A 56282-nucleotide genomic window follows, 5' to 3' on the forward strand; every position below is an offset into this window, starting at 1 on the left:
ACCCCCAGCCAGGTATCCTGCAGGACCTCAGCTCCCTCTAGTGGCCACACTCCCCATGTGCAGCCCCTACCTGCAGGGATCCTAGGCGCTGGGGAGGGCGGGGAGTTCTTCCCCTAGGTGACCCCCAGGCTAGGGTTTCAGTGCTGGGGAGCAGAGAGTAACGTCTCCCCAGCAGCTGAGGAGTTATTGAGGTGGGGGTGGGGGTCTCTAGCCACACACTGGCACTTACAGTCCAGTCCAGTCGGGGCCTGTTGAGCACTTCAGATCCTGAATCTTCAGCTTACTGGTGGTCTCCCCTAAACCCATGGTACCGCCCTTCCCTCCCCAGTTCTCCATCTGGCAGGGAGGGATGGCCACACAGTCCTGCTCCACCCCAGAACCAGCCAAGATTTTGTTTGGGAGGGGCCCAGTATGAGAGATGCTACAGTCCATATCCTTACCCCTTTTTGGTCAAGGACCCTTTGGGAATCTGAGTACACTTTGAGCCCCTTTCCTCCAAAAAAAAAGAACACCCCAAATTTTTATACTTTCTGGGATTCTTGGACCCCCAGGTTAAGAACCCGTAATTCACCTGGGCCTGGGGCTAGGCTTACTGCTGAGAAGGCAGGGGTAACTGGGGGGCCCACCTGGCCAGGGTGGCGTAGGCAGTGCCATCATCTCAGCCATATCTGTTGGGTTTGTCTTCCTCTTTCTGTGCCCCTCCCCAGCTCTGCTGTCCAGTTTCACCAACTTCCAGGTGCTCCATCTTCTCTCTCCTCCTATGCACTAGAGTAAGACTCCGCAGACACAACAATGTACTGTGATTCAGACTTTAATGGTGGTGCTCATTTCAGCGCCACAGAGGTGTGACAACTGTGGAACATGGCACGGGGGAGGAAGACGTTGCTCTCGTTGCTCTCGTGCAGCTGGAGGAAGAAAGGGAACCTAGGGCTGGGGAGAGATTTACAGGCACATGACTCCACCTCTGGACCCACCCAGGCTTCAGTCAAGGTGGGGGTGACATCCATCGAGGCCCTTAGACCTCTCACCCCAGGTCACGTTGGGGTCCACAGCCACAGGATATATAGACACTTAATCCCTTCACGTCAGGCCAGTTTTAGGCCATGGAGTTATGAGGAAATAAATAATTAATGGGATGAATGAAAAATAAATAAATACTTAACATACATACACACACTAACACTTCAGACTAGGCATTACCACACACCCAGCACTCACCTAGGCCTCAGCAGTAAGTGCAGTTCATGGCTTCACATGCAACAGGGAAAACACATGGAGCACACTCAAAGTACAAGTGACACATGGCCCGTCTCTAAACACCCTACCACGTCAAACCTGATGCACCCATCACAGACCCTGATCATCTTCCTTGGATCCCCTTGTAATCCTCATTCCCATTTCCAGTTTGTGAGGAAAGAGAATAGAAAGGAAGGAAAGAAGTAGAGTGTGTGGAAACCCAAAGAGTGGGGCCCAGAAAGGAGGGAGAGCAGAGACAGCCAGGGGCTGGGCAAGCCAAGGAGCAGCCGGGGCAGTTAGGACAGTTTTGGGCCCCTGGGGCTCAGGGTGTCTCAGGGGAAGAAATATCACAGATCAGGCCAGGAAGACGGGGGTTCAAGGAGGTTGGGAGAGAGGGTCCATGTCTCCAGGCAAGTGCGGGGATCACAGCACACTGGGATTGCGGAAATTATGTCCAGCGAAGCGAGCCTCATCCCCCAGCTCTTCTTCAATTCTGAGAGATGAGCCAGAAGAGAAACATCAGGAAAGCAAGAGGTCCCTCCTGGCCTCCAAGCCCCCTCACGCCACCTGCTCCTGTGTCCTGGCCCGAGGGTGAACATTCCCATGTGACCTCTGGGATCAGTCAATCAGGCCATCAGAAAGTCCCGCATTCAAAAATGAGTATTTTCTGGTTATCTACTGTGACTGAAGTCCTGGGCCCTGGAGATGGACAAACAGGGCTTTCAGCCCTCTGGACCCGCTGACTCCCAGTCCCAGGCTCTCTTACCTCATGAGCTGGTTGTACTTGGCCAGACGCTCAGAACGGCATGGGGCACCAGTCTTGATCTGAAACATCCCAAAAGATATGCAGCTCAGTGGCTGCCCTTTTATCTCTCGAAAGGAAACTTAGACCCTCTCAAAACTCCCCTAAAAGAGAAGCAGGAGTCAGCAAGAAAGCCAAGGGACCTCAAGGTTTACAGGCCAGCCAGAACACTACAGACCCCAGGAGGAAGCAAACCTTCTAGCCTCTAATACTGCTGGGTGCATACCAAGCAACACTATGACCTTGGCATTGTCTCCTCAGTGGAGTCCTCTAGGCCTTTAATATAAAATAATCCCATGCTATTTAAAAAAAAAAAAAGAAACTCTCCTGATGCCCTCAAACACCTGGAAGGAGAGACCCACCTGAGGCTAAAACCCACCAATCCATCCCACAAAAATCTCTCTCCCGTTCATCAGGCTGCCCCCACTCACCTGGCCTGTGCACAGCCCCACAACCAGGTCAGCAATGAACGTGTCCTCGGTCTCTCCTGAGCGATGACTCACCATGACCCCCCAGCCATTTTCCTGGGCCAGCTTGCACCTGCATCCATACACCAGCTCATTGACCCCCACCCCTCACCCTGGGCACTCCCATCCCAGCCTTGACATTGGTCTATGTCAAGAAACATCTGGAGGGAAGCTGTTTGAGAAGGGAGCAGAATTGAGAGACTTCAGGCTCTCCACTTTCTTCAGCCTCCCTGGGCAGGATTAGGCTGGGGACCCTTGCAAGAGGTGACCTGGAGAAACAGGGGCTGAATGCGAGAAGGGCAGAAGTCACTCACGCCTGGATGGCTTCGCTGACGGAGCCAATCTGGTTGACCTTGAGCAGTAGACAGTTGCAGGCCTTTTCCTCCACTGCCCGCTCGATGCGCTTTGGGTTGGTCACTGTCAGGTCATCACCCACAATCTGGATCCCTACGTTGGCTGTGAACTTGGACCAGGCAGCCCAATCATCCTGGTCAAACGGGTCCTCAATGGAGACCACTGCAGGGAGGTGGGGAGGGGGCCATTGCTCCTCCCTGGTCTCTGCATCAGACAGAAACCACCACCCACCCACCCCCTTTGATTCCCTGAAATGTCCAGGTCTTCTGGCTAACAGCCTGCTCATCCTTGCCCCACTATGAAGTGAACCCACCTTAACCAATTCTTAGTTCATGAAACCTTACAAGAAGAAGGGTTCAGAATCTTCCTCACGTTTGTATTTCCCTATTCTCAATGCCAGAGAGGGCTTCCTCATTAACTAATCTAAATCCTTCCTTCTGTAATTTATGTCTGTTCTCCCCTGATCTGTCTCCAGGAAGATGGAGACCAATCACCTCCATCCTGGGGTAGGAGCCTTTGGTAGACATGAGGGTAATTCAGTGCATCCTCAGCCTTCTATTCTATTTACACATCAGTCCCAGCTCCATCCACATCCACAAAGCCACCAAAGATCTTGAAATGTGCCAGTCACATGCCCTGCTAGGTCCAGTCACCCTCTCCCCATCCCTGGTTCCTTCCCTCATGGTCCGGGAGCATCAGAGCCCATGATTTTAGTCAGAACCCAGAGCAGATAAAACAGGTTCACCTACACCACCTACAAATCCCAGTCTCTGCAGGCGGCTCCTTCACCCTATCCCTGGTTCTCAGGTCCTTCCTAGGATACCTCCTCCTGGCCCCTGAGTCAGCACTCCCATATGGTCCAGAGTTGCCCCAACATGTCCCTGCCTGCCCACTGACCCTCCCCCTGCCCACACCCCCTGTCCTCACCAGGATAGTCCCTGACAAAGTCCTGGTAGAGGGCCCCCAGCTGGTCCGCAGTGATATATCGGGAAGGATCAGCGGGAGACTTGAAGTCCAAGTCATATTTGCCATCACGATAAAACTCTGAGGCTGCGACATCCATGCCAATGACAATCTTCTCTGTGTAGCCAGCCTTGTCGATGGCTTCCTTCACCAGCTCCAGGGCTGGGGGTGGGACACAGTAGATGAAACGGGAGGGGTGGAAGGAGAGTAGAGGGAGAGGACTGTTACGGGGTAGGGGGTGGGGGGCGTCTGGCTAAGGCTGTTGGGGTTATCTCAGGCCATCTCCTAGGAGGGGAAAGGGATGCTGGTAAGAATTTTTTTTTCTTTAATAGTTGTTATTTATTGAGGGCTAACTATATGGCCTAAGCACTTTACGTATATGATCTCATTTAATCCTCACAATGAGGACATGACGTAGACACTTATTATTCTCATTTCAGAGATTAAAAAACAAAGCACAGTGTAGTTAAAAGTAAGTAAAATCACCAGCCAGCAACTCTCCAAGGCAAGATTCAAATCCTGGCAATTTGGCCCCAGGCTCTTAACCACCTATATGGCTTCTATTCACTATGTAGTTTCTCCCAGAGCACAAAAAAAAATAGGGATCCTAGAGACCTAGGAGGTTGGGGTGAGGAAGCGGAGTGATTTAGGATGGGTTCGCTGGACTTGGGTACATCTCATCAAACTGAGAATCCTGTGGCATTAAAGGATGGGATGGATCCCACAGGTCACCAAGACCACCTCCCAGCCTTCCCAGGGCTCCCACGAGAACTCAGAGATGCCAACAGATCTGGCTGGGCAGTCCTCCCAAGGCTACATGTGGATTTGGCAGGCCCTCTGGAACCCACTCAGGAGCTGGAACTTCTTGGAGTTTGCAGAACTCCCACCCCACATCCCCTATACTCCTCAGGACATGGTGGAGTGTGTGGGCCTTCCTGATGTCCCAGGAGAGAATGAGACAGAGCTGGGTGTATGGTTCCTGGCCTCACCTTCACTGTTCTCCAGGATATTGGGGGCAAAGCCACCTTCATCCCCCACATTGGTAGCATCCTTGCCGTACTTGTCCTTGATGACCCCCTTGAGTGTGTGGTAGACCTCTGCCCCAAGTCGCATGGCGTCCCGAAAGCTCTCGGCACCCACAGGGAGGATCATGAACTCCTGCATGGCCAGCTTGTTCCCAGCGTGAGAGCCCCCATTGATCACGTTGAAGGCCTAGAGAGCCACAGGGACTCAGAGGGAGTCAGAGAGCCCTTCCCTCTTCAGCCCTGGGAGTGTTAACTCAAGGTCCCAAAGCCATTCCACCCCCACATTTGCCAGCTTCCCAGACTCAGAGCCTCCTGTCCCATCTTTTCTCTTTGGCTGCCCCGATTCAGTTTCCTTCCATCATTCATTCCCCACAGGGCCCTCCCTCCCCCACGCCCTGTGGAGGCAGGGCATGAGGCAAGCTCACCGGCACAGGCAGGATGAGGTCTGAGTTCCCAGCCAGCTGAGCAATGTGGCGATACAGGGGCAATTCCCACTCAGCCGCCCCTGCCTTACACACGGCCAGGGACACACCCAGGATGGCATTGGCCCCAAACTTGGCTGGGAGATTAAAGAGGAAAGCACTGAGCAAAAAAGGCCTCTTTCTCTTCCAGCCCTAGCCTCTCCACTTATGGTCCCCCAAAGAAGCCAGTGAGGGAGAACCCTTTCTCCCTCCCACCCCTGCAATAGAACCTTCCAGAGATCACTATTCTTATCCACTCACCCCTACAAAGAGCAAGGGAGAGGGATGAGGTGGGGAGGCGGCAGTGGTTGGAAAGGGCAGGGAGCACTCCTATTTTTTAACACCCCCAAGAAGCAACCACAGGCTGCCTCACACCAGCTCCTCCTCTTTACACTGCAAAATTGTTCCTTCTGACTAACATCGCTCACTCCCACTGCAGTTAAAACTCAACTTCTCTTGCTTTGGCTTTGGGAGGGGGATGGAAGAGGGGCTAGTCCTCTGAAGAAGCCCCCCCCACCCCTCCTCCACAGTGCAGGCTCCCCATGTCTCCGTCTGCCCTGTATGTCCCCTCCCTCATGCCTACCCATCTTTTCCCAGCCCCCGCTTACATTTGTTCTCAGTCCCATCCAACTCTAGCATCAGGTTGTCCAGTTTCTCTTGCTCCACCACAGAGAGGCCCTGTGGGCAGAGTCCCCCATGAGCCGGGGCCAGGATGCAGGCTGGGCCCTAAGGCAGAGTCCCCCCACCCTGCCCCCATTCCCAGACAGGCTAACATCTAGCCCTGGCCACCTAGGGCCCTGTGACACTGGCTGTCTGGATTAGGGGACCTGAACCCCCCAACCCCCTGCCTTGGGAGTAGGGGCAGTGTCTTCTCTACCCCCCTTCTACTTGTAACCATGATTCCCAAGAGGTGGGTCTTTCTCTCTCCTTTTCCTCCAACCCTAATCCAGGATTTCTTCCCAGCCCCTGGTCCTGCCATCCCCAGCAAAGAGCAGGCCTCACTGAGCTGAGGAGGGCCGGTGCGATGGTAGTGTTGATGTGGTCCACGGCCTTCAGCACACCTGGGGAGAGGCAGAGAGGCCAGCCAGGTCGGGAGGAGGGGGAGTGGGGGGAGAGAGCACAGGGGGTGGGGCAGGGGCATGCTAGAAGAAGGCTGGGGACCCGGGTGAGGGAGAGCTGAGGGGTGGAGAGTCTGGAGAAGAGAAGGGGACTCACCTTTGCCTAAGTAACGCTGTTTGTCACCATCCCTCAACTCCAGGGCCTCGTAGATGCCAGTGGAGGCTCCACTGGGCACTGCAGCCCGGAAAAGACCTGGGAGAGGAGCGTGGAATAAGGAGGGAGGGAGGAGAAGGACACGGCTGGACCAGGGATTCCTTCAGTCTTCCAGCCCTGAACTTTTGCCAGCCACATCCAGCCCTCTCCACACACTGCTCCCTAACACACAAGCATGCATGCATACACACACACACACACACACACACACACACACACACACACATACATATATATTCACGGAGCCTGATGCACAAGCAGTGGCCTCCTCGTCTGCCCATCTGAGACCCCACATGCGCAAAAGGGAACCCACAGAAACACAGCTCTGCCTGCCAGGCAGCACCCGTATGCACACACACACAGGTGCACACGCAGACACACAGAGGCTGGGTGTATCTCATGCACTAAACCAGGACACACGCGCCTGCCTATCCTGACCCTCCTGAACAAGGAGGCACCAACGTCCCACAACCCAGCCCCCCAGCCCCACTGGGTAGCAAAGAAGGTCTCCCATCCCAGGCCAGGTGGAACCCACCATGGGGGTGGAGAAGAGGGCTCTGTGGGAAGGTCGGTGCCCCATCCATTACCTTTGGCTGTGTAGAGATCCACTTCCACCGTGGGATTCCCACGGGAGTCCAGGATCTCCCGGGCCCAGATCCTCTCTATCGACATGATGGCTGGGATCTCCTTGGGAAGGATGAAGGAAGATTAGAGGCTTAGAGGGGTGGGGCCTGAGATCGGTGGGTGGGGCCAGAGGCTGGGAGGGAGGGGAAAGAGGTTACTGCAGTGGATGAGGGTTGGGGAGGAGCTGGCTGCAGTCGTGGGCTAGAGGAGGGTTCCCCCCCTCCCCATGGGGTGGGGAGAAGGTCAATGCAGTGAGGAGGGGGAGGTCACTGCAGCAGAGGACAGGGTAAAAGATGTGATGGGAGGACACCGCAGTGAGAAGGGGGGCGGGGCACAGCAGTGGTTCCCTCGCCCGCCCTGCTTCAGCAGCCTGCTGGTGGGGTTCCCCCAAATCTCCTCAGAGAGGAATGGCTGCCAGGCTTGCCCCTCTCCTTGGAGGCAGAAAGAGGATGGGCTGTCTGGGCAGCCTGGGCCTCTCCTTCTGGTGGGGTGAGAACCCTCCAACCCACCCCCACTCAACACCCCAGCCTGCCCCGACTCTGCCCCCAGTCCAGCCTTTCTCCCAAGCTTGTGTTTCTCCTCTTTCCGAGAGACTGTGCAGTACAGGAATCTGGGGAGGGAGGAGGAGAGACCAAGACTGGGGCCCCTCTCTCCCCTCAACCCCCACCCCCGCCCCAGCAAATTTCCATTTCCTCCCATCCCTCCTCCATGCAGCTGAGAGAAGGAAATGGCTAGGAGAGGGGCGACTTGGGGGAGGAGAGGGAGAGAGGGGAGTCTAGAGGAAGCCTGGGGAATAGAGGAAGGATGAGAGAAGACATTCCCCCCAAATGCAAAGTCAAGCGGACGTGCCAAGATAACATGCACAGCCTGGAGGGACCCCGAACTTAGGAGAAGGGGGAACTGGGGAGTAGCGCGCAGTTAGAGAGAAACAGGTGCGGAGAGGGCCGACGCCTAAATGAGGAGGGGGCGCCAGCCAGGACCCGAGAGGAGCTGTGGAGGAGGCCCGGGAGGAGGATGCCGGGGGCAGGAGCGGGGGACCTAGCAGGTGCGCAGCGCCGCGGGGTGAGGATGCGCGAGGGCCAGGGGCGGAGCGGGGGCGCGGTGCCAGGGCAGGGGGCGGGAGGGGCTCAAGGCCCAGCCAGGGCTTCACCTCGCGGCTGCGGACTCTGCGGGCGGCGGCGGCGGCGGCGGCGGCGGCGGCGGAGCGGAGAGAGCGGGAGTGGCGGCAGCAGCGGCTGCGGCTCCCGGGCGGCGGGCGGGGAAGGCGCCAATAGGGCCAGGCGGGCGCATGTGACCCGGAGCCCCCGATGAGTCAGGAGCCGCGGACTGAGGCGCACGTAGGAGCGCGGGTGGGGAACCGGTGCTGGGGGTGGGGGTGGGGGTGGGGGTGGGGGTGGGAGGAGAAGATGGGGGGTGGCTGGGAGCCACCCAGGGCTTGATCCCCATGCTCCGCACAGGCACGCGCGCATACGCACCCGCAACCCACTCGAAAGTGATGGGCACAGCCTTACCCAGCAGCCATCCCGATACCCTGACCCACACTGCCAGTGAAACCCATGACAGTCTCCGTGTCTCACAAACCGGGTCAGACTCAAGAGTATCAAAATATCTCTTTATTTGAAAATCGAACTGGTCGGAACTCCCCGGACCTCGCTGCTCTTCTCCCCAGCCAACCCTACAAGCATTCCCTTGGCCCATCTGAGCCTGGCTCCCGACCAGACTGCCCCAGGGCGGCCCTGGCCGGAGGCTCCAAGCAGAGCTCAGGCCTGGGGCTCCCCACAGGCTGCCCAACTGTCAGGTGCCTGTCACAGAGCCTGGGCCACAGGCTGTGGTGAATTCCCAGCTCGGGGACAAAAGAAGGTGTCCTCTGTCCCTGAAGAAGGTTGTGAGGGTGGTGGCCCCCACTAGGGGTCGTGCCAGGTCTTGGGGCCTGTGTCTTTGATCTCCTGGAGAAAGAAGACAGGAGTAAAGCTCTAAGTCCCTATTGCCTGCCATCTCTGCCTCTGACCCCACCTGACTTGCGCAGCTGCCACACCTCCCTGGGCTTATCCCCTCACCTCTTTCTGCTTCACCCTGCTCTCCTTTCTTCCCCCACCCCTGGGTCCTGCCTCAGTTAATTTTAGCTTTAAATTTCCTCTCCTGCCTTCTCTCCTAGGCCCAGCTGTGTTCCTCATAGACTACTATGAACCCCTCTCCTCTACCACTGCCATGGGCCTGTCCTGTGCTAGCTGATGTTCACTCTGTATCCCCAAGACCTATCATCTCGAGTCTTTTCACTTACACCTCTAGCCTCCTTTGTATCTCCTAAGGCTCTTCTCAGTTTCTCCCAGGACCTTCTGGTCCTTTCTCCTCACCTTAAGACATCCCCTGACTCCTAACCCTGGTCTCTCCAAGCGTTCTCCTTGACTTATCTCTTCCCTCAATTCCTCACCTACCTCCTCCTGAAGCGCCTTCTCTTCCCCTATCAGCTTATCCCTCGGCCTCCACTTCCCGCCTCCCTGCCCGCTTCCTTACTATCCTCAAAGGCTAGAAGAGCTGCCTCTAAGCCAATGTCTGGTCCAGGTCTTGGTAGTGCCTGGGCTCGGGCTCGGGCTCAGGCTCCTGCTCCTGCTCTTCCTTCAGCCTATTACGGATCTCTTCAGCCTCAGCTCGTTCCTCCTCCTCGTAGAAGTCCTTGTCTAGCCGTTCGAGGTGTGCATTCTGCACCAGGGCTTCCTGGCGGTAGTCATTCTCATCTGTGCATGGGTTGTCCAGCAGCACCAGTGCCCGCAGCTTGGGGAGATCCCGCAGCTTGGCCAGCTCCCCCAGGCTGGTCACCATGTTTCCCCTGCCAGTGAGGTCAGGAAGAGTTTGCCAGGAATAATGGGCTTTGGGGACAGCCTAGCAGGAACAGGGCCTCTGGAGGACTCTCCTTCTGGGCTCCAGTGTCCCTAGAAACACTGTCCCCATGGACTGGCCTGCCAAGCACTGCCAGGTTTGCTGCAGAGGTGCTGCCCAACCCCACTGCTGTCTTGCTTCCACCCTTCAAGGAATCCCCAGTGTCATATTATATTTTGGAATGTGTTGCATTTATCCTTTTGGAGAAGCAAAACTAGGCCCCAGCCCTGTTCTGTAGTTGAGAAGGAAGGGGAACATCTCCCTTGCAGGGACAGAATTGTTCTGCATCAGTCACACCTAGTCAGAAGTTAGAAAGTAGGACTTAGGCCAATGGAGAAGGAACTGGAATCTAAACATGGGCTCAAGGTGGTGGATGCGATGTTGGTGTTCCCCACGAGAAGGAACATAGAGCTAGGGCTGGGCTGGGCCTCCCAGCAGGAGGAACAAGCCTCATCTCCTAATGTGCTTCATTGTTTAATATTCTTGTTTATTTTCATGTCCTTGTCTTCAAGCCTTCATGAAATCATGTCTATATCTTTCAACCTGGTCTCAGTGGAGGTGCTAAACCTCACGTATCATTTCTCAGCGGGAGCACGACAGGAATTCTGTGCTGGACTGCTCTGTGCACCTCAGGCTGTTTAGCACCTCTGGCCCCAGAGGCACTTCCCAGTCTTTGGGACAACCCCAAACACTCCCCACTTGCTTCCAACATTCCCAGAGAGCAGCAACTGAGGAAGGGCCCATTATCCTTGTCTAGGCAGTTTTGGGGAGAGCAGCACCTGGCCAACATGGCACAGCTAATTAGCAAGAGATTGCCCCAGGGGTCAAGGACCAGCCTTGGGATTTCAAGGTACATCCACCTCTCCCCACTTGGAGATTCTCTTTCCATTGCCAACCATGAAGATTTGGTCTTGTTGACTAGGAAAGGAGGCCGTTTCCTTATGTGTTTGCTTAGACAAAAACACAAAATCCTCCACCAGAGAAAAGTTGCTGAAAGAAAATCCCCAGTGCCACTCTATCTGGAGATTTTCTTTCTAATACTCTTCTCTCCTCAAATGTCAGCATATCTTGAGTTTTATAAGTAGGAGGGGCCATCCTTCACAGGTGGGGCTTGGGGGAAGAGAGGCAGGAAAGGGAAAGGGTAATTGGGGCCCAGGAAATGGAGAAGGGCACTGGGAGCTTATATGGGGGTGGGGTCAGGAAAATAGAGCTGAAGTCAGACTGTGAGCCCCTTAAGGACAAAGGACCATCTCTGATCTTTTTAGATGTTCTACAAACACAGCACAAATCCCAACACTTACCACATTCTCAGTTATTGTAGAGAGAATGAATTAAGGATTCAGGGGATGCTTCAACCCACCTATAAAGGCCTTAGTTTGACAATTAGGATGGAATGCAGAAGAAAGCAAGGAAAGGAGGGGTGAGGATTAGTATGGAGGATGGGGTGAGAATCTGAGAGTGGGCTAGGACTGGGAGGTTGGGACCAGGGAAGGATGGAGGGATCCAAAGCTGCTACTGGTCAGGAATAGGGGCAGGCTGGGGCATGGAGGGGTGCATACCTCAGGTTAAGGTACTGCAGCGATTTCATTTCCCCTGAGAAGCCACTCAGAGTTTCAATGTGGTTGTCTCGAAGATGCAAGGTGGTAAGATTACTTAGGTTCTCCAAGCCTTCCACTTTCTTCAGCATGTTCTGGGCCTAGACTCCAGGACAAAGTAGATACATTTGAGGAGAGAGCAGAAATAGGGCAGGAAGAAAAGTCAGAAAGAGATGAAGCAAAAGAGGAAATCCAAAAAGGAAAGAGGGAGAGGAGTGGGGGTGGGTAAGATCAGTGGGGAGAGTAAAGAAGTCCAGGAAGAATTGCCATCCCAAAGAAAGGTCAGCAGTCACCCCCTGCCAGCCACACCACCAAAGCCACCTCTGATTAAGGAGGGGATGCGTCAACCCACCCCCATGCCCAGGATCCCCCCTCCTCCACTGAGAAGTGGCTACAGCCCTATCCTAAAGTAAAGAAGCTTAAGTCTAAGACTAAACATTTAAGTGTCTCTTAGCCTGATGTTTGTACCTCAGTTATGACACATTTTGTTGCTACTTGTATCAAAGCAAACTATCTCTGTATCATCCACACAATTTGTATTAGCCCTGCTAGGTGGCAAGCACCTTGTCTGTTTTAATTTTGTATCCCCATAGCATCTGGTACCAAGTAAGGGCTCAGTAAATGATACTAGTTATCTTATGATGATTAAGTCAATGGCTGAGCCTCCTAGAAACCAGGCGTCCAAGTCCCCGGGACAGTGCCCTCTTCCCAGAACCACCCTCTGACCCAGTGGGCTACCAGGAAAAGGTTCTTCAGCTTAGGGAGGTTGATTCCCAGGGTGCTTTCCAGCTGGTTCCCCCGAAGCTCCAGAGTGTGCAGGTTGTTCAGCTTTTGAGGGTCCAGACCTGTCACTATGCGGATGTGGTTCCCTGGGGAAGGAGAGGGCCATGAGCTCTTTGGGTTAGAGCCTGGTTTTCAGGGATCCTCTGTATCATCCTTACCCTCTAATGCTGAACGGATAATGAGGAGGGGCAGCTCCAGATTTAGCAAGTGGCCTGGTAGTCCTAGGGCCTGATAGAAATGTCCACCTAAGCCCTTGTGGAGTGAATGGAGTGTGCCCAGCAATTCACACATCTAACTCTTCTCCTTCAAGGCTTTGTTCAAATGTCACCTTTTCATTGATGCCTGTCTTTACCAACTTGTTTGCAGTTGCCACCTGTGCCCACTCCCCCTCATTCCTCTTACCCTAATCTATATTTTCCATAGCTCTTACCTCCTTTTAACATTCTCTACACATTTCCTTATTTATTGTGTTTATTGTTAATTATCTGCCTTCCCCAATTAAAATATAAGCTACACGGGTTGTCTTTGTTTTGTTCACTACCATATCTCCAGCATGCTGAACTGTCATAGTAAATATCACAATGAGTATCCTCTTGAATGAATGAATGCAAATTACAGGGTGGCACAGCCAAGGACCACACCGCCCACTTCTGTGGCCCCAGGCTAGGAAGGAAAGAATCTTCTGCAGCCTCTCTGCAGGATGCACCTTTGAGATCCAGGCTGCTCAGACGAGGATGAGAGATGCCCTCAGTGTCAATGATCTGGTTATAGGCAAAACTGGCAATCTGCAGGTAGGGCAGTTCATCCAGCCGGGCACTCCGCAGCCGATTGCCCTCAGCCTTGAGCCAGAGCAGGTGGGTGAGGTAATTGAGTGGGGACAAGTCTGTCAGGTGGTTCTCAGAAATATCCACATAGCGCAGGTGGATGTAGGAGCGCAGCAAGTAGATGTCTGTCAGATCCCTAGGAGGTGGCAGAAGGAGGAAGGGCCAGGGTCAGGGTCAAGAACCCAGCAAGAACTGGGCAAAGGTGCTGAAGCAGAGGGCAACTTGGAGATGGATTAAAAAGGGAAACAGAGGGAGAGGCAGGGAGGGGAAGAGTAGGTAGATGGGTTCTTTTTTTAAAAAAAATGCAGTTCTATCGAGATATATTCAAACACCATAAAACCATCCAAAGTATATAATCACTGGCTCACAGGATCATCATATAGATGTGCATACATACCCATGATCAATTTTAGAACATTTTCATTACTCCAGAAAAGAAACAAAAAGAAAAAAGAAAACTCAAATTCTCCCATACCCCTAACGCCACCCCCACCCAAGGTATAGTACTTGCCACTGTTGACAAAAGAACATTAAAACGCCATTAACTGTAGTACATAGTTTGAAATAGGCACTTTCTCCCCATATACCCCTCCACTATTAACTTCTAGCAACAGTGTCATACGTTTGTTCTAGTTCATGAAAGAAATTTCTAATATCTGTGCAGTTAATCACAGACATTGTCCACCGCAAGATCCACCACACTATACATTCCCATGCCTCAACATCCAACCTTCCCTCCAGCAACATACATGACCCCAAACCTCCCCTTTCCACCACACCCACACACCATTCAGCACTGCCAGTCATTCTCACAATAACGTGCCACCGTCACCTCCGTCCAGGCAGATGGGTTCTTAACAGTGGCAGGGACCTGGTGTCTGTGAAGGCAGAGAGCTGACACGCTGAAGGACAAGTGAGGGAGTCCAGCAGGAACCCCCACCCCCACCCCAAACTCTGTCTCCATTCCCTAAGCCAGTTCTGATGCAGAGAGGCTCAGAGCTCCAGAAAAATAAAATCTATCCTTCCCTACCCACTAAGCAAAGATGAGAGAGATCCAAACTCTCAGCCAAAAACCCCAGGAATGAGGGTGGGAACAGAGTCAGGGTCCTACAATTCTCACAATCTTCTGGTCCCTCACAAACGCACCTCTCTCTGACCTCCAACTTGACATAGGCGTGAGCCAGTCCACTGCCTGTCTTACAAAGCAAAGAAAGCCCATCCTTCATCATGTCCTCTGTGAGGGGGTTGGGTAACCACTGCAGGAGAAAGTGGAATCAGGCATCCCTTTCCAGCCCTCTCTCTCCCTTAGTTCTAGGAACCCTCCCTTTCCAAGCTCTCACTTCCTCAGAGAACTCTTCCCTCTCTTTCCTGTCCTCCTCCCCCTCCTCTGTCTCCTTCTCATCATCCTCTTTTTCAAGATCATCCTGGTCTGGCTCAAAGTCTTCCAGATCGTCTTCATCTGACATCTTCCCCGCTGAAGGTTCTGGAGTCAGATCAAGTTCAGTCCTCGTCCTGAGAAAGAAGGAATGCCTCAGCTTTTGCCAACCTTCAGCTTTCTCACCTCCCATCACCCCTGACCCCCTCCTTTCCTCTTCCCTGTGACCATCTCATTTTGCCTCCCTACCTCCACTTCATACTTACTTCCCATCAAGGACACCTCTCCCTTCAGGATGCCTTCCCAGACCCCCAAGACCTTTTCTGCCCTTCACTGTGGCTCCAACTCTCTGGACTCCCCTCCTCTATTCTCCCCACCTCCTCCTTAAGCCACGTTTTCCTCCAGTCTCCCTGTTGATCAATCTCTTTCTCCACTTCTTTATCCTCACTTCCCCTCCCTCTCATTTCTTCTAATTCTCCCTCCCCACTTAGCCCCACTTCACTCCTCTGGGCCGCCAGCCTGATACACAGTCTCCAGCCTTCCCGCCCAATCTCCCTTAGCAAAAGGGTGCAGACCCTGGTGCTGCTCAACAAGAAGCGGTACTGAAGAGGGTCTTGGCCCCAAGGGGGAAAGATTGTTTTGGAAGATGGGCCGGGGAAGGAGGGGTTGTGTACTGTTGTTATGGCAACATGGGGCGGTACAACTGGCTCCTGCAGCAGGCGACGGTTGAACTGACAGCTACGACTAACTAAACAGAATATTCGCCCGGGAGGGGTGGATTAGTAGTTGCTAGGTTACGAGGCCAACTTCCTAAACCCAAGAACCCGGATGAGGGGCGGAGAGGGCGTCGAGCGTTTATTGGCCGAGAGCGTAGACCAGTGGGCAGGGCCTGGGAACAGCGCACCGGGAGGAGGTGGGGTAGCCCTTGCGTCACCCAGGGCTTAAAGGGACCCGACACCCACAACGCGGAAGTATTGTGAATTTAGAAGAAACTCATCTCCTGAGGCAAAGGAGAGAGGAGGGGAGGGAAAAGGAGCAAGAAATACCAAGGTAAGTGGTCTCCTCTCCCCCCTCTTATAGGCCCCGCCCATTAGTTTTTTCAGGCAGCCCTTTGGAAGGTGGCTTTTTGCAGTGAAAGGAGCCCAGGTCCAGGTACCTTAACACCTGGGTAGGAGTCTTGGCAGAGCTGCAGTTTACTAGCAATTTACCTAAGACCCCTAAGACCCCGTTTTCTTCAACGTTAAAATAGGCTCAACTATACCAACTGACAGGGATCTAGTATAGCATACGCTAAAAGTACTTTGTAGACTGCCAAACCCAGCCGATGTGTGTTTCCCTCCTCTTCATATCCTGGACTGGCCTGATGCAAACCTCGGGGAGAGGGGGTGGGTAGGAAGGAAGAAAATACAACATCTGCCCACCGAAATACTCCTCACCCAACATTTTATATAAATAATCAATCAACAAAACTGATACAGCCAAGCCCAGGCATTCAGGCTTCTTCAGTAGTGGGCACTATTGAAGAAGGTGACAAAGAGATAGGTTGAGATGCAACAAACATTTACGGAGAGTTTGAGCCAGTCATTGTGTGAGATGCCTTGACAAGTGATATTTAATCTCCATAACAGGCCTGTCAGATATTTTAAAGAAGAGAAAACTGGGGCCCAGGGAGATAAATATATATGACACAATTTCTGCCTCGGGGAAGGGAGATATTGCCAATCTTGTTGATTCTAACATAGATAAAACAGATAACAAGGTAAAATATCAAGTGATCAATTGTTGAATTGTGTGGTACAGAATTTATATATCAGGCAAAGTGGTCTTGTGGGCTGGAAGTCTGGACATATTATCACCTGCCCTGTCCATCTTGGGGAATGTAGTTAATAGACAAATCTGTTTATATGGTGTCATGGAAAGAGCAGGGGCTTTAAAGAGAAAATGGGTTCAAAATCCAGTTCTACCACTTAACAGCTGTGTATTCTTCTGAAGATTATATAATTTTACTGAAGTGTTTAATTTCCACTTTCGTGAAATGGGGATAAAAATGTCCACCTCAAAGGATTGTTGGAGTGAAAAGAGAGAATGTGTAGAAAATGCTCAGTAAACACTTCTCTGCCCCTTCCACTCCTTGCTTCAGTTTCCTCATTATTAAAGTTGTTGGGAGGAAAAAGAAAGAGTAAATATGAAAGCACCCGGAAGAGTTAGAAGTCTTATTCAGAGGAAAGTTACTGTTTTGTTGGAGTACAGAGAAGGAGAAAACCCACATGGTGTGGTTTGATGTAGTAAAGGGGAAAGGATGTGATTTTCCTTGGCCTGAAGATAAGGGAAGACACCTTAGGTGGGAGGAAAAGTTGTGGTCTAGAGATTAGGAGGGTATCATTTAACATACTCGTGTTAAGGGTTTACTCTGCATCACACTAAATGCTGAGCACTCAAGGGCAGTACAACACCTTCCCTATCTTATGTATTACCATATATTCCTGACAAAGGAATGAAGTCAGAGCTAAAATTCTCATTTTACAGATGAACTTGAATGTGGACCTCTGTTGGGTACAGAGGGTGTACATATGACCCAGGGTGGGGGTCAGGACAGCCAAGCCATTTCAGAGGCTGCACCAAGACCTGCCAGGTGAAGCAGGGCAGAGATTCCAAACAGAAGTACCTGTGTGAAGGCCTGGAGGAGAAAGAGCCCATTGCCTGTGCAAGGAGAACAAGTGGTTCTGCTATCTAGGATAGCAGGTGCAAGGGAGATGGGAGGGGCGGGGGCGGGGGCGGGGGCGGTGAGACAGGAGCAGCAAATGGAGATGGATCACACTCAAGAATCTGGACTTTATCCGGAAAGTTGTGGGGAACCATTGAAGGTTTTCTTTTGTGTTTAGTTGACAAGGATTCAATCTACATTAGTAGTTAAAAAACAAACATGATATCCGTCATACATACTGTTCATCAACTGGATTTTTTTCATCCAATACTGAGAATTGGACATCTTTCATATCACTAAACATAGATCTACTTTTTCTTTTCTTATAGTTGTTTTGTCTTCCATTATGTGGATATATTGTAATTTTCAACGGTTTCCTGTTAATGGATTTTGACTTCTTAAAAAATTGTAAACATTATAATGTTACAATAAAAATCCTTATAGATATATCTTTGCTCTTCCAATGAGTACTCTGTAGCATTACTTCCCAAGTTTTAAATATGCATAGGAATTGCCCGAGGATCTTACTACAATATAGATTGGGAACTCTCAGGAGATATCCATGCTCATCCATGGACCACACTTTAAGTAGCGTAGCTCTGTGGGATACAGAAAATTAGAAAACGTTGAAATAGTATTTTTTATAAACAAAAGGGCATTAGATTTAGCAAGAAAGACTTCTGGTGACTCCGACTAATCCAGGTGGGGTTGTCCGAGTTTAAAGGGGAGTGGTTATTATACTGCCCAGTTTCTAAGGTAACCTGGGGGTCTCCTATTTTCGGCCTCCCTCGTCCAGGGTGAACAAAACGATTCTCTGCCAGTGGAGGATCCCAAGACAAAACCATCGTGATGGTTGGAAGGAAGGAGGGGATGGAGAAGAAAAGAAACATTTTGGGATAGTGGAATCTAGCCCTGGCAAAGTAAAGAAACTCGGGGTGTGAGGCTGAATTATGTATGAGCTTTGCCCAAGCCCTCCGTCCTTTCCACACCCCCTCTGAAGCCCGCAGGTCCTCGCCTCCGCCCTGGAGCCTTTGCTCCCGAGCAGAACGTTCCAGACGCGAATGCAGGCGCCAGGAGTAGGCTGGCCGGGGCGGGGCTTGCCGGCTCCTGCCTGTCTTGCAGCCCAACAGGCTCACGGAACCGGCTGGGCGGAGACCCCCCTACAGATGCAGCCGCTGCGGGGCACGTAGGGAACGCCCGACCATCGCCCCGCCCCTCACGTGACTGCTCACGTGACCAACGGGCCGGCGTCAGTCAGCCTCCGGCCCGCCGCGGGCTTCGTAGCCGTTATGTAACCAGAAGCCCGCGGGGCTGCGCGGGGACGCCTAGGTTTACGTATTGTTTGCCTTCGCAGTCGCCATTTTCTCGCCGTATGCGGGTTTAGGAGTCAGTGCCCTTAGGTTTGAGGCTTGACACTGATGCCGTGTGCTGTCTCTGTGGGCCGTTTAACTTAAGCCGTTTAAGCCTCAGTTTGTGAATCAGTAAAAATTGGTATGATATCTTTGTTGTAGGGTTAAATGAGATATGATGGAGTTTCATGACACATTTAACCTGATTTCAGCAATGCTCAATTAGGGCACGAGGTGCCCGGCCAACATTCCACGCGAGTGTGAGATGGAAGACTGGGATATGTGGTTCCCTTGGCCCTAGTTCTCCTGGGTATCTTCAGCGTGTACATCTTGTAAGGCTGCGATTCTAGTGTTTTAAGATACCTCCTTTCCGTATAACAGGACCCGTTTGAAGGCAGTCCAGCTACTTCGACTGGCATCCAACCAAGTTGGATCTTTTTAAATGCTGGGAGAAAAACTAGCTTACTGAGGGAGGGGTGGCGTGACCATTTCCAATGCAGCACACAAATAGGGCCTCAAGAATTTGCATGCGTAATCAAGATTCAAGAAACTTGTGGAGCCAGATCATAAAAACGCTCGTGCAACTGCTACAGTGACAGCAAAGTTCGTGGGATAAATATTTGATGAAGCCGGAAAGGGCACTAAACTTAGTTAGAAGACATGAACCAGAAGTGTGTCTAACAATGGCAATACATGGCAAAAAAAAAAAAAAAAAAAAAGTTTTTGGTCTGAAGTCACGGTTCAAACCTTCTGCCAGGGAAGACAGTGTTGGGATGTATGGATTTCAAAACCAGCCAGGGATGGCTTAACAATTTTAGAAACCACTTCAGCCCTCCAAGAACGTGTAAGCGGTTGGTGAGGCTGTGTCTATGGAGGAACAGGCAGCAAAACATACCCAGAGGTATTTTAAAAAATTATTGGTAAACCCACAACTTCTCTAATTAAAAAAATAAATAAATTTTTAAAAATACGAATTGCTAGCACTTTGTAAAACAGGAATTCCCAATATACTATTAACAGAGCCCATTTAGAATCTTGAACACAAGCTCTTCTTTATCCATATTGATGTGGGAGGCAGAGGCAGATTGTTTTAATGTGATATATAGATAATCAAGTAAAGTTTCTGAACAAGTCTTAAAAGACTGATAAAAACATAATGCAAGTGTTTTGTCTTTCACTTCTTTCTTTAAAAGTGTGTACACTCAGAGGTAAAATTGGCGAAAAAAACAACAAGAGACACAGAATAGGCCAAAAGGAAGATAAAGTTAGGAAAATGCTTAATCTGAAATTATAACGAAAAGCCTTTAGCCTTCATGTGATTTGAATAAAGTGCGTGAGATACGTCTAAAAATCAGTGAGATAACAATTGAGGCAAAAACTGAAGTGAAAATTATTTTGCATCAGGGAGATTTTCTGAGATTATTCTCCTATTTGATTCAAGTTTTCAAACTAAAGCCAATTGGGTGACAAGTGAGTTTGTCTTGGCATCTGTAGCTATTCAAAAATTCCCAACCAATATCCCAAAGAACCATAGGCAAATAGTTACTAAAGTTCACAGGAGTCTTTTCCCTGAATAAAAATATTCCAAAATAATAAAACACTTATTCTTCGAGTAAAACCTACTTATGATTTAATTTAAAAAATAATTGGTGAAACAGGCTACCTTGTGGAATGTAATGAGACAGGTATATTACGGGGGAAACTGCGTTTGGATTTCCAAACTAGAAATTGCTAGATTTCCAAACAAGGCCCTGGTTTGAAAGCAATTACTGATTTTATCACTGCTGCCCTCTCTCCCTCTCTCCACCCCCCACCCCCATAGTGGCAATGTAGCTCTGTGTTTAATAAAGTCAGACATGTTCTACAGAGCTACAAATCTTGTGTCCCACTCCCCCAAAAATCTGCCCGTGCCTTATTAATCAAATGCGAAGTCTTGGGTGATTGCAGCACTTTTCCTGATTAGTCCAGCAGAATCTCAAAGAGAAAAGACTTGGCTTTAGCATGGAGGACCACGGACAGCATCACCCTGAGGTGCTCCAGTGGGCTCCTAATAACATCAAAGTCTTTCTCTCCCCAATATCACTCCACCCTTCAGTCTGCTGATCTAAGCATGATTTGCTATTTCGAAGCCACACTAATGAGGCTGAGATTCCTCCTTGACTCCCGCTCTAATTTTAATGTGATGTTGAGTTGGAAGTCCTTCAATAGTGCCAGTTGCATCATTTATATTAAACAGACAATGGAAGCAATGAAGCCTGAATCAGTCGACACAGGTTGGAAATAATGGGTTTAGGATTTTAAGGTTTTCTATCGACAAAGAAGTGAAACTCATTGCTCAAATGGCCTAGCAAGTGGATCATGGTGGCTTTATGGACATCTTTGAGGAAGAAATTGAAGAACTTCTTAAGAGCCACAGAGACACACTAATAAAAAACAGTAGAAATTGATAAGATAAAGATATGATGAACAGGAAGAGACAACTGGTTGAAATTTTCATATATTTACTGCAGTATTCCATGCTGAAAAATACCTGAATGATTTAATTTCCGAGTCAAATCCCGCATGGAGAAAAACCTGAAAATCACATGTGGTTAATTCTATACATTTGTAATTTCCTATGGGGCAGCACTTCTGCACATAAGAGTATGCACCTGACAAAAATGAATGCCTAGGTCCACCAAAAGACTTGCACTATAATGTGCATAGTAGCTTTCTTCATAATAACTAAAAACTGTAAACAACCCAAATGTCCGTCAATAATAGAATAAATTGGGGTATTAATATAAAATGGAATACTGTCCAACAATGAAAGTAACAAGCTACTGTTCCATGCAACAACATGAATTTCACAGACAATGTTGAAAAAATTTAGACACAAAAGAGTATGTACTATATGGTCTCATTGATAGGAAATGGAAGAACAGGCAAAACTAATCAACACTGAGGTCAAATAGTTACCTCTAGGAGTGTATCATCAGGAGAAAGGGCAACAAGAAGCCTTCCCAGATGCTGGAAATGTTCTTTATCTTGATCTTTTGGGTGGTAGTCCACAATTGTATACATATGTAAAACATCATTGAGCAATTTAAGATGAGTATACTTTTTATGTGTTACACGTTGATAAAAAAGTTTAAATGTTAGAATTACTTGTAGCATTATGGAGTATTTGAGCACTTAATCAACATATGTTTGAGCAGCTCAAGATTCAGTGGCAACAATTGGTGAATACCATGTTTTAAACAACCAGCAGTAGCTGAGCCTGTGCCATTTCTCAAGCTGAACCAGAGCCAGCTGTGGTTAGGCTCCTCTCTGTCCCTCAAGCCTTCTGCCACTTGGTTGTTATATGGATCCTGTGCTAATATTCATCATAGGCCTCTATCCACAATCATGGTAGCGTTTTTGTTTTCGTAGACTGGAAGAAATATCCAGGTTGGATGACTGAGAGGTGTTCATCGTTCAGGGTTTACAGCTTCCTTTTAGTGTGCATTCTTTTTAATTAAATCATTGCAAAATTTTATTCTCTAGGTAATTGTATCCATACTACCTGTGATAGTTAGGTTCATGTGTCACCTTGGCCAGGTAAGGGTGCCCAGTTGTCAAGCAAGCACTGGCCTGGCTGCTACTGCAAGGACATTTCATGGACTTAAATTATCAATAAGTTGATTGCATCTATGGCTGATTACATCTACAATCAGCTAAAGGGAGCATCTTCTGCAGTGAGAGAAGTTTAATCCAATCAGTTGGAGGCTTTAAAGGGAGAAGTGGTGACTTCAGCAGTCAGAAGAGAATATTCATCTCTACCTCAGCCAGCCAGCCTTTCCTGGGGAATTCATTAAAAACCTTCATCAGAGTTGCCAGCTTGCAGCCTTCCCTATGGAATTTGCACTCATGCATCCCCACAGTTGTGTGAGACACTTCTGTAAAATCTCATATTTACAGATATCTCCTGTTCTGTATCTCTACAGAAACCTAATACACTACCACATATATTTTTTCTTACACAAAATTAACATATACTGTTATGTAGTAGATGGGATTTTTTCCCATCTACTAGGTTTTTTCAAGGGTCATTTTTTGACTATGTGAAATAATTGTCACCTTTCCCTACCCCATCTTCTATCCCCAGAGCATGTGAAACTTGTAGCATAATCCTGGCCCTCAGAAAGTGGTAGTCTAGTCCCTACAGCCTGGACTCCCACCTACCACTCCCCACACCTGCTTCCTCTCCAAGACTTGCACATGACTTCTGGCCAGGAAAATCTTGTAAGTGTCCAAACCTGAATTTTTCTTCTGAACTATATCCTCTTGACCCACCTCTCACTCTACACTCTTTCTGTGGGTTCCCTCATTGATTTTCACAGTTCAACTACTGACTAAAGGCTGACACTTCCAAAATTTTTACCTCCAGCCCAGGCCTCTTGCACCACCTCAAGACCGGCCATTTTCCAAGTGTGTTCTGATGGTTCCATCTGGTTATTCCTCAGGTACCTCAAAAACATGTTCTAAATTGAACTCACCATCTCCCTGCCCTCCTCACCCCAACTGTACCTCTTTCCAGCATCTCCATCTTCATTGGAGGTGGCACCTTCCAACCCAGTCTTCTAGGCTAGAAACCCCCTTTTCTCTCTTTCCTTTCCTTCACCTCAGCATCTAATGACAACCAAATCTCGCAATTTAATCAATGTTTCTTGAATTCTTTTCATCATTATTTCTATTGCCCTAGTTCAGGCTCTTAACACTTGTCACCTGGGCTGCTGGACATGCTCTTCCCGCCCCTGCTCCCAGTCCTGGTTCAAGGGAAATAGCTTTTCCTGGCAATGTCCTTTTCCTGCTCCTCTCCGACGGTGGCTCCCCATCACCAGTTACGTGCATACTGGCCTTCAGGTATTCACCCCCTGTGCCAGTTTGAATGTATTGTGTCCCCCAAATGCCATTATCTTTGATGTAGTCTTGTGGGGCAGACATTTTGGTGCTGATTAGATTTGCTTGGAATGTGCCCCACCCAGATGTGGGTGATGACTCTGATGAGATATTCCCATGGAGGCATGGCCCCACCCATTCAGGGTGGGCCTTGATCAGTGGAGCAATATAAATGAGCTGACTCAAAGAGAAGGAACTCAGTGCAGCTGTGAGTGACGTTTTGCAGAGGAGCAAGCTTGCTAGAGAGGAACATCCTGGGAGAAAGCCATTTTGAAACCAGAACTTTGGAGCAGACACCAGCCACGTGCCTTCCCAGCTAACAGAGGTTTTCTGGACGCCATTGGCCATCCTCCAGTGAAGATACCCGATTACTGATGTGTTACCTTGGACACTTTATGGCCTTAAGACTGTAACTGTGTAGCCAAATAAACCCTCTTTTTATAAAAGCCAATCCATCTCTGGTGTTTTGCATTCCGCAGCATTAGCAAACTAGAACACCCCCAGTCAGTCTGGTTCCACAACTGGTGCCCTTCACCACTCTACTATATTGCCTCCCATCTAGTGAGCACTCAGTAAATGTTAATAAACAATAATAGCTCTGTTGAGTGAGTAGGTACCATGTACTAGGTTCAGGGTTAAATGCTCTACATGGATTATTTCAACTCCACAACAACCCTGTGAGGTAAGTACCATCATTATTCCCATTTTACACAAGAGGAAACCGGTTTAGAGAAGTTTGGCAACCTCACACAACTAATTAATGGCACAGCTTCTCGCACTATACCAAATGAAACCAACAGCTCAATAATGGAGACCGGTGACACAGCTTAGAGCGTGAAACACAGACATGGCACAAGCTGACCCACAATCCGGGGCAGAAACGGACCAACCCAGAAATGTAACCCAGAGTCTCGGGGAAATGGAAACTGATATGTATCAGCACAAATGGAAGCCCCTCCTGGGCCCCTTGCCCCTCATCCCGAGGGACTCCGAAGTTGGCTGCCCACAGGCCGCTCAGAGGCTTGAAGACGGTGAATAGATCCCCGGGATCCCAAGACAGTGACAACGTTTTCAAAGGGTTAATTCTGAACCTGGACCTCCCGGTGAGAACAGCTGGGCGGGGAGGAGAAAGTTAACCGCTCCAGTGGGCCTCCCGCGGAGACGGGGTCTGGGGCGGTGACCAGAGGGTTAACCGCCCGGGAAGTCTTCCCGCGGGGGCGGGGCCTAAGGGCGGGACGGGCCTTCGGGGCGGCGATCTCAGTGTTAACAGCTTGGATGGATCCCCGCAGGGGCGGGGCGCGGTCTGAAGCGGCGACGAGAGGGTTAATCGCCCGGGTGCACTTCCTCCGCGCGGGGGCGGGGCCGCGGGGCGGGGCGCGGGCTGGGGGCGGGGCTGGGGGCGGAAGCGGCCGGCGGTCTGCGCCCGGCGCGCGTTTCGGCTGCGTGCGGCTGGGCTCCTTCCGACGGCCGGGCGACCTCCTGGGCTGGGAAGCCGAGCGACGGTCGGAGGCGGGGACGGGGGCACGGGACGGTCATGGAGGACAGTCGGGAGTGTCCATGGTGAGGCTTAAAGGGGACGAAATCGCGCTAATCATGGGAGACTCGGGACAGATGGGGCGAGGGCAAGATGAGGAATGGGCCTGGAAGCATCCCGGGCGCGAAGAACAGGGGCAGTGGGCAAAGCCCACAGGGGCTAGAGGGGAGCGAGTGGGATGATGGGGCGCCCGGGTGAGGATTACCCGCCAGGATTCTGCGATTCGGACCCCCTTCTCTCTCTACTCTCCTCCAGATCAGCCCGGAACTAGAGCTCAACTTTCAGAAGAGAGACCCCGTAGCAAGACTCTTTTCGGGGAGTCCTCCAGCTCCTCACCTCCATGGGCCAAACGGCCCTGGCAGGGGGCAGCAGCAGCACCCCTACCCCACAGACCCTGTACCCTGACCTCTCTTGTCCCGAGGGCTTGGAGGAGCTGCTGTCTGCGTCCCCTCCTGACCTGGGGGCCCAACGGCGCCACGGTTGGAACCCCAAGGACTGCTCAGAGAACATCGAGGTTAAGGAAGGGGGTTTGTGCTTTGAGCGTCGACCTGTGGCCCAGAGCACTGATGGGGCCCGGGGGAAAAGGGGCTACTCGAGGGGCCTGCACGCCTGGGAGATCAGCTGGCCCCCTGAGCAGAGGGGCACCCATGCCGTGGTGGGCGTGGCCACGGCCCTCGCCCCGCTGCAGACAGACCACTATGCGGCGCTGCTGGGCAGCAACAGCGAGTCGTGGGGCTGGGACATTGGTAGGGGAAAGCTGTACCATCAAAGCAAGGGTCCCGGCGCCCCTCACTACCCAGCTGGACCCCAGGGTCAGCAGCTGGAGGTGCCGGAGAGGCTGCTGGTGGTTCTGGACATGGAGGAGGGAACTCTGGGCTATGCTATTGGGGGCACCTACCTGGGGCCAGCCTTTCGTGGACTGAAGGGCAGGACCCTCTATCCAGCAGTAAGTGCTGTCTGGGGCCAGTGCCAGGTCCGCATCCGCTACCTGGGCGAAAGGAGAGGTGAGGCCTGGGGCAGGTCTGGGGAGAGGGGCCTGTCACTGGTGGGAGTGGATTGAGATGGGTGCTCAATGTCTGACAAGAGCAGAGGCGGTAGATCTTCATCAGACCTGCCTCCTACCCCTACGCAGTGCCAGGCATGGCTAAAGGGCTTCACAGCTGTTATCTAATTTGAAACTCTGAATAGCCGTAGAGGAAAACCAAGGCTTGGAAAAGCAATTTGCTCAAGCTCTCTTGGTTAGAATAGAGGGAGATGCTCCAGGGATTAGGGCTCTACAGGAGGTATCAACTCCTGGAGCAAGAGGTGCAAGGATTAAATGGTGGTTGGGCTAGGCGTACAGGTTGAAAAGGAAGAGAGGACTGGCAGTGTAGCAGGCACCTCGGGTGTGTACCACATTCCCTGGGTTCTGACCTGTGTGTGACACATACCTACTTCCTTCCTCATTCAAACCCCAGGACAGAGAGAGCCGTTGGGGCTGAGAGCAAAGAGATGGGGCCCTGGGGCAGGGCTGCAAGGGAACGGTTGGGGCTGGACCGTAACTGTTCTCTGCAGCTGCAGAGTCTCCAGCCCAGGGTGAAAGACGTCCTTCCTTTCACCTCAGCAGCCCTAGCTCGGAGGCCTCTTGGGAATCAAAGTCTGGACGAGCTCCACCAGTCAGAGCCACCTTGGCTCATTGCTGAGAAGGCCTTGGCGAGAGCTTTATCCATAGCTGGCTGGGGGTTTGAGTGAATTCCAGCTGCAATACCATGCACCCCAAGAGCAGGTGCAAAACTTTGGGGTGCCTTAGATCTCCCTCTTGGCCAAGTGGGGGCAGACTTGGAACAAGAAAGCAGAAGGAAACCTGGGTAGGCCCCTGTAGTTTGAGGATGACTGGCCACTGACTATACCCTACTCACCTTCCCTTCCTTTTCTCCCCCAGCGGAGCCACACTCTCTCCTGCACCTGAGTCGCCTGTGTGTGCGCCACACCCTGGGGGATACCCGGCTTGGCCAGGTGTCTGCTCTGCCCTTGCCCCCTGCCATGAAGCGCTACCTGCTCTACCAGTGACCTCTGTGCTGCCACCCCTACCTGAGGGGAGGAGAGGACCACTGCTGGCCTGGACCAGCTATTTAAAGCCAGTGAGGCTGGGCCCCTACCCCCAAATTCCTAAGACCTGGGGAGTTCACCAGCTGCAGAGCCACCCAAAGGAAGGGAGGGAGCTGTTATTTGAGGTTGTGACAGCCTAGTATGCAAGACACTTTTTTTCAAGTAAAAATAGTAAGAGATGTGTTGTTTAGAAACCTGCTCCTGGTCTTTTTTTGCATAAGGGATAGGGTCCTGTGGCTGCCTCAAAAAGGACAAAGGAGACTGAATAGGCAAGGACAGTGAAGAAGGAGGAAAACCTACAAGGCTTAGTGCCAGGTGTTTATTTCCACTCGAGGGCTGTTCACGGACAGACACACGCACAGGCACTGGCATGGGAGAGGGTGGCACCCCTGGTCTCACGGTGAGAGGGGAAGAGGAGAATAGTTTCTCCTGCCCTCACGGGACAGAGGGGACCCACAAGCAAGCTTCACCCCCCACTTCCACCTCTCAGCTAAGAAGAAGCCACCTTGGTGACATGTTTAGTTCCAACCAATAAGTGGAGAAGGGATTGGCCTGGTCCCAACCATTACAGGGGGAAGGTGTAAACAATCAAGTTGCAGTAGGGCCACGAGAGGTGGGGTGGGGGGCAGGTGACACCGTGAGAAGCATGTGTGTGGGGCAGTTATCAGGTTATGGACAGCCTGGGCCCTGGCTCAGCAGGAAGGGGCTAGGGGAAATGGATGGGCTTATTGTTTAGCATTGATGATGTCCACAAATTCAGGCTTGAGGGAGGCGCCACCCACGAGGAAGCCATCCACATCAGGCTGGCTTGCCAGCTCCTTGCAGGTTGCACCAGTCACAGAACCTGGGAAGGCAGAAGAGACAGGGACCGATGAGGGATGGGATGGGTATGTTCCATCTCTACCCTGTGTCTAGGGAGGGCTCAGTCTGGCTCTCAACCCACCCACACGGGCTGGGGCCAAACCCACTCACCTCCATAAATGATGCGGGTGCTCTGAGCCACTGCATCAGAGACATTGGATTTCAGCCATCCCCGGAGCTTCTCATGTACTTCCTGGGCCTAGAACCAGAAGCACGACTGAGAAAGACCCTTTCTGTCTGCCTCCCACCCAAGGGGAAAAAATCACTGGGCACCAGGGAAGAGAGGCAGTGTGGTTTTGGAGCAAGAGCCTGGGGATCTGGGTCAGAAAAGCAGGGATCCAATCCTAGCCAGCCTCTGGAATGGCTGGGCTTGGACAAGTGACCCTGGGCTTGGGGGTGCCTTGTTTACAACACGCAGGGTTTGCTCTGGTGGGTCTCCGTGGCCATCCCAGGCAGGACCGAATGAGGGCAGCGCTCCTGGGCTCTGCTACCTGTTGGGGTGTTGCAGTCTTGCCGGTACCGATGGCCCACACAGGCTCATAGGCCAGGACGACCTTGTTCCAGTCGGTCACGTTATCTGCAGGACAAAGATCAGAGATGAAGAGTGAACAGGAAGGAGCTATCCAGCCACCTTCCCCGGGATGTGAGGAATGATGGGGGCCCTCTGCCCTCTGGTGGCTGTTTAAGGAACTCTAGGTGCCTCTACCACAAGTAGAAGCAAGATGCCAAGAGAGGGGGGAATGCAAGGATTCTCACCCTCCCCTTTCCTGGATGGCATGGAGCTGAAGGCAGCCTGCAGGACATCTGACCCCACCCTCTGGGCCTCCATGACCCAGGCTAGCAGAGGTCCCTTTCTCCAGAGATACCTGCGATGACCTTGGTTTGCTCAAAAACGACCTTCTCAGTGATACCAGCTTCCCTCTCATCCAGCTTCTCCCCAATGCAGGCGATTACTCCGAGTCCCTCTGCCAGGGCATGGGCCACTTTCTGTCCAATCAGCTGTTGAGGAACACTCTTGGTGAGACACCCCTCTTGGAATAAAGCAACTCTTAGCTCCCCTCCTTGGTTACTAACCTCATCTGACTCTCCAAAGACATGCCTTCTCTCAGAGTGCCCCAGGACTACCCACGTGGCTCCACAGTCTTTGATCATGCCAGGGCTAAAGAAAGGGATAAAAGCTCAGCAGGGAGTCCACTCTGCAGCTTTCCCCTTAACAGAGGAAATCAAGGAAAGGACTCCTGCACCCACCTCTCCCACCTGGCCTGTATCTCACCTGATCTCCCCAGTAAAGGCCCCGTTAGCCACTTTGTAGCAGTTCTGTGCAGCCACAGCAATCTTGGCATCTAGCTTCTGCCTGGCGAAGTCGATGTAGGCCGTGGGGGGTGCACAGACCACCTCTGAGGATGAGGTGGTGGCACAGGTGCATGAGCCCACAAGGAAGCCTTCATGGTCCCAGGCTTCCCACTCTTTGCCCGCAGCCACCAGCCTTCACCCTTTTTCTCACTTCTGCTTTCCTGCCCCTTTTCACTCCAGCAAGACGACCTTTGTCTACTCCCTAGCCTCGGCTGGGCTAGCACCCAACTCCTGGAGCCTTCCAGGTGCCCCTAAGAAGCTGCGGCCCTTGCCCTGCCCTCTGCTTCTTTAATAGCTGGGGCTCCGATTTCCCCGGGGCTATTCTGGGCATGGGCACCTCCCAGACTCAGCATTCTCTGGGGGCCCTGCCCGCCTCCTTTTAAAATAGCCCATTTTTATATAGCCCATTCTCCTGCCCCAGCAGATTTTTAGCAAAAGAGAAGGGGCCAATCCCTGGAGTCTGTACTGGGGTCTTTGGGGAATAAACCAACAACGGGATGCTGCTTTTGGTTGGGCCCGTGGTTCTGTGATTTAGGGGGTGGGAGGGGAAGGGCAGAGGACAGCACTCTTTGCCGGTGGGTGGCGGGAAGCTGACTAGCTCATAGAGGCCTCGCGCTCTCCCGTTTCCACCTTGGGTAAAGCTATAGGATCGCTCCTTGTTTCCAAATGACTCAGGCTCTTTGCATCAGCTCAGCCCCTTCCGCGGAAGGCAGAAGTCGCCCAGACGGGCCGAGGGATAAACGATCAGAGCCGGGTGGCCCAGGAACGACAGGGGCTCGGCGCGGGGAGGAGTCTGGCTACGTGAGGCGGCGCACGGAGCCGGCGGCCGAGGGGGGCAGGTAGCTGGGGGCCCGCACGCACGCTCAGCCTGCCCTCCCTCCCGCCTTGCCCCGCACTCGGGGGCATCGCCAGCCTCTCCCGATCGCCCACAGGTCTCAGGCTCTGCTCCTTCCGCCGGCTCCTGTCTGGTGCGGCCCAGTACACGTCCCGGGGCCCCTTCCTCCCGGCGACTCAGGAAGTCCTTTCCCGCCCCAGAGTCCAAGGAACCATGAAATGTGGCCCTGCCTTTGCCCATCGACACACCCCCGGGACTGCGGCTGCGAGGCCACTGCGCCGCGGGGGCGATGTCCAGACACCCAACGGCCCTCGTCCCCCAGCGGTGCATCCAGGTCCACGCGGACACCCGACTGAGGAGGGCGGGGAGGGCGCTGCCACGCGCGGCCATCCCGGCCCCGGCCCCGAGCCCTCCCCGGCTGGGGCTTACCGGTATCGGCTGGCACCTTGGCCGCGTTCAGAGTTTTGATGAGGTCCCCCAGACCATTCTTTCGCCCGTTCATCTTCCAGTTTCCCCCCACAAAGAATTTCCTGGAAGGCGCCATGGCGCTGGGACGGAGACACTGAAGGTCAGTATCACCGCGCAGCCGCTGCCACCGCCCGCTTATATAGAGCGCAGCGAGGCAGAACTCCGCCTTCTCCTCCTCCTCAGCCATGGTTAGTCCGGCCCCCTGCCTGGAAGTCCTTCCCCCTGGTCCCGCCCGCCTGTCCGCCCTCTAGGTGTTGCAAGGTTCTGACGACGTTCCCCCCTTTCTTGTAGCAACGTTCTAGCGGCGTGAGGGGGGCGGGGGCTTAATTGCTTCGGCCTCAATTGCCTGACATTGGGGAGAGGTAAGAAAGCTGTGAATCCCTGCGCTCAGGGCATCCCTCGGTCACTACAGCCCCCGGGGGACCTGAGGTGGGTCCAAGTGGAGCTAGCTGGCAGGCCGGCCGCTCCACTGCTTGGCCACCTGCTCGCTAGGGCTGTCGGAGCTCTGAGGGGCATCTCTCCAATTCAGGGAAAGAGAACTCCCTTCCACCATCGGAGAAGCTACACCCAATTGCTGAGCAGGCACCCCTGACCTACCCAAGGAAAGTCGGGCCCCAGAGTGAATGGGCAAATACAGGGTTCAGAAGGGGAGGGGGCAGTCCACATGGGCACAGTAGAAACTGTGCAGCTGAGAAACTGAAGCAGACCACAAGCCTGCAAGCCCCCCAAACGGTACCCCACTCTTTAATCCAGCTGGCCAAAGCCTGACAAGACTGCGGGCCCGGGGCCTGGGGCACCCTAGCCATTGAGGACAGTTGAGAAATACCCACTTGGGCCCCCGTTCGGTGTGACAGCTTGGGAGGAAGGGCTTTGCTCCTCCTTTCCTTTGCTCTGTGTGCTGCATTTCTGTCACCCCACTCCACTCTCCCTGATCTGACAACCTCACTCAGCTTCTTTCAGCTCCTGCCCCACCCCTCGGATCTCCTTTACTGCCACAAGTGACCTCACAAGTGACCTCCTCTGCTCCATCCCCAATTCACACTGATTTCCCAAGAGCTCTAGGACAAGTGAAAATTAGAGAATTGCCTATGGAGAGGGTAAGGGGACAGCTAGCCCCAGAAAGGTGAGTTGCTGCCAAGGTAACAAGCCGGATGCAAGTTAGCCATTGTACTTTTATTCACATCGTGTATTTTGGCATTTTCCAGAGGACAGGGAAGAGACAGGGCAGGAAAAAGACTGAGGCAGGAGAGTGGGGAGGGTCCCCACTTCCCTCATACCCCTCCTTCGCCCACCCACACAGGGAGCAAATACAGAGGGGGAGGGGGGCACAGACACTCCCTCCCCTGAAGAGGATGCACAAAGCTACACCCACACACGCACACAAATAAGACCTCCTCCTCCACACCAGGGGGCTGGGCAAGGTTACACAGAGAAGCAGAGCACTGTGGATTAAAGGGGTGGGAAGCAACGAAGTCTCCTTACAGACAGGCAGTCGGCCCCTCCCTTCCCCTTCCCGCTCTGTCCCCAAAGTCTTATAGAGTGCCCCACCCCTTTGCTTGGCCATTCTTCCATGGCCTCCAACTTCTTCCCTGCTGCCGGGGACACAAAGAAAAAGGGTACAAAGCAGGGAGCTGAGGTCCATCCGTCAGTCTCTCTCATGCCGGGTGGGCTGTCCCCTGCCCTCCGTGGTAAGGGGTGAGGGCAGGCTCTTAGCTGGCCACCCTCTGGTAGAAGTAGATGTAGCCCAGGTCCTTGGGCGGCTTCTCAGAGGCACACACTTTTTGGTCGTTGTAGATCACCCATCTGGGGAAGCGGAGAAAGCAACAGAAAAGGCTGCACTAACTGGGCATTCCAAGTTGCATCAACTGAGTCCCTCAGACATAAACCCTAGGGTTGATCCTGGTGATTCTGGGGCAAAGGTTCCCAATATTGTCTGCCTGGGCCCCCAAACCTACAGTCTACCTGCTACCTGTTTGCAGGGAGCATCCCAATCCTACCACGGGGGCCATTTCCCCTACTCTGGGTCTTCAGATCCTCCAAAATCTTTACCACCACCTCCCAACCCCCAATCCATTCCTGTAAGGCAGGGGCCAGCAGAACTTTTTGTAAAGGGCCAGAGAGTAAATATTTTAGGTTTTGCAGGTATATGGTCTCCAACACAACTACTCAATTTCCTGTTGCAGGATGAAAACAACCATAGACAGTACATAAAACAAGTAAATGTGGCTGTGTTCCAATAAAACTTGATTCACCAAAGCCAGTGGCTGGACTTGGCCCTTAGGCTGTAGCTTGCTGACCCCTTGCTGTAAGCATTCTCAATCTCTGGTGTGTTTGGGCCCCGTACCGGGCAGTCCTTTACCTTCTTCCACAAATGTTCTGAAGACTCCCAGAGTACCCTTCCTCATTCCCGCCACCACTTCCCAATGCGAAATGCACCCGGCCAGCCCCTCACCTGCCCTCCTTCTTGATGTGGCAGACGTAGTGACCACACATGGTAGAGGTGCCCATGTGACTAATGAAGGCAAAGAGCTGATACTCTAGGGAAGGAGAGAGAGGGCAGAGAAGAAAATGGGAGCAGAATCCTTTAGTGCCAGTCCAAAGACACATCTAATAGTTTAAAGTCAAACATGAGTTTCAGGGAACGTGGGCATATATTGAGTCAAAAGGCTATCTCAGCCTCCTAGGGTCCCATCCTCGAAAGTCACGTTAGTGGAAGGAAGTATGTGACCCCTCTGATCCTTGAGGAAAGCAGAGTTGCCTGGGAAGGAGGGATCTGAAGTAATGAACTAGCTCAATTCCACCAGGCCTGGCCTGTTTCCCAGGGACACTCACTTCCAGGCCCGTCCCGGACTTTGGGTCCCACCGGCACAGATTCAGAGATGGAGTCGGCAGCTGAGCGGCCCTCTGAGATGTCCATGGCGGCTTCGGCATCCAGGTCATCAATGTGACTGAAGATCCAGTCCACAGCCCGTTCTAAGCTATTATTCTTGAAGAGGAGAGGAGCATTACTTTTTCTAACAACTTCTGGGGCCTGAGCTCCGGTCATCACAGCCGCCAAAGAGCAGTGCCCCAGCCCTGGATACCCCGTCTGTCATCCTGATTCACAGAGGATGGAATCTCACTTCCACCTTCTCTGTCCCCAAGGCCCCAAGTCCTCAGATGGAACAGCCCGTACCGTGGCCCGCAGAGCCTTCAGGGCCTGGTCCCGGGAGAAGCCCATGGAAACGATGGTGCTCACGCAGTCCTCAGGTGGGGGATCAGCGGCTGCACTCGTGGAGCCGGGCCCGCTGGAGCCAGGCAGGATGAGGGGGTTGGCAAAATCTGTCAGGATGCGAAGGGTGGATGTGTGTTGGGCAGGGTGATGGCAGCCCAGCCCCCACCCGGCCGCCCGTCCCTACCTACCGGGATCGTCCATGTGTGACATGACCCAGTTCATGGCCGCCTCAGCCCCACTGTTGCCCGTGTAGTAGACGGCTTTCCGGCAGGCATCCATCGGGAAGCCCATCTCCACCAGCTGGATGATGACCGATTCATCCAACATGGGTGCTGGGGGCAGGGAATTGTGGGCACAGTGACCTGACTCCTCGGGGCACCACCTGCCCTCCTCCCTCCCACAGTCCAGCCCCCCAGCCCTTTCCCAACCACCCATTCTGTGCATTTTTCTCTAACTAACTAAAATGACCACAAAAAAGAATGAGAGTCCAGTATTCTAAAGGCACAGAATTGAGGCTCAAGATCCCCTACTTATCCCCTTCCCTCCCCATTCTCACAAAACGGGTCCTGTTTCTGGACCGTGATATGCTGCCTACCCGACCCCTGGTCTCAGGAGGTAACAAGGTGGAGAGGCAATTAGCCAGTGCTACTGCCATCCACACAGAGTGTGGGGCCCAGAGTGCTCCAGTTGGTCCCCAGATCCATCAAAAGCGGGCAGAGGAAATTTAAAAGGGAGGACAGGAGAAACACAAAGGACACGGCCAGGGGGTGGCACGGCAGGGAAGGCTCCCATCACAAAGGAGAGAAGACAGGCAGGAAAAAGAGGCACTAACATGTCGGAGAAGAGAAGTGAGGGGAGCAGAAGGAGTCTTCGTCTTCGTTGCCATAGAAACCAAGGCTACCTTTGGGTTCATCCGGAGTGACCAGGGGTGGGGCAATGTCAGGCAGCTCCTCCTCTCCGGGCTGCAGCCCTGTACCCCTCAACTGGGAGATGTCGAGTTCCTCTGGCATCTCAATCAACACATCTGCAATTGGAACAGCAGGAAAATGGTCACCTCAGATGCTCTCTGAGGCCCTCCCTATAAAAGCACTTTGGGGGAATCTCAAGCCCCCGCCCTACTCGTGGAATTGCTCTGTGACAAGCAGCTGCTAAGAGCAGAACAATCTGAGGAGCCCCAGTGTAATGAAAATAGCAGTGGGTCTGGGAGTCAGGAGGCCTGGATTCTAGCGCTGGATCTACCATGATGAGCTACAGACAAGGAAGGGGGCCTCCAATGTGTGCAACAGAATTTGATACTTCTGTGGATCTCAACTTCCTCATCCAGAAAATGAAGTTAAATTAGAAGTTCTCAAATTACAGTTGTCAGGAGTCTGTAAGACCCATGCCAGTTGTTTCGAGATTATCAAAATGAAACCTATTATGAAGATAAAACCATGAAAGTCACTTTTGATTGCAAATCGTAACTGCAAAACCAAAGAAAGGTTGGTTTACATGTGTTAAGGTCCCTTCTGGTCCTAGCACTTTTTCTGCTTCACCTCCCTTGTCCCAGCCACCATACCCAGTTTCTTGGGCACCCAGTCTAAGCCGAAGGTGAACTTCTTGATCTGGATGACCAGGTAGTCAGGGAATGAGGCAAACCGTGTTGTCCTAGGGAAGAGAGAATGTCCTGGTACCCCGAGAATCTCCCAAGGTTCTCTCCTGAGACCCCCACCCTGGGGCTCAGCCTCTCCTGGAAAGAAGACCCATAGCCCAGAAGATGTTTCACATTCTTGTCTCCCCCTGGGCAGGGACAGGGCCTCTGCAGGCAAGGAGCTGCAGAAGGCTTCCTGGAGGAGGAAGGCTGCTTCACTGACAGGAGCGGCAAAGGGGCGGGTAGGTGAATTCCCTTCAGACCAAAGGACTCTTTCTGATCTTAAAGCCTGTGCCAATGACATGGCTAGGCAAAAAGTAAGACCATTTGCTGGAGATCGAAATACTATCTGCAATGGCTACTCTAAGTGCCTGTGCTCTGCCACGCCCGAGGGAGTGAGTGAAGAGAGGGCGCCTGAGAACGCAAGCCCTGCACCATGGAAGAAACGGAGAGGGGGCAGGACATGGTAACAGATGCAGTAGTCACTGGTGTCTACTCTTGCTAAGGCCTCTCAGTTCCCTCTTGGCCGATTACCTGCCCCAATGGATTCATCCCTGAGATTACAACCACAAAGGGGTGAAAGAAGGGCAAAGAGGCCAAAAGTTATCTTTCTTACACAGGTCCGAAGCCTTAGGACAAGATCAACGGACTTACTTTACGGCGACGGACTTGGCCTGCAGGGCCGTGCTCCAGAAGTCATCCACCTGCTCAGGGGCCCCGTAGGCCTCCAGGCAGGAGCTGAAGGGCACCTGGGCCCGAACAAGTTCTGGCAGTGGCAGCTTCTCCTCTTCAGCTTGCCGCTTCTTCTCCTCATACTCCAGAAGCTCCTCTGGTGATAGAATTGATGGGTAGACCCTTCAGAGGGTGCTGCCTCTTTCCTTCCTGAGCCTTGCCCCACTGGCTCTCTGTCCACAACAACTCCAGCTCCTCTACCCTCCCAAAGCCCACTAGACACAGGTGTGCATGTAAGCTGGCCTCTCCTTCTCCACATAGCTCTGCTAACAAGCTGAGAGCAGGGTGAATCCTACCCACCCCCCAGTGGGTATATCCTCCAGGGGGTGGAGCAGGGCACACCATGGGCTGGCCCGCCCAGGGTGCTGGTCCTGTAGGTGCCCAGGCACACCTCAGAGGCCTTAGCTTCCAACCACACCCAGCCTTGCTGACCAAGCAACTTACCTTTGTTAAGAGCTGCATCCATGGGCACGGGCAGTTGCATGATGTAGTCAACTCGCTGGGTGTACTTAACCTTCTCGGTGGCCAGGCACTTGATCTTTTCCTCCACCAAGAAGCGGAACACTTCATTAGGGTTTTCAGAGCTCCGGCAATTCCTCTATGGGAAAGAGGCAGAGTGGGGATATCTGGCATGGAAGGGGGGCCTAGAAGGTTCATTAGGAGTTAGGGAGAGAGAAGAATAGAAGGGAGACTACCACTAAAGGGTAGGGTGATGCAAGAGTACAAGCTTTCCCCCAATTAACCCCGCTCCCTGACTCTGGTCCCATCAAGCACTATGGGACTTGTCTGGAATGTGCTACTGTGTTTCTTTATGAACAGTAAGTATTCTCATATTGTTTTGAGTGTATCCTTAATTAGGCTGCAAGCTCATCAAGGGCAAGACCATTGCCTTTACTATCCTCTTTGGTTGCAAACGCTACTCCCTGGGAAGGCTCAGTGCACATACACTGTCAGGGTATGGGAGTGCGGCTGGGTTGGGGCGGACAGAGGGCAGGAGAGAGAAGAGAGTGAACTGAAGGTAGACAGAGGAGTGTGAAGGAGCCTCCCCCTTGCCATCTTCCAAGTCCTCACCTCCACCATGTTGATAAGGTGAAGGAAGAACTCCTGGGCATCCTGTTGCCGGTTGGTGGAGAACTCAGGGTGGCCCTTGCCAACGAGGGCCTTGAACATCCGAGGGGCAATGCCATCTTGGATTTCCTAGGCAAAGCCAGGGAAGGGACTCAGCTGGGGCTCAAAGGCCACTAAATGGCATTCTTCAGATATCACCTGGACCTTAGTTTCTCCATAACGAAAGAAGTAGAATCCCAGACTGACCTTCTGTTCTGGAATCTGCTCCCCATCGCCTGAATCTGGTGCTGGCTTAGAATACTCTCCAGAGAGAAGGCCATGGCCCAGCTTGGCCCTGCGATGACATCCAAGAGAGCCATTTAGCTTCAGTCAACTAAATGCTATTGACCCTCTGACATCTATTTTTATCCTGCCTCCCCAACTCCTCAACTCTGCTCATGGCCCTCTTTATTCAACTCCCTAAGCTGTGAAAAATCTTAGTTTCCACAGGAACCCAGCTCAAGGCAGAAAACAAGCACAAAAGGCAGGAAGCTTGTAAGAAAGCTTATGATGGGCCATGGGGCTAAACTGCTGCCCACCCCAGGTAGTCATGGAGAAGAAGGAGTGCACATAGCTGCAAGTGAGGCTCTCTAATCACCGCACGTAGGGGCTGGCTACGTACACTTGGGTGCTGAAGTCCTGGGTAGGGTCTGCTGGGGCATTCTGGAAGATCTTCTCCAGCTTATCAACATACCTAAGAGCCAAGCGAAGGATAATTGGAGGGGCTTTGGCCTGGGCTCAGAGGACAAGGAAAGGGAGTTATCTACTAACTTCAATGAATAGGTTCTCCCCAGAGTGGGGAGTTACTGGTGGTTGAACCTTGGATCCCACATCTTCCCAGCAACCTGCCCTTTCCCTCTTCTCAACTATGTCAAGGGCAGTGTGCTCTGAGGCATTCTTTCCCTACCTCCTCCCCAGGATGGAGCCAGGGAAGGGAGAAGGCAGCCTGAGATTAGGATACGGCTCATAGTTTACTGAACAGAATTCTAGGTTTTCACATACGCATTAGGTCCCTCCCAATTAGACAGTAAACTCATTTATGCTAAGAATTTGCTTTTCTTTTACTTTAGTGTCCCAAACCTTCCCCTTTCCCCCAAGTGCTACATGTCCCATATTAGGTGCTCCTCTGATGTCACTGGCCTAAAATAAAGACCACCTGCTAACCCCTGAGCCAGGGAGGAGGCCACAGGAGAGCCCTGGGATTTGGTGTTCTGCTCTGCAGTGGGATTTGGGTTGTCTGGGTGCTGGTGGTCCAGTTATAGAACTTGCTCCTCTCATAGTACACCAGCCACAGTCTAAGAGGAACTATTCTGAGATGGAATAAAACGCAAAGGCACTAAGGGCCGCTGAAGGCACAGTGTGCCCAGTGGCTGGTGACCAGGGAGGAGCCGGGGATGTTAGGGACGCAGAGCTAGGGGGCCAGTACGGGAGGGGCGCTACTCACTTCCTCTGGAAATCGGGGATGCTGAAGAGCACCTGGACCACGGAGTTGAGGTAGCAGCTATTACCCAGATTCCGGATGCCTGTGTAGCCAGGCCCGAACAGGGGCTTAAGTGGCACACTTGACTCCTGGATCAGCTCCCATTCGCCGATCCGCTGGTTCATATCTATCTCCAACTCAGTCATTGTCTTGTCCGTCTGCATGGTAAGGGGGACGTTAGATTGGACAAGAAACAACGTATTTTTTTACACTGACCTCTCACAGGTCTCTAGTAATGCACCCAGCTGGAGCCTAGAAATTGTCAACTTGTGGGCTCAGCCTGGGAGGCCTGGTAGGTACCATTTAGCCCATGTTCCAGAAGACCACAGGCAACACTTCCAGAGGCCCGTTAGTCATCAGGCCTCTGCCTGAATGAGGGAATGACAGGAGTGAGATCAGCCCCATTCCCTCTACCTGGAATGTTATTTCCATCCCAAAGTTGTCCTTCCTTATCCTTCAGATCCTCATTCAAACATCACTTGCTCAGGGAAACTTCCCTGATCCTCTAGACTAGGCCAGGTCCCCTGCTAGAAATTGTTGCAACATCTATACCTCTCATTCATGATACCTATTGCACCCAGTCTGTAATTTTCACTTTATTGTGTGTGTGACCAATGTCTGCCTTTCTCTCCAGAATAACCAAGACGACGAAAGCAGGGACCATGCCTGTCTTATGTGGTCTATGTGACTGGCACATAGTAGATACTCAGTGAGTATTTGGTGAATGAATAAGTGACTCTAGAAAGTACTTCAAAGGAAGCCCACATATCCTTGGGGACATGGTGAACTGTATAGCTCTCTCCGAAGCCCTATCTCAGCTTCAGGTGAGGCAGAAAGGCCTCCTACAGGCAATGATTAGAATTTCAATCTGAAGAGGTCTCACCTTCTGCATCTTCAGCATGTCGATGCCAAAGTGGGACAGGTGCTCAGCCAGGTTGGGGTCCAGGACCATGTCATCCTCGTCATATGAGTACACATCTAAGGCACAAGCAGGAACAGTGTTGGGCGAGTGGGGCATGGCTCAGGACTCTCCTGGTCACCTATCCCACAGCTGCCCTGAAGGGGCCTTGGTGGGACAGAGGGGCTAGCCTGTAAGGGTAACCCCCCCAGCTGCTCTGAACATCAGTGAGGTTGAGAGCCGTTCTGGGGTTGACCGTCAGAAGATGCGGTGAAACACGGTGAGGGCTGGAATTAATTATGATTCTATTCCTGTTGGATAAGGGACTAGATGGGATTGGAAGAATACTCACTAAACAGAAAATAGTGGTTACCTCTAGAAGGGAACTAGGATTCGGGGGTGGTTAATTGTAGATTTAGTCTCAACTGCAGTATTTTCATTTTTTACCAAGAGGATGTATTCACATACAATTCATGGCACATAAAATTACTATGTGGAGGAGGAGGTGGAAGAGGGTATTACCAGCCCCATCGGGCGTGATGGTGCCCAGCTTGACAGCCAGTGGGTAGCCCGTCTCCCTGTAGTACTCCACAGCATGATTGTTGCCTCCACTGCCATCAAAGTAGCGTCGGCCACAGAGGATGGCGCCATCTGTCAGGTTGAGCCACAGGTTCTCTCTCATGTCACACTTGGAGCACTTCCAGCCACTGACCCAGGGAGAAGAAAATTAGCTAAGATGTGAGTTGGGGGTACACAGAGTGGTAGAGAGAGGGGGCTCTGCAGGCCCCTGCCAGTCCCAAGATCCCTCCCATCTTCCCCCAAACCTCTTCACTGCCCTGCTCCCTTCCCTCTCTCCCACCAGATCCCCCAGGAGCAGGGGGACAGGCAGGCCTCACCAGGGAGGGATTCGAGCAGGGTTGTCCAGCTGCTTGAGGTTGAAGGCATGCTTAGACACCTGCCGTACTTCCCCATCCCAGGCCTGCACCTCCTGCTTGCGGGAGGCTGAGTCTGCTGACAATAGGGCCTCCACTGCACTGGCCACCTGGGGGAAGCAGAGGGTCAGAGATGGTATCCAACCCCAATCCCACGTGGCCTTCTCCCCTCTTGCCCTTTGTCAGTGCTTGCCCAACACAATGCTCCTCCAGCCCAGCTGGCCCTAGAATCCTTGGCAGGGCGTGAAGGTGTTCATACCCGATCTCTGACAATGTCAGGCAGCCCCCCCAACCCATCCCGGGCAATCTCCAGGTAATCTGGCAAAATGACAATCTTCACGTCTTCATCGTATTCAAACTTGTCCTCGGTGAGGTCAAACCCGCCTTCCATACCTGGTGGGATAGGGAAGAAAAGGAAGAGTAGGGCAACCCCCATAGGTCAGTGTCCCTGCTCTGATGCAGCGTTTTACTTTGTCCCCTCCAGGGCCCTGGGACCACTAATCAGGCCAATTCTTTCAGGCCTTTCCTGGTACCACTGAGAGCAGGAAAGACCAACTCAGAGAGAAGAACAACACTGCAGTGGAGCTCACCAATAGCCAGCCGAGTGGGCTTCTTACGGGGAGGGTCTCCAGTGCCTGTACTGGGGTCCTCCTCTTTCTGTAACGAGACAGGAAAGGCAGGATCAGCAACAGGCACCAGGGAAGGGACAAATGGGGAGGCCAGAGAGGATGGGGTGGGTTAATCCAGGAAGAGAATGGAGCTAAAGAACATATGAGCCGAGTTTTAATGACACAAATAAAAATAGGTAAAAGGAGAATAGGCCAATAGGAGGTCAGAATGGAACAGAGATTTGAAACAGGGTGCCCTGTGGAGGGTGTCTGCCCTGCCCATGCTCCTACCCTTGCTCCAGCCCCTGCCCCTACCGGGCGTCGCATCCGTCGGAGGTGCAGGTAGACCCGCTGGCCTGTCTTGTTGTAGTGCCTCTCCACATACTGTTTCCCGAAGCCCAGGAATGTGTTCATGCAGATGTAGAGGCCACCCTCAGACTCCTGCAGGGCAAGAGACAGGGAGGACACACAAGGAGGGTGAAACCTGGCCAGGTGGGGAACCAAAGACCCGGGGTCAGAAACTCCTGAACCCCAGAAAAAAGGGGTCTTTGCAAGTTATTTAGCCTCGTGGGACCTGGTACATGGCTAAGGTTCTCTCCACTTCTTCCCGTTACTCTGTTAAGAGCCAACAAGCACACCAGGGAGCTGAAGAAGACCTGTCAGTCATCATTCATCTTCCCTCTTGCTCCTTCTTTGAGCTTTGGAGCCCTCCAATCAAATGCAGAGAACTCCCTTCACCTCTTTCCTGGGGCCAAGAGATCTGGAAAGTAAATGGGGATTAAATGCTGTGGACTGTCAGTGCCAGGGATTACACTCAGAGGGAAAAGATCCTTATAAGAATAAGAAATAAAAGTAAAAAAGAACAACCAAATCATTCCCCTCATCCCACCCTACTCTTCATTCAGTCTTTGTCCCCATTCTTCTACTCATCCATCCATACATTGGATAAAGGGAGTGCGATCCACAAGTTTTTCACAATCATGCGTCACCCCTTGTAAGCTATACTGTTATACAATTGTCTTCAAGAGGCAAGACCACTGGGTTGGAGTCTGATAATTTCAGGTATTTACTTCTAGCTATTCCAATACATTAAAACCTAAAATGTCAGCCACTGAACTTAAACCAGGAACACTTAAGACAAACCCTATCTGATCTCTGTGATCCAGAAAACCTTCCAGCCTAGAAGAGCAGAGATCCAGCACATGAATGGGAGGCCTAACTCTAGAGCTAGGCCAGATCTTTCCTCCACCACACTCCACTACATGGCCAAGCCCTGGTCCACGCTGTGAGCCTTTTCTCTCCTCTCCTGCTGAAGCCTCACTCCAGGGGAACAATGGCTTTTTTGGGCCACACAGCTCAACCTGGATCTGGTTTAGCAGGAAAATGAAGTCCGACATTCCCTAGCCACCATCTTGCCCGCTCCCTCCCCTCTGACCAATAACTAAGAAACCCACTGAAGCCCTATCCATCTACAGTTTCAGTACCATCCCTTTCCTAGAACAATCTAGCAACACTTGCTAAGACACCTGAAACACACACAACCCAGGAAGAATACGGGGAAAGAGAAGTATCCACCCTGAATCACAACTGCCAGAGGGTGGATGGGCTTTCCCTAAGGCTGAAAAGTTCACCAGTTCCTAATCTCCCTGGCAACACAGGCTATGATTCCCGGGGATGAATCTGGACCAGGCATCGTGGGACTGAGAACATCTTCTTGACCAAAAGGGGGATGTGAAATGAAACAAAATAAAGCTTCAGTGGCTGAGAGATTGCAAATGGAGTTGAGGGGTCATGCGGTTGGACACTCTTACACACAATATAGATAACACATTTTAGGTTTTAATGTATTGGAATAGCTAGAAGTAAATATCTGAAATTATCAAACTCCAACCCAGTGGCCTTGCCTCTTGAAGACAATTGTATAACAGTGTAGCTTACAAGGGGGGACAGTGTGATTGTGAAAAACTTGTGGATCGCACTCCCTTTATCCAGTGTATGGATGGATGAGCAGAAGAATGGGGACAAAGACTGAATGAAGAGTAGGGTGGAATGGGGGGAATGATTTGGGTGTTCTTTTTTAGTTTTATTTCATATTCTTATTCTGATTCTTTCTGGTGTAAGGAAAGTGGTCAAAAATAGATTGTGGTGATGAATGCACAACTATATGATGGTACTGTGAGCAGTTGATTGTACACTGTAGATGATTGTATGGTATGTGAATATATCACCAGTTCCTTTGTAAACAGAGAGATGGAGAAGGTGGAGGAAAGTGGAGACAATAACAAGGTCTTCCCTCAGATCCAAGGCTTTGATCAACAATAGACATTTTCTTCATAAAACAAAAGCTTCGGTGGCCTTGAAAAATTCTCTGTTGTGATATTAAAAATAGGGCACTGTCTAAGGCAGTTCTTAGTCCCATAGATAGCTCTGTACCACTCCCAAGAACAGTATGGACTGCAGTGTTCATGAACAAACAATACACTTCCCACCAGGGAGGTCACCTAAGTTCCCTTCCAGATCAACTCAATTTGAAGATAATCAATTATGGTGGAAGTTGGTTAACAATGCAACTAGGGCCACTGGAATCCTCTTGACTTGTGGTGAAAGAAGAAAAGTGTCAGAAAATTACAAAAACCCCTTTTGGATTATTCAAAGCAGTTACTCAAGAGCGAATAGTGGTGTAATGAGAGACCCACTGACTTCTACCATTTGCAGGAAATTAAGTAAAACCTTTCTCTCCTGAGAAGGATGGTGCTTCAGCAATCCATGCATTGGATAAATTGGGAGGAATGTGGGAGCTCTGCAGTGAGCTGTTGGAAATAAAAGATGTTCATTTCACCAAGGACTGGGCACCCTGGAGCTCTACTCTGAGGAGTCCTCTTTTACCTCTGCCAAAGCCAGACTTCAAAGAAGCAGCATATGATCTGAGGTCCAGATCGAAGCCTAGCAAATCAAGCAAACCACAAATCACAGTGATGATCCTGAACTGAGCCTTAGATCATGCTGCTATACTCAGCACTGATGATGCATTAATGAAGCTTCTCCTCTCTGACTTGCAGTTTTCTGGCCATGAGCTGGTCTGGCTGAACACACTTGGCAGGGCCCAGTAGCGGCTTACGGGGAGGGCTGGTGAGGGGGGGGGCGGATCCCAACCAGGCTGCTGCCCTCTCAGTTCAGGCTCTGGCCTGGCCCGAGGCTTGTCTCTGCTTGAGGGTGACACAGAAAGGCAGAACTGCAGGAAGGGAGGCACAGGGTGGAGCCTACAAAACGTGAAGCATGGTGTGGGTGGTGGCTTTGTCTAACTAGTCAGGAGTGGGAGCCGGGATGGGAAAGGGTTCTTAGCATCCCCCAGGAAAGAAACCAATTCTTCTGGGAATATTAAAATAAGGTTCTCTCTGCTGTCCATGATAGGTGGAAAAAGGGCGGGGGCCGCGGCCATAGTTCATCACAAAGAAGAAATGACGAGCGCTCTCCTCTCTTCTTTCCTTCCCTTCCTACCACCAATCACCCACCTTCCCGTCCCGTCTGTATTAACCATGGGTGAAGGCTCCCTAACTCGGCCTTCCTCAGAAACGGCCTTCTTTATAGCCCACTTCCCGACTACTGGCTACCTAGGACTCGCAGTCCCCACCTTCTATCCCGGGTCTAGAATGGAGGGGGATAGCCCCCATCCCTCCCACACGAGACTACAAAACCCGGAGAGCCATGCGCGACAGGCACGGCCAACACCCAGGGATTCGCAGGGATCCACTTGGGGGATGTAGTCCGACGGTCCTGTAGCTCCCTTAGCTTAGAATGGCAAAGAAGTGAGTGAGCGACCACAATCCCCACAGTGCTCTACGTGGCAGGGCGCGGGCGAGTTGAACGCGGCGGCTTCCGGGGCGGGTAGTCACACGACAGCCCCAGCTAATGAAAAGCAACGGGGGCGAAGAGCGTGAGAAACTACAAGTCCCATGATGCATCACGGGGAGGCGGTAGCTAAGCCTTGCAGGCCCCGGCAGAATGACCAGGGAGATGGAAGGAAGTCGTGCTCGCTGCGGGCTTGGGGAGTGGGCTTACCGGTGTGTCGAAGGAGAAGGCGCACTCGTCTTTGTGGACCCGGTCTCCAGCCTTAGGAACTCGGATCGTCGGTAATACTGACAGCAGCGCCTCCTCACTCAGCTCCGCCATGACACCGGCAGCAGCTCTTCCACGCACAGCGGCACGCACCGTGCCTGTCCCCCACCCCCTGCCCTTCCCGTCCAATGAGCACGACTCGTTAAGTGCATGCGCTGAAGGGAAGACGCGCGAGAATAGCAGTTGGGCGGAGCCTGTCTACTAGTGCTCCGCCCCTTGCCCTACTCTTGACCAAAGCCAGTGGAAAGCGCTTCTAGTGCAATTGATAAGTCGAAAGAACCAACCCCACTCTCCCAGGATGCGAGCGCTGGTAGAGCAACGAGGCGGACCCGAGAGCTTCGGCTGCTGCGACTCTGGGACTCCTACAGTCCCTTCGCGTGCCTTCTACTGAAGAGCAAAAACTGACGGTTATGTAAACCAATCAATCCCAGAAACTTTCCAGGGGACTTGTCCAATGGGAAAATAGAAGGGCAGTTGTCTTCTTGTTATTTGAAAAGGAGCTATCCAATGAGGTGGCGTTTGGGAGGAATAGTGTGTAGTGATTGAAAACTCCGTCAACCAATAATGACTACCAGCTCTTTCGCCTCAGGAGAACCCGTCATAACTCCGTCTCCACCTGGTTTTGTACAAAATAGCGTAATAAGTCATGATAATTTTTTAAAATAAAATTATTTGTCTCTGAGGTTGGAGGTCTCAAAGCGAAGACTGGCACTCAAAATCTCACGCTACACACGCAGCCGACACTGAACAGAAGTCCCAGTATCAAGAAGGCGTCACTCCTGAGCAAGCGAAGGCGCTGTCCATTGGCCCCACGGTCTCTATGATAGACGTCCTTTCAGCCCAATGACTGCTTGCACTGGAGGCGGGTCTCTCATAGCGGACCTATGGGCGCCTACGGCGTCTCAGCCAATAGGGTCAAGGTAGGAGGCGTGGCGGGAGGTTTGAAACTCACCTTCGGGAGTTGAGGCTCGAGCTACTGTGGACTCAAAGCTGGAATTGGGGCCCGGTAAGTGACTGAATAAATTAGTGAATAAATTGGAGGCCCAAGATAAGCCTCCTTGTCAGCCGCACTCGTCATTATTCCCGCAGAGGCCTCTGGCTCAGCGGTCGGGAGGTTCCTCAGCTGGAAACTGGGAAAATCGGGTGAGCTGGGGTGGGACACGGCCGCTGTGAGGGCTGAGCTCGAGTCACTTCTCGCAGGCATCCCCTCCCCGCCCCGGCCAGGCCCTGCACCTCTCTACTCCTCCTGGTAGAGATGGGCTTGGCCAAGAGCGTCCCAGTCACTCCAGCGCGGCCTCCGCCGCACAACAAGCACCTGGCTCGAGTGGCGGACCCCCGTTCACCCAGCGCCGGCATCCAGCGCACCCCCATACAGGTACTCTGGACCGGGGGCGGGGAGCAGAGAAACCGTCTAAAGTCTTCGGCCTCAGCCTTGCCTGACTCTGAGAGAGTCCTCATGTGCCCCACCACCCCTGCTTTGAGGCCTTATTTTCTACATTTTCCATCTGTGTGGGCTAGGTTGGATGTCTGAGGACCTTGGCAATTCCTGCCTGTATATGGGCCTGAGGCTAGTGTTCTGGGGTGGGGAGAAGAACCAGGGCCCCAGACTTCCTCTAGCCTCTGGTCCTGACAGGTGGAGAGCTCTCCACAGTTAAGCCTATCAGCAGGGGCGAAGCTGGAGGGTCCTAATCAGGCCCAGGACGCAGATCCCCGCTCTCCTACTCTTGGCATTGTGCGGACACCTATGAAGACAAGCACAGGCGGTAGGTTCTGTTGTCCCAGGCAATGCTGAGGAGACTGTCATCCTCTTAGGACACCTTAAAGGGGCCTCCATCCTCCTTGCTCTTTTCTCAACATTTTGCTCACTCTCACCTTGATTTCTCTCTTCCCACTCACTCACCTACCTGGGCATGAATCCCAAGGCTTCTGTATCCTTTCCCCCTTGCTGAATGATTTGTAGCACAGAAGGTCACATCCTCACTTCATTGCTTTCCTTTAGACCCTCCAAGCCCACTTGTGAAGCAGCTAAGTCAAATATTTGAGACTGAAGCACCCAGATCAAATCTGTCCCCAGAGCCTGTTTTGCTCCTGGAAGCACCTTCATCTTCTGAATTGGACTTGTCTCTGGACACCCAGTTATCCCTTGAGGACCAGATGCCACCTCTGAACGACACTGAGCTCCCTTCCAAACACATGTTTTCTAAGGAGGAAGCAGGACAGCCCACAGAAACCTCTGTAGCCAGCCAGGGCTCAGACAAGCCCTTGAGAGATCCTGCGACTCCCTGGTCTTCAGGTACAGAATCTAAGGGTAAAAGTATAGGGAAGAGAAACTAGGATAATCTTCTGGGATTGTGTCCATGGATGAGGGTGGGAGAAATAAACTGTAAGTCCCTAATTTTGGGTCCTTGTTTTAACTCTTTACCCACCCTAGGTTCTAAGTGTAATAGACGGAAACCAAATGGCAAGGTACTACGGAGATCCCCCCTCACCATCCTGCAGGATGACAACTCCCCCGGAACCCTGACACCACGACAGGTAAAGGGAGAGAGGGTGAGAGCTATTACTAGGAAATCCAACCCTGAAGGCGGGAGGCCCTTTCACCAGGAACTTCCCTCTCCTGATCAACCCCCCACTTGCACACTGCCTTTTGCAGGGTAAGCGGCCTACTCCCCTGAGGGAAAATGTTAGGGAAGGGGCCATCCTGGGAACTGGACGACTTCTGAAAACTGGAGGACGAGCATGGGAGCAAGGCCAGGACCATGACAAGGAAAATCAGCACTTTCCCTTGGTAGAGAACTAGAGCCTGCTTGGCCCCAGTCCCAGGTTCCCCCTGGAATTAGTGATATATTGTGTCCTCTCACCCTTTCTTTCTCCGGGGGACTGAGGAAGGGCTTGTTTTCTTTGACTCCCCCTAAAACTATCAACTCTGGGACTGAGAGCTTGACTGGGCTTTCTTTGTGTCTTGCATGTTTCTTTTGTATTAAAGGAAGTGGTTTTAAATGATGTTTTTAAAAAGTTATGCCTAAACCTTGCATTGGGTCTTTGGTATGTAGAATGGCATCATGTTCCTTCGCCTGAGGGTTTCCCCACTGATACTTCTGAGCCTCTTTTCTGCCTCCTCCCTTAAATCCTGATGTTCCCGGGGGTCTGTCCTTCACCCATTCCTCTTGCTCTCCCCTGGTGTTCACTTCTGTGGCTCTGTCACTTACCTATATTTCAGTGACTTCCAGGTCTCTCTTGCTGACCCTGACCTTTATCATAAGTCAGTTTGTTGAAACTTGAACTTATGATCTTCCCCTCTCCAAAGCTATTCTTTATCCCTTACTCCTTATCCTTGTGAACAACATTATCACCCAGTTAACCAAACCCAAACCTTGTCCATCATCTGGAATCCTTCCCTCTCAATATCCCACATCCTAGCACTTGGTCACTACATGCTGGTGATTCTGTTATCTTTTACTTCCCTAATCTCTCTACCTTGCCCCTCTGTCCTTATTGCTCTTGATTTCTTGCCACCTGCCTCCTACCTTGTTTCTCTAGCTCCAGTCTCCTTTCCCACCAATCCATCAGCCTACACTGCTGCGAGGGTGAGCTTTCTAAGCAGCATAACTCATGCTGCAACTCTGCTCAGAACCCTTCATTGGGTCCCTGTTGTTCTTAGTATAAAGTCTAGACTCTTTAGCCTGGCATTCAAGGCTTTTAATAATCTAACTCCTTCTCAATATAAACATTCTGTACAAACACACACATACATACCATAGGCAAACTGTGGTGAACTGTTGCACACACACTCCCCCAGCCACCTGGTGAATACCTTCTCCTCCTGACTCATCTCAGGCTTGTGCCCATGAGGCTTGGGCTCCTGCCGCCACACTCCTTTCTGCCCAGAAGCTGTCCAGTACCCAGCCTTTATCATTATATCTGTAACACTTTATTGCACTTAATTGTCTGTTTGCTGTCTTCTACAGCTTCTAGCACAGTGCTTCCCATTGAATAGGCACTTAACATTTATTGAATGAATGACAGGGTGGAATCTCAGTTCTAGGCTTGTGCTAGAGACCAAGTCCATTTCTTCTCCTTGTCCTTCCATGATTTTGCTGCTGTTGAGTATGACTATGTTAGCCCACCGTGCCCTAAGTCCTGTTATGTAGGTCTGTCTTAACTTGGCTTTGCCTGTAGCCAAGTAAATGACCATTTATTACCCCAGTTCCCTCACTCTTCAGAGAGGGGACCTATCCTCTCCTTTTGTTTTCTCTAGGGGAGTCCAGAGTTGGAAGGGGTCCCACAGAGTGTTCTAGTCCCAATCTCTAGTGTCTGTGGAAAGGGGAAACTTCAGGCTCACGCCCCTGGGCTTCCTCAGTTGGGGCTGTCTCCCTTTAAGGACCAGGAGGGTGAAGAGGAGAAATGGAATCCAGGTCTTCTTAGAACAGAAGGGGGATGGAAGTCGATCATCACAGACATACCAGAGTGTGCACTTTATTGCAGGTGCTTTAGGATAGAAAAGAAGGTAGAAAAAGGGAAGGCATGAAGTAGAAGGACCAGAGTGGTGGCAGAGCCATCGTCCCAGGCTTTGCACCTGTGCCACCGTGTCTGGGCAAAGGCAGTAGCTGTGGGAGAGGGGTTCTAGGGCCTTCCAGTCTAGAAGTCTGCTGGGCCTGCAAAGGCTGGGGAGGGGTCGGTTGTCCTTGCTCAGTAAGGGAGAGGCTGTCAAGGCCATGGGGAGGGGAGGCCATGGGAGGAAATGGGATAGTTCTTTCTCCCTCCGTCCCCGATGCTGCTTCCCAAAAGCACACTCCCCCACTCCCCACTGCTCTCAAAGGAGGAAACTCGGTGGGGATGGCAGCTGGGGTATAGAAGAGAAAACCTCAAGCAGATTAGGATGGGGGTTCAGCGAGGGGGTTTGAATGTCTTCATGGCTTCACCTCCCCTCCTCCAGCCTCCTCAGTTCCAGATCTTGAGAAAGCTGTCCCAGGATCCGGTGGCCACAGCCATCCCATCAGCTGTGACCCCCAGGCAGCTGACCCTGTTGTCATGGCCAGAGAGGATGCCTGAGGAAGAGGGAAAGGAGTCAGCCTGCCTCTCAGCACTGATTTGGAAGGGGTGTATGTGTGTGGGAATCCTAAGTTGGATGACTGGGCATTGGACCCCTGGAAGAGACTGAAAGGAACAGCCCTGAGGAAAGGGGTTTCTCTTGAAGCTAATCTCCCCGCCAAGAACCTGGGGTTGGGGGTGGGGGGCATGGAGGGACAGGGAAAGTTGGAAGTGTCAGTGTGCTAAGAGAAAAGCAAGGGGGCAGGGTAGTGTCCCCATTCCTTGACAGGTGCTGGAAAACAAGGCAGATAACCCTTTAGTTCTGTCCCTTTGTTCCCTGACAAAGAAACAGGCCCAGAGAGAAGTGACTCCCCCAAGAGCCCTCAGAGAGGGCTGGTTTGGATCCATGCTCCCTGACCGGTGTTATTTTCATTCAGCCCCCGGCCTCTTTTAGGAGAAGAAAGCACACTACCTGATCCAACTTTAGACCAGGCTGGTCCTAGAGAAGGCCCAAGGTAGGGGTCAGGGCTTTAGGTCCCTCCAGATCTCCCTGAGGCTTCCCTTCCCTTCCCCTAATGTCCCTGGACCTCTGGAACCCATAACTGACTGGACATTCAAGGTGCACAGATCAGGATGACCAGAAGGACTCCTTTGGCAAGGGGCAGCCATGGTACTGGGCAGCGGAGAAGGGCTGCTTAGGGCAACTTTTCTATGAGGGAAGATGGTCCCTGACTGGGAACCCAGAGATACGGATTCCAGGGCTCTGCGTTATCCAAGAATTAAGGAACAGCAGTGAGCAGCTCCCAGCAAGTGGAGCTAGAGGGTACAAAACAGGGTGGGAGGGCCGGGGACGGCCCTTCCAGCTGAGGTGGCAGTAGGTGGGGCCGACCCTTACCCACGCGCTCGCCCTTCATGGAGTCCCAGACATTGCAGTTGAAGTCATCGTAGCCCGCGAAGAGCAGGCGTCCGCTGAGGGAGAAGGCCACGGACGTGATGCCGCAGATTACACTCTCGTGGGAGTAGGCGGTCAGCTCCTGGTCCGCCCGCAGGTCAAACAGGCGGCAGGAGGCGTCGTCCGAGCCCGTGCAGATGGCCTCTCCGTTGGGGAAGAACTGAGGGGGGCAGGGGAGCAGGGCTCAGAGCTAGGGTGGCCCGCTGCCTTTCCCGCCCTCTTCCTGGCTTCCACCTATGGCTCCAGGCATGCTGCGTCTCTCTGCCTGCCTGCCTGTCCCTTCCCCAACCTGGGATGGGAAGCAGCTGCAGCACAGTGACGCACAGCTGGCATTTCTTACACATCAGCTGCGTGCTGGCAGCTTCCCCGACATGGCCCCATTTGCTCCCCACTGCAGCCCTCAGGAAGGTATCCTCCCACGTTGCAGGGGACAGCACCAAGGCTGAGGGCAGGTAGGCAGCTTGCCCAGGGTCGCCCGGCTAGAAGGGACAGAGTTGTCCCAGACTCCTCCAACTACACAAGTGGGGCTCCACGGATCAAGGGGTGTAAGAATGGGGCCAGGAATAATGCATAACCTGACTTGTCAGGAGGAGACAACAGGCAAACTCACTTTGAGGAAAAGTGTACATAAAATTGGTTTGTACTCTTCAAAAATATCAATGGCATAAAGGTCAAAGAAAGGTGGAAAAACACTTTTGGTTTAAAGGTGACTGAAGAGATATGACAAGGAAATGCAATGCATGTTCCTGGATTTGATCCTGGACAGAAAACAAAAAAAAAAAAACTGCTATTATTGAGATAATTGGTGAAAATTGAATATAGACTGTAAGTTAAGGTATTGTAGTAATGTTAAATTTCCTGATTTTAAAAATTATACTGTGCTTATATAAGAGAATGTCCTTGTTTTTAGGAAATACACATCGAAGTATTTAAGGGGTCAAGAGGCATGATGTCCTCAACTTACTCTCAACAGGCCCAGAAGAGCTAATATCTATCTATCTATATATCTATGTGTATTTGTATATCTACTTCTCTATAGAGAATAAAACTTATGTGGCAAAATATCAACAGTTAGTGAATCTGGGTGAAGGGTATATGGGAGTTCTTTTTTGTTAGTCTCACAACTTTTCTATAAGGTGAGAATATTTCAAAAGAAGCAGCTAAAAATAAACTAAAATAAAAAGTAGGGCTGGGGAGCTGTGGGAGGAGAAGGATGGACGGGGTGAGGTGGTGCTGGGGGGTTGAGCCGGCTGGGGGCTCACACAGATGGCGTTGATGTCCGACTCATGGCCAGTGAAAGTCTGGCGGCAGGTGCCTTCCCGGACGTCCCACAGCTTGGCACTGGCGTCACAGGCCCCGGAGATGAAGAACTGAAAGTCAGGAGATACAGCCAGGCTCATGCAGTCACCCGTGTGCCCCACAAACACAGTCTTCTGCTGCCCAGTCTCAATATCCCACAGGGCGCTGCGGGGAGGCAGAAACAGTCAGAGGGAGAGGCCAGTACAGGTGGCCTCCCCAGCCCCAGCCCCTGCAGCGTTCAGTCCTCACCACGTGGTGTCCCCGGAGCTGGTCACAATGTTGTTGTCATCCAGGAAGCGGCAGCAGGAGAGATAACCTGGGGGTTGGTTAGACGGACAGTGCCCTGGCTGCAGAGCCGCAACCCACAGGGCTCTGGGGCTCCCCAGCTCCCTCTGGACTGGAAAAGAGGGTCTCACTCACCTGTGTGCGCAGAGAGCTCCCGGCTGACCTTGACATTGCCCTCCCGTGATTTGAGGCTGTAGATGGAACACATGTTGTCCAGTCCCCCACAGGCCACGAAGTTCCCCGACGGGGCATAGGCACAGGTCATGACCCAGGAGGAGCGCAGAGGGATGGCATGCACCTATGGGGAGGGCGCGGGGGGGCAGAGGCAGGGTCTGAGCTGAGCCCCCCCCGGGTGGGGAGGGCCAGAGGGGGGTAGGCATAGTGCCCGAGGAAGGGGGTGGGGGTGGAGGGCCAGGGGGCGGGCTGGTACCTTGTTGGTGGTGTAGGTGTCCCACACGATCAGCTTGCCGTCTTGCGAGGCACTTACCAGCAGCCTGGGGAGAGGGCACCCCATGTCACCCAAGTTCTCCTTCCTGCCTTCCCCTTCCCTCTGATCACCTCTCAAGCCTCACTTGGAGTCAGTGGCCCAGTGCATGGCATAGATCTTGGCCAGGTGACCCCTTAACGTCCGCCGCATCCGCATCTGGACTCGTCCCACGACCTCTAGGCCAGACACCAGCTGCAGAGAAAGGGGCGTTAGAAATTGGGGTGAGCAAGGTATGTGCCCAGGTCTCAACGTCACAGCTGTGGATGTGTACAAGCTTCTGCTCCATGACAGGCTCTAGGTCAGGCAACCCAGCCTTAGAGAGATAAGTCCCTGCCCTGGGGTGGCTTAGGCTAACCCTGGAGACAGAGCAGGCAGCGCTGGCAACCTCCTCTCCAGTGGGGGAGGGGAGGGTGGGCGAGGGGCGGGTGATTTCCATGATGTCAGGACGCCCATTTTGGCCAATTTCGAGCTGCCAATGTGAGGTCACTGATGGCGGACTCGGGGAAAGACACACATAATCGCCTCTCCCAAGCCAGGGGGCATTGGCTGGGGTGCACCTCTGCAGCATGCCCAACTCTAACTGAGGGCCCTGGCCATCTCTCCATGACCCTGGATCCCACCTCCTGACAGCTGTGGTCCCAGGCCCCTCAAACTCTGAGCAGCTTCCAGACTTGGGCTGGGGCTCCAGACTCGACTTACTGTCTCCTTGCTTTGTGATCTGGGCAACTTACTTAACCTCTCTGAGCCTGTTTCCTCAATTTGTAAAATGAGCCTTATCATAGCACCAATCTCCCGGGGTTATCATGCAAATTAAATGAAATTATATACTGAAGCAACTTAGCCCAGTGTCTGACTCAAGGTAAGTGTTCCGTAAACGTTTGCTCTTATTGTTAACGTTTAATTCAATCTAAGATACCATAACGCTATAAAGCACCATTATTTTATACATCACTAAGAAAGAAAATGAGAAAATGCTGCCAATTTTAATTGTAAGGCATCATCCATTATCAGATGCATCTTGATTTCAGAGACGTCAAAATGTGAAAGAAAAAAAGGTGCATCTCAGAATTGACAAAAACTTTATTAGACAACTATTAGCAACTAGCGTCCACAAGGGCTTTGACAAAGCATTTTCACTCTCTTCACCCTCACGACCCCACGAGGGGGCGCAATCACTCTTATTTTGTGGGCAAGTGTCTGTGTCTTGATACCTTTAGTATCCAGTGCGGTGCCTGGCCCCGAGCAGGTCTCACTAAATGTTATGTTGACTGAATTCATGAGTGCCGTTTCTCACTCCAAGGACATGCCCTGCCCAAGCTCGGGCACCTGGTGGTTGCTGCTGAGGGACACCCCTCCCCTCCTTTCCCCTCAGGCCCTGGCTTCAGGGAACAGGAGGTCTCACCTCTGCCATGGTAATGTCAGCACAGGCTTTCCTGGCATCCTGGGAGGAAAGCAGACATCAGGGGAAAGTAAGGTCAAAGCAAAGGGCTGGGGAGGGGGATGTCTGTGAGCCTCTAAGTAAGTGAGCTTGGGGCTCTGGGATTTGGGAGGGGGGCCTCAAATACGAGATCCAAGTTTAGGAAGTCTTTGGTCACTTCCAGGTCACAGGTTTCTAAGGTGTCACAAAAGCAAGCCCAGTACCCTCCCCCAGAGGCCAAGGGCTCCCTCATTCTGTGCTTTCCGGGGTCCCCCAGTGGGAGGGCTCTGGGGTTACTGCAATCTGCTTCTTGAGTTGTTCTGCTTCCTGCCGCAGCTGCTCCATCTCCCCCATGGCTGACAGGTTGAGGAGCAGCTCCTGCTCCTGCCAGGAATATCGGGACAGTGTTGGAAACCTCCACCAGGCCATGTTTCTGCCCCTTACACCCCACACCAGACTCTTAAGAAGGGCTGGAGCCCACTCCAAGGAATAGGGAAATGACTGGGGTACCTGTACCCCTTCCCAGCCAGGCCCTCCAAGTTCACAGCCCAGTGCATCCAGCCCCAGCCTTGCCTGAGCCCTCCCTGCAGCCCCCCAGTCCCAGAAAGCAGAGCACAGGCCAGCTCCCCCTTACTTGGGCTCTGACTGGACCTCTCCCAGGTTTCCAGCTCTGGTTCCCAGGCGCCTCCTCACTCCCTCAGCTGCGACTCCCGCCCGCCCTTCACCTGCCCAGGCTCTGCTGCTAGAGGAGCTGGCCTGGCCCAGCCCCCAGCTGGGGCGGGGGGTGAGGGGGTGGGGGGTGGGGGAGCACTGACAGGCAAGGGTAGGGCCAGCAACATCAGGCAAATGAAATCAGCTGGCAGAGGTGGGGGGAGAGAGCCAGGGAGGGGGGTGTGCAGTTCCCAGAGAGACTAGGGCCCAGCACGGGGGAGAGGTGGAAACAGGAGTGAGGAGCTGTAGAGGGAAGCAGCTGCTCCCCCGACCCCCGACAAAAGCCTTGAGAGGGAGGAGGGGTTGGTGGGGTGCTCTCCTCCCTGGTCAGTCTCTGCAGCAGAGATAAGAGCATCGTGCCCCTAGGGATTGAAGGATTAGAGCAAGGCCGTGAGGATTAGGGTTGGGGTTTGGGAGAGGTGCAAAGGCACGGAAGTGATCGCAGCTCCAGTGCCCCACTCCCCACTGGCCCCCACCAGTGGTGATGACCTTGGCAATGAGGGCTCATCTACCAACCAGTCCTGGAACCAGAATACAGGAGTGAGAGATGGCTTCATGGTCAAAACCTAAAACTGTCCCTTAGCTCAGGGTGGTGGGGGAAGAGGGTTAGGGC

General features: G+C 52.3%; 7 protein-coding genes across 12 annotated transcripts; 2 read left to right on the plus strand and 5 right to left on the minus strand.

The window, feature by feature from the left end:
* Window positions 1–795: 795 nt before the first annotated feature.
* Window positions 796–8493, minus strand: ENO2 (enolase 2). Its single transcript, XM_037847590.1, has 12 exons — window positions 8355–8493; window positions 7168–7267; window positions 6524–6619; window positions 6311–6369; window positions 5917–5986; window positions 5273–5406; window positions 4812–5034; window positions 3787–3984; window positions 2820–3021; window positions 2470–2578; window positions 2003–2061; window positions 796–1729 (listed from the first exon to the last, which is right to left on the minus strand). The coding sequence occupies exons 2-12, from the start codon at window positions 7250–7252 to the stop codon at window positions 1660–1662; spliced, it is 1305 nt and encodes a 434-aa protein (XP_037703518.1). The 5' UTR covers window positions 7253–7267; window positions 8355–8493; the 3' UTR covers window positions 796–1659.
* Window positions 8494–8802: 309 nt separating this feature from the next.
* Window positions 8803–15307, minus strand: LRRC23 (leucine rich repeat containing 23). Of its 2 annotated transcripts, XM_037847591.1 has the most exons (8): window positions 15234–15307; window positions 14624–14795; window positions 14430–14539; window positions 13166–13419; window positions 12415–12545; window positions 11641–11777; window positions 9719–10031; window positions 8803–9150 (listed from the first exon to the last, which is right to left on the minus strand). In XM_037847591.1, exons 2-7 carry the CDS (start codon window positions 14747–14749, stop codon window positions 9746–9748), a joined length of 1044 nt encoding a protein of 347 aa, XP_037703519.1. In that variant the 5' UTR covers window positions 14750–14795; window positions 15234–15307; the 3' UTR covers window positions 8803–9150; window positions 9719–9745. The 2 variants fall into 2 exon arrangements, with proteins under 2 accessions (XP_037703519.1, XP_037703520.1); XM_037847592.1 differs by lacking the exon at window positions 15234–15307 and adding an exon at window positions 14116–14161 and having other exon boundaries at window positions 14430–14764.
* Window positions 15308–25053: 9746 nt separating this feature from the next.
* On the plus strand, window positions 25054–27447 carry SPSB2 (splA/ryanodine receptor domain and SOCS box containing 2). Its single transcript, XM_037847682.1, has 3 exons — window positions 25054–25191; window positions 25421–26169; window positions 27087–27447. Exons 2-3 carry the CDS (start codon window positions 25506–25508, stop codon window positions 27212–27214), a joined length of 792 nt encoding a protein of 263 aa, XP_037703610.1. The 5' UTR covers window positions 25054–25191; window positions 25421–25505; the 3' UTR covers window positions 27215–27447.
* Window positions 27448–27558: 111 nt separating this feature from the next.
* Window positions 27559–30972, minus strand: TPI1 (triosephosphate isomerase 1). Its single transcript, XM_037847683.1, has 7 exons — window positions 30732–30972; window positions 29388–29511; window positions 29189–29273; window positions 28981–29113; window positions 28606–28691; window positions 28226–28313; window positions 27559–28097 (listed from the first exon to the last, which is right to left on the minus strand). Exons 1-7 carry the CDS (start codon window positions 30955–30957, stop codon window positions 27979–27981), a joined length of 861 nt encoding a protein of 286 aa, XP_037703611.1. The 5' UTR covers window positions 30958–30972; the 3' UTR covers window positions 27559–27978.
* Window positions 30973–31922: 950 nt separating this feature from the next.
* USP5 (ubiquitin specific peptidase 5) lies at window positions 31923–45887 on the minus strand. Of its 2 annotated transcripts, none has more exons than XM_037847538.1 (20): window positions 45431–45887; window positions 41687–41812; window positions 41354–41420; window positions 41023–41156; window positions 40728–40873; window positions 40354–40538; window positions 39817–39911; window positions 38898–39091; window positions 38076–38147; window positions 37661–37748; window positions 37418–37543; window positions 36791–36944; window positions 36269–36443; window positions 35543–35631; window positions 34817–35008; window positions 34173–34316; window positions 33946–34091; window positions 33603–33756; window positions 33223–33307; window positions 31923–32573 (listed from the first exon to the last, which is right to left on the minus strand). In XM_037847538.1, exons 1-20 carry the CDS (start codon window positions 45539–45541, stop codon window positions 32480–32482), a joined length of 2577 nt encoding a protein of 858 aa, XP_037703466.1. In that variant the 5' UTR covers window positions 45542–45887; the 3' UTR covers window positions 31923–32479. The 2 variants fall into 2 exon arrangements, with proteins under 2 accessions (XP_037703466.1, XP_037703467.1); XM_037847539.1 differs by having other exon boundaries at window positions 34886–35008; window positions 45431–45885.
* A 392-nt stretch (window positions 45888–46279) lies between these two features.
* CDCA3 (cell division cycle associated 3) lies at window positions 46280–48487 on the plus strand. Of its 3 annotated transcripts, none has more exons than XM_037846165.1 (6): window positions 46280–46493; window positions 46688–46862; window positions 47121–47250; window positions 47487–47780; window positions 47919–48022; window positions 48141–48487. In XM_037846165.1, the coding sequence occupies exons 2-6, from the start codon at window positions 46743–46745 to the stop codon at window positions 48285–48287; spliced, it is 795 nt and encodes a 264-aa protein (XP_037702093.1). In that variant the 5' UTR covers window positions 46280–46493; window positions 46688–46742; the 3' UTR covers window positions 48288–48487. The 3 variants fall into 3 exon arrangements, with proteins under 3 accessions (XP_037702093.1, XP_037702095.1, XP_037702094.1); XM_037846167.1 differs by having other exon boundaries at window positions 46412–46493; window positions 47155–47250; XM_037846166.1 differs by lacking the exon at window positions 46280–46493 and having other exon boundaries at window positions 46577–46862.
* Window positions 48488–49963: 1476 nt separating this feature from the next.
* Window positions 49964–55312, minus strand: GNB3 (G protein subunit beta 3). Of its 2 annotated transcripts, none has more exons than XM_037846164.1 (9): window positions 55256–55312; window positions 54944–54982; window positions 53627–53733; window positions 53485–53548; window positions 53190–53352; window positions 53022–53085; window positions 52733–52934; window positions 51414–51630; window positions 49964–50535 (listed from the first exon to the last, which is right to left on the minus strand). In XM_037846164.1, exons 1-9 carry the CDS (start codon window positions 55310–55312, stop codon window positions 50429–50431), a joined length of 1020 nt encoding a protein of 339 aa, XP_037702092.1. In that variant the 3' UTR covers window positions 49964–50428. The 2 variants fall into 2 exon arrangements, with proteins under 2 accessions (XP_037702092.1, XP_037702091.1); XM_037846163.1 differs by having other exon boundaries at window positions 53019–53085.
* Window positions 55313–56282: the final 970 nt, after the last annotated feature.

The sequence above is a fragment of the Choloepus didactylus genome, chromosome 8 (genome assembly GCF_015220235.1).
Source record: "Choloepus didactylus isolate mChoDid1 chromosome 8, mChoDid1.pri, whole genome shotgun sequence".
Lineage (NCBI taxonomy): Eukaryota > Metazoa > Chordata > Mammalia > Pilosa > Megalonychidae > Choloepus > Choloepus didactylus.

Excerpts from the sequence above, each read along its gene's own strand:
- LRRC23 (XM_037847591.1), bottom strand. The coding sequence starts at position 14,749 with ATGTCAGATGAAGACGATCTGGAAGACTTTGAGCCAGACCAGGATGAT. Across the intron at positions 11,778-12,414 it reads AGCTGAAGAACCTTTTCCTG|GCCCAGAACATGCTGAAGAA; the intron begins GTAGCCCACTGG and ends CCTGGAGTCTAG. Across the intron at positions 10,032-11,640 it reads CTGCAGTACCTTAACCTGAG|GGGAAACATGGTGACCAGCC; the intron begins GTATGCACCCCT and ends CCTCACTGGCAG.
- SPSB2 (XM_037847682.1), top strand. The coding sequence starts at position 25,506 with ATGGGCCAAACGGCCCTGGCAGGGGGCAGCAGCAGCACCCCTACCCCA. Across the intron at positions 26,170-27,086 it reads CTACCTGGGCGAAAGGAGAG|CGGAGCCACACTCTCTCCTG; the intron begins GTGAGGCCTGGG and ends TTTCTCCCCCAG.
- CDCA3 (XM_037846165.1), top strand. The coding sequence starts at position 46,743 with ATGGGCTTGGCCAAGAGCGTCCCAGTCACTCCAGCGCGGCCTCCGCCG. Across the intron at positions 46,863-47,120 it reads TCCAGCGCACCCCCATACAG|GTGGAGAGCTCTCCACAGTT; the intron begins GTACTCTGGACC and ends TGGTCCTGACAG. Across the intron at positions 47,781-47,918 it reads TGCGACTCCCTGGTCTTCAG|GTTCTAAGTGTAATAGACGG; the intron begins GTACAGAATCTA and ends TACCCACCCTAG.
- GNB3 (XM_037846163.1), bottom strand. The coding sequence starts at position 55,312 with ATGGGGGAGATGGAGCAGCTGCGGCAGGAAGCAGAACAACTCAAGAAG. Across the intron at positions 53,086-53,189 it reads GGAGCTCTCTGCGCACACAG|GTTATCTCTCCTGCTGCCGC; the intron begins GTGAGTGAGACC and ends ACCAACCCCCAG. Across the intron at positions 52,935-53,018 it reads AGCTCCGGGGACACCACGTG|CGCCCTGTGGGATATTGAGA; the intron begins GTGAGGACTGAA and ends GCCTCCCCGCAG.
- USP5 (XM_037847538.1), bottom strand. The coding sequence starts at position 45,541 with ATGGCGGAGCTGAGTGAGGAGGCGCTGCTGTCAGTATTACCGACGATC. Across the intron at positions 41,421-41,686 it reads TCCGACGGATGCGACGCCCG|AAAGAGGAGGACCCCAGTAC; the intron begins GTAGGGGCAGGG and ends GTCTCGTTACAG. Across the intron at positions 37,544-37,660 it reads AGCAGATTCCAGAACAGAAG|GAAATCCAAGATGGCATTGC; the intron begins GTCAGTCTGGGA and ends GGCTTTGCCTAG.
- TPI1 (XM_037847683.1), bottom strand. The coding sequence starts at position 30,957 with ATGGCTGAGGAGGAGGAGAAGGCGGAGTTCTGCCTCGCTGCGCTCTAT. Across the intron at positions 29,274-29,387 it reads GCCTTTACTGGGGAGATCAG|CCCTGGCATGATCAAAGACT; the intron begins GTGAGATACAGG and ends CCCTTTCTTTAG. Across the intron at positions 28,314-28,605 it reads AGACTGCAACACCCCAACAG|GCCCAGGAAGTACATGAGAA; the intron begins GTAGCAGAGCCC and ends TTCTGGTTCTAG.
- ENO2 (XM_037847590.1), bottom strand. The coding sequence starts at position 7,252 with ATGTCGATAGAGAGGATCTGGGCCCGGGAGATCCTGGACTCCCGTGGG. Across the intron at positions 6,620-7,167 it reads GGATCTCTACACAGCCAAAG|GTCTTTTCCGGGCTGCAGTG; the intron begins GTAATGGATGGG and ends CTCCTCTCCCAG. Across the intron at positions 2,062-2,469 it reads TGGGGCTGTGCACAGGCCAG|ATCAAGACTGGTGCCCCATG; the intron begins GTGAGTGGGGGC and ends GGGATGTTTCAG.